The following is a 70,207-nucleotide window of genomic DNA, read 5'->3' as shown; positions in this document are numbered from 1 at the left end:
CTGATAGCTGCAGTTTAGCAACAACTCTGATATTTCTTGAAATGCAGAGAAAAAAATAAGTCATTTTGTATTTCAGATCCATAGATAAAAGCTGATTTCAAGAGTACAGTTTCACACTGCTTAATCTGATCCATTTTGAGAAGCAGTTTTGTTCTGCCTGACTCAGCTGGGCATTCCCAGTTCCTCCCTTGTGTTGGGTCTAGCAGTCGTGTCACTGCGTGACAACAGAGGTGTTTTTGTTGGATTAGCCTCCTGGCGGATCAGTAAGCTGCTCTGAATCATTAGATGATTGCTAGATTCAGTGCAAGGAAAATGGCAGAAACAAGCTTTCAGGAGAAGGAAATGGGAGGCAGTTGGGCTTTCCTTTGGCTACAAGATGTGAATAGTCCAGAGAAGCAGAATGTGTGGAATTGTCTCATGACTGTTGTAATGGGCTCTGAAAGTCACAGAAAAATGTGTTGTTTCACACTCTTTCGAAAGACCTGAGTACATTTTTTTTCCATCAGTGGTTCTAACAGAATTGCATTTTGAAGTGCATGAACAAGATGACTTTTTCTATAATGAAAGCACAAGAACAAAAAAGAATCTCATGGCTCAATTGCAACATCTCTGAGAAATCCCTTTCTGTCTTTAGTAGGAGGAGGAGAAGTCCATCGCCCCCACCAGCCAGGCGGCGACGCTCTCCTTCCCCTGCCCCTCCTCCTAGGCGGCGGAGGTCACCTTCATTACCTCGTCGAAGGTAGCGTATTGCATTTTTGTCATTATATGGTTGCTTTTGGTTTGTTGACTTCCAACTGTGATGTGTAAAAAGAAATGCTGTCGCTGAGGAAACCAGTTCCTGGATTCATAGCTTACGAGGGGAATGTAGTTTTGCTAGTGAGACTTAGTGGCAGGTGTGTGGCCTGGACATCAGAGGAAGAACTTTTGGTATTGAATAAAAGTTTTCAAGAATTTTTAGAGGAGTTCCTTTTCCCTTCTGTGGGCAAATTGCAAAACACTTGTAACTAATTCGCATGCCTTCGTGGCACGTGAACATTTGTTTTCTTTGTAGGTCTCCATCACCACCCCCACGCAGGCGCTCACCTTCTCCGCGGAGATACTCCCCACCGATACAGAGACGATATTCTCCTTCACCGCCACCGAAGAGAAGAACGGCTTCTCCTCCTCCCCCACCTAAACGAAGGGCATCACCTTCTCCACAGTCAAAGCGCAGAGTCTCCCATTCACCACCACCAAAACAAAGGAGCTCGCCAGCTGCTAAAAGGCGTTCGCCTTCGATATCTTCCAAGCACAGGAAGGGATCTCCTCCCAGTAGGTCCAATCGGGAAACACGTTCGCCACCACAAAACAAAAGGCATTCACCTTCACCACGGCCTAGAGCTTCTCATACCTCTGCAAGCCCACCACCACCACGAAGGGGAGCTTCGGCGTCACCCCAGAGAAGACAGTCTCCATCTCCAAGCACTAGACCCATCAGGAGGGTGTCAAGAACGCCAGAACCTAAGAAGACAAAGTAAAAAATCCATCTTTATTGTTGGTGGTTTTGTGAGGGTTTTTTTTGTTTTGTTTTAATGCAGTGGGACTACCTAGGGAATCGCATTAAAGTGGTTCTTGTACTCAAGTGTGGGTGGCTCTGTTCAGCTTCCACCATCACAATATCGATTTTCAGGAGTTAATTAAATCAGAAGCATCTGTTAAAAGAAAGTGCAACATGGGGAGAAGCATTAAAGAGGCTTTATGTAGGGTTTGATGGGTCTTGTAATAGTGCAACAAAGCAGTGGGACTGAGCAGGTGAAAAGAAGTTTGAGCGAGGTTTTGTTGCTAGCTTTGTTTAAATAAAAACTTCCTCTTGTTTTAAAGCTAACTGCAGAGGGGAACCAACACCTTTCGTTAGCTTGTAAATCAATTCATGAGTGGTCATCTGAGAGAGAGAAAGAAAAAGAAAAAAAACCCCAATATATAGAGTTCTGGCAGTTTTCTTTAGTGCGATGCCGCTCTTACGGGCAGATGGGCAAAAGTATGGTGCTGGCTTATTAATTTAGAAAGAAAATGTAGCTGAACATAATGTCTCACAGTCTTCCCTGGATAATAAAATAGCATTGCTATTCTCTTGACTTTTAATGTGGTTAAAATTAGTCATACCTTAAGAAAGGGAGCAATCGTTCCTGAACACCACCAGTATTACTGTTTAACAAGCTGTGGAGTTGCAATATCCTTCTGCATTATGGATCCACGGTGGTATTAGAGCGTTTTGCCTTTTGTAACATATGCAAAGTAACTGCTCACTTTGGAAGCTGCAGCTTAACCAACGTATACACACATATGTTCATCTGGCTTTTTTGTTAATTTTTACTGTCTTGTTCAGTCTCATATCTCTAACACTAGAATCTAAGTGTAGCTCTTCTATTTTTAAGGGCTTCCACGCCAAGTCCACGATCTGCGAGACGGGTGTCTTCATCACGGTCTGCATCAGGATCACCTGAGCCAGCACCGAAAAAACATCAAGGACCTCAGTCTCCTGCCCGGTCTCGTTCCCCATCTGCAAACTGGTCACCTGCAAAAAAGGCTAAAAGCCCAACTCAGAGCCCATCACCTGCAAGGGTACTTGTTTGCTAAAAAGAGCAATACTGGCTTGGGTTACATGGCAGGTTATTTTCATGAAGGCTTAGCTGCCGAACAGCTCTAAGCTTATTCATGGGCGGGGGGCGGGAATCTTTGGATTGATTTTTTTCCGTAGTTAAAAACTTCTTAAAGATGATTTGTAACATAAATTTTCCAAACTTAACATCTCTGAATGTGAAAAAAAGTGCTATTATCCAGAAATGTTAACTTCTGGAAGAAAATACTTCGCCACTTCATGAGTCTACATGAGTTTCATGGTCTACAAAGTGAGGTGGTCTTATCTATGCTTAGTAGTCTTACCTGCGAACTCAGGCTATACCTTATCAGAAGGGGGCAAATTGTTTGGCATCCTTACCTGTTCTCCTGAGGTGTTTCCTCGGGACGCCTCCGTTCGTCACCAGAGGCGTGTTTGTGAGGGGGTTAGACTCCACCTGCGGTATTAATTTTTATGAAGAGGCTTGGGGGTCGTCACTACGGCTGGCATACCGGGTTTGCATGGTGTGACATTCCCTTTTACGCAGGCACGGCACAGCCGCGCGCTACACTATCTGTCTTCTAGGATTGCTTCTGTCGGTTGGGAGCAGGGCTTCCCCCAGTTCTGAAGGGGGTGTTGAGTTTACTGAGTTTCAGGTGTTGCTCAGTGCCTTCGAATTTCCCAGGGTGGTTGTGGGCTGGTTTTAACAACATTTTGAAGCCTTAGGAGTGAGTTGTAATATCTGTTGAATCGTTCGTTCCAGAATTCAGATCAAGAAGGGGGTGGAAAGAAGAAGAAGAAAAAGAAGGATAAGAAGCATAAAAAGGATAAAAAGCACAAGAAACACAAAAAACATAAGAAGGAGAAGGCTGCGGCGGCTACGGCGGCTGCTGCTGTGGCTGCGGCAGATACCACCTCCGCACAGGAAGACCAGGAAGCAGAGACAGAACCCAAAAAGGTAGGAATTGGGCACTTTTGCTTTACTTTATCCAATATAAGAAAATAGATGGAGGTGAACGTGCATAGTACTGCCGGCAGTCTGAACAGCCTCAGAAACGCTACGTAGGGCCTCATGATTTTACTCGAAGACTTGCGATAGCGGGAGGGCTGCAGCCTGGCTTAGCTTTCGGTGTTTGCAGAAACGCTTTATCTTTGTTTGAAGGAGACAGAAAGTGAGCCCGAAGACAACCTTGATGACCTAGAAAAACACCTGCGAGAGAAGGCACTGAGGTCGATGAGGAAGGCGCAAGTGTCACCACCATCCTAGGCTGAATCCTTTGATATAATGTACATTTTATTTGGTTTGTACTCAGAATTCAATTTCAAATTGCTAAATGTGTTTGAGCTTTAGAATATAACATTTGTTGTAATAATTGCTAGGTTGAGGTTCACCATGTACAAAGGGCATGGATTTACATTACAAAAGGTGTCCACAGTGTACTAGTGACATTCTTTCATGGACAGTCAACATAATCGCATTTAGAGCGAGACTTTTTAGAAGCAGTAGGAATTTGCTTTGGAGGTTTTCAACACGACTGTCGATTCCCTAGTTTCTTTGAAATTCAACAAAGCCTTTAGCGTAATTCGTGAGGGTCTCATTTGACTTCTTTTGTATCCACTTACGTTATGCTACTAACCTTTGTGGTTTGTAAGCTTGCCCAGAAGTAAAACCACTGCAGAATTACCAAGGAAGTACATCTATTTTAATGCTTTCTACTGTTGCCTGTATAGTCTCCATCAAAGCGAATCAAGACTAGCAGTTTAGGATGGTACATAAATGAAAGCATGTTGTTTACCAGGACACTGTGGGTTTATATTGATGTAACATGTTGATTTGGAACACTGGAATTTCATTTGTATTTTTATGTTCTTTTTTTAAAGGGCAGTTTCCATGATCAGCAGTCCCAGAAAAATTCCTTCAGTTACATAAATTTTGTTTGTGAGATGTCGTTGCCCCATTCATAAATCTTGTCTCGTTACGGTTCTTCTGAATGGTAGAAGCGACTTTCAGAGATGTGGTCTTTGAAAGTTGGAGGAACCTGAACTTTGGATATTGTCATGTTTTCACTGTTTTTTGTTTTTGTTTTTTTAACTAAAGCTATATAAAGCTTGTGGATTAAACAAAATAAATTTCTAAATTTAAACAGATGTTGGCTATTTTTATACGAACATTTACATTTGCTAATCAGCTTTCTTTTGTACAGCGTTAGGGGATACAGATATGAAAAAGTATTTGATCCAGTATGCTGGCTTCTGAAAAATCGGGGCTTTTGTTTTTAACTGTCCTGGGGTAGCAGAAATAGCCCTTTGTCAATTCAGCGACGCTCCTGCTGTCTCTGGATTGGTGTTCTTGCAAAGCAAGAGTGAAACAGCCTACCTGGTCGGCACTCGGTTAGGATGGACAAGCTCAGAACAAACGGGATATTTGCTGGTGAAAATTGCTTGTCACAGCAAGTAAAAGCTTTCAAGGTCCTGCAAAAAAAAATGCCTGGCAGGTTTGCGTTAACGTAGTTGCAAGCTTTAGTCGTGTAAACACTGGTTGAACGCTCACCTACAGAATCGTGGCGGCTCGCTGCCTTTTCCATAATCGCATTGGAAACTTGCTGGATTGCTACTGTCGAATTTTTTTTAAAAATTCAAGCTCTGTCTCTGAAATCAAGCCAATTCTGAAGTCTGAGGTTCCTCTGGAAGGAGGAATGGAACGTGCTTTTGCAATTTTTTTTTGTCCTGCATCTGAAGTAGATGTGATGTGCACACCGAAGTGTAGACATCGGAGTAGTGTTTTTACTTGACATCGTGTAGCGTTTTAAAATCAAGCAGGTATTATGTAGATACTGGATGGAAGGGGATATCGTTAAAGTAGCTTCCTTCTGCACTTCCTTATATGCTGAATTTTTTGTTCCTTAGCATAAATATACGTTGTATGCTACAGTGCTTGTAAACTTAGTTCAACAACACTTGAATGTCGAGTATCATCTGTTATTAAATGTGTACAATAAATTCCAAGAACTTTCTGGACAAACCCATTTACAAAGTACATCTGAGTGAATTTGGTGCTTACGAAACTGCAGAACCTGACGAGGTGTCGTGCTCGTCTCTCGGCCTCGTTCACTTCCCCCTCCGTGACGTTCCTTGGCAGCACAAATGATTCCGAAATTCAGTCCTAAAGAGCGACCGTGTGCGCGTGCAGCCTTCGCGAGGAGCTCATGCTGCGTTTTCAGAATCTGAAGCTGACTTTTATCTGGGGTTTGTGACCTCTGGTGCCTTTTAGTCTTGGGTCTATTAGAAGTTCTTTAACTATAAGCAGTACTTGAGTCACTGGCTGTTTATCTTCCCTCATACCTGTTTGTCATCTCCGGCCTCCAGGACTGTGCTTTGATAAAGGACTTGGCTGTTGGTTTTGGACAGGTTGCGAAGGAAGGCCAGACCTGCCCAAGCCATCGGGTGTCCCCCCACCTTCTGCCTTTGGAGCTTCTGTTGTCAGGTGCTCCTTCCTCCTCTCCTGCATCTATACCTAAAGAATGATTTAGGTTTAAAAAGAGCAATTAAATGCGCTCTTTAAGAAGAGCAGAACTTCTAAATGGGGTTTAGTTTAATATTTTAGTTCCTTCCATGCATTCAAATACTAACATGGTGTTTAAATACCAGCCAGGTGATCGTGAGCCTTCGCTTCTCTTCCCGTGAGCCGTTACGCTGTTGCTTGCCGCTCAAAATTCTGTTCCGGAGAGAGCTTTTTCGTACAAAACCCCTTCCCTGGGACGACAGCCTTTAGCGTGTGTCTGCCGTGAGGCCGTGTCCTGGTGAGCTGGTGGCTTACATCGTTGCGTTTCTCCTGATCCCCTCTAACTGAGGTCCCATCACCCAAACCCAAGCTTGCCTGATCTGTTCACGGCTCCATCTTGGTTATCCCCTTACCTCTGTTTCTCAACCCTTTTGTCTGTAGTCGCGCTGCTCCCGTTCCCAAAGTACCCGTGCAGGATGCCTCATGCGGCGTGGCGGAGCCTCTGGTGCGTGGATCTCGCTCTTTTTACTCTGAAACTGCTCATGCTGTATGTTTGCTTGTGAATCGTGGCTGCCTTCCTGAAGAGCGCCCCGTGGGTGTAGGTGAGTGACTTGCTGGAGTAACTACACCTAACCGCGCCACAAAAAAAATCAAGTTTAATTGGACTGAATGATTTAGATGAAAATGAGTCCGCGGGAGCGAACGTAAGGATGAAGTGAGTCACCGGCTGGTCAGTATCGGTGGTTCCTAATACAGATGTGTTTGGTGTGTCAACAGTGGCAGGTGCGTGTGCGATAGTTTGAAGTTCAGAGAAGCTCAATGGTGGATTATTAAATTTTTCCACTTGTGTGACTTTGGAAGTTTGCCCGGGTTGCTCTGAGCGGGCCGGCTTCCTGAGCTTCGCTGCGGTTCTGCGCGCCGACGCTACTTTGTGAATTGCCTTAATGATCAGGACAAGGACGGTTCTGCTGCTGCTTTGGAGGATGGCTAGTATTCCCTGGAAGCTGACGTAAGCTGGACGATAAATCACAGCGCTACGGCGGCGTTCTGTGCTCAGAGCCCTAACTAAGACTCTGCCCACTAAAGCTCGTGTTGCTCAGCTCTGCGGAGCCTGCCCCGAGCCGATGGAGGCAGAGGCCGGGGCCCGGAGGACTGGCCCGGCGCAGGCTGCGGTGGAGGTGTGGTAACGGGGAGGAGCTGCCGAAGCGTGGCGTGCCTTTCTGCGCTCTGCTGACTCCCTTCCCCAGCACCAAACCCCGACACCTGCGTTCGGGTGTAAAGAGCTGGAAGAGCAGCTGCCGGCCGGGCATTGAACCGTATTTTGGTTGAGTTTCATTTCAGCCGCCGTGTGCAGTAACTTATGTTTTAGTATAGGATCATCTGCTCCTAAAACCTTGACTCATCCGCTTAAAGCGTGATGTTGTGTGTCGCGTAAGCATCCAGCAAGGCAGCCCCAGCGCTGGACGCTCGAGTCACTTCTCAGCCGGAGTCCGAAGCCGTCGCAGAGGCTTTGGCAGGCGAGGGAGCACTGCCGCGCCTTAGAGCGTTACCTTCCCGCGTGGCTCTCCAGCTTCCTTCGCTCTGCTGAAGAGCGACCTGCTTTCCCTCTTACACAGTGTTTTTCCTCCCCTACCACATTCACAGAACTTTCCAGTGGAATTGTTTGTTTTTCTTGATCAGGTCTCAGTCGTCGTAATAAATCACCGTGAAAGTAGCCTATCTCTTTAGGGATAATAGAAAGGTTATTCAGCCTGAGAGCAATGGCGCAGGCCGTTGTGTATTTCCAGACTTTAACCAACAGTTTGACTTTTGAACTTTTTGCTTCGGCTCCCCCAGAGTGAGTTCAACGAGGTTGTAACTGCGCGACTCCTTTCAGCTACAGCATGAAGCAAGAAGGTGGGGATCGTTCCCCGTCCCGTGGCTGCGGTAGGTGCTGTCCTGGCACCGTGACTCTTAGCTGAGCTCTGTCGGTCTCGGAGAGCAGAGTCGGCTGCTTTGGCAGGTTTGTGGACAAGCTCAGCCCAGCTGCTTCGTTGCCGCCTGGAACCGACTCCGTTCGAGGAATTTTGCTTTTTGTACGTTCTTGCTGTTCCTCCCAAGCCCAAGGCAGCACAGAGCACGCCTCTTCCTTCAACGCGGGCAGAGCCTGAAACAGTTTTGGTAAAGTTTGGTTTATTTTCTACATGTATTTTTTTTTTATTGCCGCTCTGCCACGCTGTGCAGCAAGAACGTTGCCTCTCTCCTGCTCTGTTACGCTCCCGAAGGCATAACGTACATAAACTGTTTACCTTGTAACCCTGTCCTGGTTACAAGCCAGAGCCTGGTTGAAAGAAGCAGTTTGACTTAAGCTTTTTTTTCTTGTTCAGGTTTAGTTCTGACGTGACCCGGTAGCATTTCCTGCTAGTGAGAGCTAAGCGTGACATCCATCACGCTTAAAAATCTTCTGCTCCGCTTGTGATAATTTCGGTTTGCTTCCTTGGGTGCCTGGCAGCAACCAGCACGCCAATACGCGGGCAAGTTCTTCATGCGCCCAATTCTGTGCGTGGATTAAGCCCTGGGAATATGGCTGGGAAGAGCGGGATTTAATTTCATTGAGCTTAAAATAGTAGACCCGCCAGTACACAGCTGGAGGTGACCTGACTCTTCACTGGGGTGGTCCCCAGTTATTCACTGTAGATTTTCTGTTAAGGCATTTGGCTGTCCTGCAGGTTGGGTGAGGGGAGGTAACGCCAGCTCCAACACCAACGCAAGCGGAGAGCTCGGTGCCTGACTCGGGCACCGTGTGCGCCATGTAGATTTAGCAGCTGAAGATGCTTACGAGAAGAGGGATTCGGCTTAGGGGAGCCGTGGGGCTTTACCTTTAAGGGAAGATATTTTGGGTTTTTTGCCGTAAAAGCCGCGGGTATGGCAGGGCTGTGCCTTTTGGGATATCCCTGAAGAAGCAGAGGCAGGAGCTGCTCCCCGCAGCCACGCTCTGCGGGGCAGGATGCGCTTGCAGGTGCCTTTCAGCAGGCGGGGCTGGGAGCGGGAGGGCAGGACTGGGCGGCGGGGAAACCTCCTTGTAGCTGCATCCTGCTGATGAAATCAAAGTTAGATTTAGACTTGTTTCAAGAAGAATCACCGTTCCAAATTATATCTCTTAAAAGTCTAATTTATAGTTACCTATTGAAAAGTTATTCAGTGTAGAAACTTCCAGAAAAGGAGACAAGAAGGCGGGCACGAAGCCTCGTTTTTACGACCGTCGGTGCAGAACTTGAATCTGTGGCCCAAACACACAAAGATTTGGGTGTTTCGGTGGGAGAAAAGTGTTATTAACATGTGAAACCAGTCCTTAAGTGGGGGTGGTTCTTCACTAAAAGAAAGTTTGATTTCTTCACGATGTGAAAAGGGACCCTCTTGCCCTGTTCACTAAAGCATCAGCTGTTGATGACCCTGAACGAAGAACAGATGCACAGCGTGGCAGAGCGGCAATAAAAAATGAAATATATGTAGAAAATAAACCAAACTTTACCAAAACTGTTTCAGGCTCTGCCCGCGTTGAAGGAAAGGCGTGCTCTGTGCTGCCTTGGACTTGGGAGGAACAGCAAGAACGTACAAAAAGCGAAATTCCTCGAACGGAGTCGGTTCCAGGCGGCGACGAAGCAGCTGGGCTGAGCTTGTCCACAAACCTGCCAAAGCAGCCCAGGGTTGTTCAATTGTTCAGCTTTTGCAGAGACAAATGGCTGTTAAAATCATCGGCCTTTGCAAAGCAACTGAAAAGTTCTCATGTTTCGTTTGTTTTAATTAACTTTCACTTAAAGGCCGTTTGGCAAAACAATGAGTAAAAATTGTTGTCGTGAAAAAAGGGTGCGTTTAACAAAATCTGAGCGCATGTGTGGGAGCTGTATGTGGGAAGAGCTTAAAAGTGCGCAGGGAGGGTGTGTCCTGTTTACAAAAAATAGCCTTAAATTTAAGGTGAAGAAGCCGGAAAGTGTAAATCAGGTGCCTAAAGGTTACACCCATTGCCTTCCGTAAGAAAAATGAAACCACAAATGCAAACTAGGATAAAACTGATTCGCTCAAAAGATGCTTCTTGTCTGCTAATTGAAACCAGGATTAAAATGAATGATTTAAATTAATTCAAGCAGGCTAATAAGAAACATTGGTTCCACCCGTCCCTTCTGGAGCGAGATAAAGCCAGGAGCTCCCAGCCTCCTGCTAGAGCGGGGCCGGGGGCCGTCACGGCTGATGCTTTAGGAAATTTGGTGCGGGCTGCTGCTGAAGGCGAGGTAGCAGGTGAGATGGAGACAGCCCTGTCCATAAGGGTCGTTTCTAAGCCTGGACTAGCAAAGCCAGCTCTGGCCCAGCGTACAGTTAATTAAATTTTATCTCTTCTTATCTGCAAGCGGGTTTGTCTGTAGTTCACCAGGCTGGGGATGGGCTGGAAGCTGTTGCTTAAGGGAGAAGGATCACTGCCAGTTTGTCACGGAGCTAAAAGTACCGCTGGAAAGGAGGATTTGGGGGTTTCTGCTTGTTTGTTTGTTTGTTTTCCAGTCTTTCATTTAAAAACATGACCTGCGATGTGCTTCCTGTGAGGTTTGCTGGTGTCTTACATAGCCGAGAAGGGGCTGTGCCCGAGCAGCAAACAGGTGTTGCGCAGAGGCAGCCCGAGTGTCCCGGGGAGGGGAAATGCTGCAAAAAGGCTTCCTTCGCTGGGAGTGTCGTATTTTACACTAGGACGTGGCCGAGTCCCGGGGCAGGTGAGTCAGCGTTTGACGCCCTGATCTGGCTGGATGAAACTGGGAGGAGAGGGCACAGCAACTCCCGGAGCGAGCCGCCGCCTCGCGCCGTACGCGCCCCTTTGGTCGGCGATGTTCTGCTTTCGTTTCCTGCGAAGAGTAGTCTTTTTGGGTTTTTTTGATGACCCCAAAACTCAGCGCTGCAGGGAAGAGCGCGCTGGCTCCCCAGCTGGGACCAGTGTCAGTGCCGGGAGCGCGGCTCCCCGGTGGCTCGGGGAGAGGATTTGCTACAGAGGGGGATGCTTCTGAGCCTTTAGTGCAGGGCGTTTTAATCACAAAGTAATTATCTTTGCAGTTCGTATTGTGGCAGATTGCTCAAGAATGGTGTTTTTTTCTCACCCGGGTTCAGTCCCTTGGGGTTCACACGGCGAATGCCCGCTGCAGCTGGTGGTGCAGGACTTGACCTCCGGGCCAACAGCAGGGACCGGGGTGGGGGGGGGTGGGGGTGGGGGCAGGAATCATTTTTAACTCCCCCATCTGTTTCCCCAGCCAGGGCACGCCGCGGCGCACGATGTAACGAGTTAAACAGCAGAAGGGATGTGGGGTCCGGCTGCATCCTTCCTCCTACACAAAGGCAGGATGCGGTAGCCCCTCGGGCAGAGGGTAGGTAGCCATCGCTCACGAAATCGATGCCGGCATTGTGTGCAGCGTCATGGCGCGGGAGGTGGGAGGCGGGGGGTGAGACGGGAGCGAGCAGGAGCTGGCGGCGCGGGCACGAGGGCAGCTGACAGCGATACGGGCGTGTGATGCAACCCGTTTGGAGACAGACCTTGCTATTGCATTCAGGTAATAAAAGCGGGGTGTAGGAGAAATGGAGAAGGATGTTATCGAAGAGATACTTGAGCGCTCAGGTTGCTCCTTCCAGCTGTGGGAGAGGAGTGGGGCTGGGCTGGTGCACGTGAGCCACATCTGCTAATCCCAGGCAGGGCTGGGCGACGTTCTGAATCCCCAGCCCGGGAAGCTCAGAATCCTTCTGTTTTACTTAAAAGAAAATATAGAAAATGGCTATCTTGGAAAAGTGACTCGGCGGGGGGGAAGGATTGTTCAGTTCCTCCACAAAAGCTTTGTGTTAAACCCAGGGGCAGAGCTGCAGCTTGTGTAAATTTGTCGTGGTTACACTGAAATAAATGGAGTTTTGGCTGCCGAGGTCAGCTCGGGGATGGGCCCTGGAGAGACGTTTCAGCTCGTGCGGCCAGGCTCACGAAAACACGTGCATCGCTTATCTGCTCGCCCAGATCTTCCTTTGAGTTTTCTCCCCACCCTTGACCTGTGCCGGTGCCGTGTCCCGCCCCGGGCCCTCCCCAGGAGCGCAAACCTCGGCTGCCTTCGCGGTGTCCGTGCCCTGACCCGGCACGTGCGGTGGCAGAAGCGACCGTCCCTGGTGGGATGGGCTGTGCCCGGGCTGCCGGCGCTGCTTGGAAAGCTCACGGGAGGGCATTTGCCTGGGAGTCAGCGGCTTTTTGTAATTCCTTATTCAGGTTTTAAAAATAATTGGCTACGTGATTCAAGTGAAACCGAACCAGCAGAGCAGTTGCGAAAAATTCCAATCCCTTTTATGAATAACCCTCCCACGCTTCCCCTCCCCTCAAGGGGGGAAGAAAAAGCGATAGTGTCTCCGTCAGCTGGACTTTAATTCAGCGAGCGGATTTGACTACTGGCATGAAAAAATTACCTTTGTCAGTGCAATGATATTTTTTTAATGAGACAGAAATGGTTTGGCTCCTTTCCAGCTTATTAAAATCTTTGTGAGACTACACGCACCGGCGCAAGGGGACAAGAAGGGAAAATTACATTAAGTGCATGATTGGCAAAACAAAATCGAGCTCTTTCTTATTTATTTATTTATTTAATCTCTTACAAGCATGTGAATGAATCCTTCTATTATTTATGTGGGAGGATAAAGGGAGCTGCTCTCACAGCTTCGGCAGGAGGCAGGCTCCGCTCTCAGCTTCAACTCTTCTTTCCAGACGAGGAAAGCGGACACCTCGCTGTTATCCAGGACGGAGATGAGCGAAGGTAGTTGTGTGAAAATGGAATAATTGGCATGTTTTGAGGGAGAAGAGGGCATTATCCAGGAGGAGACCGTCTCCACGGGCGCAGGGCTCGTGTTGGTGGTCTGTGGGTTCCCGTGGCCACCACTGAGTAAATCTCACCGCTGAACAAAAAAGCCCTTCGCCCTCCCAAGGGCAATCGGACTATTTCAGCCGGAGCATCCCATGAGCTAAGTCACCCCAGCGCCTCCTCGCTGCTCCGGATCAGCTGTCGGGGAGGCTCCAGGCGCCGGCCTGAGCCGAAAGCGCTGCTCTCCAGCTACAAGGCTTTGCTGCGTCACTCGCCCAAATCACGCTGCGTGCACAGAGCACCTTGTCTCCAGGTTGGCAGCGGGGACCTGGCCCTTCTCCAGCTGCTGCTTCCTTCCTCCCCGCCCTCAGCGCAGCGTTCAGCGCCTTCCACTGCCTGCGCAGCGCTGTGCGGGTACCGCAGCAATTGTGGATCTAATTCACTGCTCGGTGTCCTTTCCTGGGTGTTTTCTGCTGGGGGAGGAGGGGGAAGATGAGGTTGGTGCAGACTCACTGTGTAAAGCCAGGCCAGTCATGGGACCTCTCCCTCCTGCCTCCGTTTCCCCATCAGCACAGCAGGTTTAGCTTTCCCTGGTGGCGTAATGAAGATTCATATCGATAAAAGGCTCGGCCATGCTCATGTGATTAACATCATTTTCTGATGACTGAGCCTTTCGGCTGTTAAAGAGGTGATTTTGCTGCGGTGAGGCCAAGGAGCAGCACCCGTGAGTACCGTGGCAGGAATACCCCAGGGCTTCGGGATGCATTTACTCCTATAACGCTTTTCCTAGAGCCCCCCGAGGCACCTGGTGCTGGGGTCCCCCATGGCCAGATCCCAAACCTGGATAAAGTTCAGGCTTGGGTGGGAAAGAGAGTAGAGGAACAAAGATTTACAGGTGCAGGGATCAGGGCAAGCGGCAAAAAAATGCCCTCCTGGCTGTGCCATTCAATTAAAAATAAAAAAGCGGCAACGGGCCGCGCATGCAGGACGGGCTGGGGCTGGCGGGAGTCGCTGCAGCTCCTGGCCATCGCCGCGGGCCTTTGCAGCTGCCTTTGCCCGGCTTGGCCTTGCGCCGGCACCGGCGCCGTGCGGCTCCGGCAGGACCTTCCCTGCGCGGCTGCGGCAGGACCATGGCTCTGAACGCCGCTATTGTGAGCCCCGCAGCCGCCCGGCTCTGCTGGGGAAGGGGCCCCAGCTCCCCACCTTTCCGGGTAAGCTGTGGTGATGCTGCAGGTCGAAAGGCTGCGGCGGGAGAGTCCCGAGACAAGCCAACAGCGCCGAGTCCCGCATCCTCCGAGCCCCGGTGCTCCTGCCACGTGTCCTGCGAAGGTAAACGCCTGCTCTCAGGTTATAAAAGGTCCAGGTCCCCCCTGCTCCTTCCTGCACCCACTGCGATGGCCATGGCTCTCTTTGCCGTGGATGTGTTACACCCACCTGCTATCAACCACAAACCTTTTGATTTTTGTAAAAAAAGATAAAATTAGCATCTACCGCTGGAATTGAGGCCCCCAAAGGAAGAAAAAGATGCTCTGAAGTCCCTGCCCGCATCAACCTGGTCTGTCTGCGGAAATTTTTCCTCTGGGCTTTGCCATCGTGGCTGAGAGATTTTTCCAGCGATGCAGCTGGTGCGGTGGGGGTTCGGGGAGGGGGGCTCTGGGACCCCGCTTCTGCCTGTGCTGGACACCAGTTTTCCAGCTGGGTAAGCAGGCGGCTGGACGCTGGCAAGGTGCCACGCGGATCTCCTCGATACCAAGGAAGAACCAAGGCGGTGTTTGGATGGAACCAGCAGCCCCGGTTTATCTTGGCCGATGGCAGGTGGGTATTTGCCGGCAGAGCCTGGGCGGCACCAGCCCCTTCTCCAGCTCCTCCCGCGGTGGCCTCTGGGCTCCGTGTTGCCACCGCAGCCCGGCAGGGTCCCCGTGGCAGCCACCCTCCGCGCCCTGACCACGCGCCCACTGGAGATGGAGGCATCGAGGGTGCCAGAAGCAAGGAGCAGAGTTCCCCAGCAGCGGCCGCGGTGGTCTCTGCGGTGACGCGCCGTGTGTTGGACCGTGGGTGCTGGGACCGAGGAGGGTGAGGTGCCACTGCCCAGCCTTGGGGTGGGCTTGTGCTCCGGCTTTCTGCGGTGTGCAGGAGCTGAGACGGAGCTGCGCTACCAGCTGGCAAGGAAATAACCCCACGGAGCCTTGTCCTCAGTGGGATGGGGATGGGGCCTCTGTGGGAGTGCCAAGAGAGGGGTTTAAGTGGGTCTGGCTGTAATCAAACCTCACGTAGGTTTGCTGTGCTAGAAATAGGGCCTTGCCCTGCCGGGCTGAAGCCCGAGTAGTTGTACACATTGAATCTTCACCCAGATCAATGCTATCGATGCAAAGCAAGGCGTCTTCCTATGTGACAAGCGGATTAGCAGCATAATGCCAAGGCAGATGGTGTGGTACAGCGCGAATGAGCAGGGACCTTCCCGTACAAAGCACGGGGGGTTTGGGGAGCCCTAAATCTGTCTGCCCCTGGGGTGTTCCCTGAAACCAGCCCATCCTCCTGGGAGGAGGGGTGTGGAGGGCGGGATGTCTACCTGCTGCCAACAGAGGATTTGGTTCTCGAACTGCACATCCCCGCTATTAATGAGCAGCCAGGGTGTCATCTGAAGTCAAATAACACCTGATGCAGCCCTGCTAATTGCTCATTTGCTTACCCGTGGCATGTGTTAAATCAGTAGAAGAAACCTGACTCATAGAAACCTCTTGTGCATCTAACGAGGATGGCTGTAGGAAAGGAGCCCGTGTTTTAAGCACCTTGCTGGCAATGCTTGCCCGCTGCCCTACGCGGCTGTTTCGGCCTTGTTGCTCACCTCGCTGCAGTGAGCAGCTGGGGAAGCGATGCAGAGCACCTAAAATACTGAGATCCATGGCCAGGACAGACGCAAAGATGTAAAAGGGGAAAATCTCAGCAGCGTTGGCGCTCAGAGAGATGCCTGGGTGGGCTCAGACAGCCCTTGTGCTGGGCTGGGCTGTGGGGCAGAGGGATGGCTGCCGCCCTCAAATGTCTGCTCCAGTTTTGTGCCCGAATTTTGCCTCTAAATGGCTCTTATCGTAACTCAGTAGGAGCCTGCAGAGTGCCTTACAGTGATCGTTACAGTGAAAAACCACTGGGCTAAAGAGGTGATTATTAAAATTGCAAAATCAAATACCTGGTGTTCAGAAATACCAGAATTTCAGCCTGAGCAGGTAGAGCATGTGGTGCAGATAAGCTGCTCTGTAATGGGAAGATTTGGGAACTATTTGCTCTGGTTCTGCCCCGCAGGATTGTTGTTCTCCCTGTCTGCAGGGCAAAAGTGGCTTCGGCGAGGAACGCAGCTGCTTCTGTGAGTTTTTAAGCCGTGACTCAGGAGGCTTAAGTTCAGCTCTCCATCCTGCTGCGGGCATATCAGGGCTTTGGGACGTCATTCCCTTGGCACCGTTGTGCCTCCTCAGGCTGCAAGGTTTAAGAAAGGTGGAGGAGTTTCTATCACTGTGTTTAGAGAGCTCCCAGCACTATACGTGCTGCTGCAATACAAATAATTCTATCAAAAAGATTATTTCTAAGTCCTGGTAGAACTGCGAGATCTTGGCTTCTTGTCCTGACCAACGTTTCCTTTTCTTTCTTGAGTCCTTTGAAAAAAATCTGGCTCCTTCCACCGTGACTCAGATAGGAGGAAATAAAATCCACATTCATCATGTCACCGCTTGAGTCAGATTGGCGTTTACACCATTAGTCTGGAGCGGGTTGGCTCCGTGATGGGTGTTTGTTTTGTTCCTTGTGATGAAAGTAATTAATCTGAGATGTGGACTTTGCCCAAAGAACCGCCTGGAAAGCTCGGGGGAACTCGGATGCCTCCTTCGTGGTGCACAGCTTCACGCCGTCGACAGGAGGTACCTCCGCAGGGGTGTGGGGCTGAGCTGGGGGAGCAGCAACCTGCAAGGGACTCATGTTTCTGCATTGAACCAGGGCTAGACAGCAATTCATACTGCTGTCTGAGCTTCCCCTTGCTCTCGCTGCTTGCTCGGTCCCACCACCCCACGAGCAGCGCCCACGGGTCACCTTGGGGCATAGCACCTCGACAGCACCCGAGGAGGAGCACCAGCAGCCGGGGTGGGATGCTCTGCTCTCCCCGTGGACGCGGCAGCGTTGGGTCCATAGCAAAGCATCTCCGTAACCTCTCAGGGATCCAGCCTGGTGCTCCCCGCAAGTCCTCAGCCCATACGCAGCGCTGCCCCCGGTACCGAGGCCTTTGGCTGTGATCTGCGGCCCCGAAGGAGCCCTTTGCTGGGCTCCGGTAATCCCACTGCCCTCACGTGATAAAAAGACAATTAAATAGTCACACCAGTGTCTTGCTGCCTGCCAGGCCTTGAGGGGTAAATGCACCCAGGGAGACAATTCGGGTTCCTCACTGCTTCCGATAGCTGCCTCACCTGCCCAGGGACTTGTACGGCCCCTCTGGTGTTCAAGGCTGCGGGAGCAGCCAGAGGCAGCTGCCCAGGGAAGGGACGGGGAGAGGCACCACGAAGGGCTGTTGTGCCTACGGAACGAGGGTGTTCACCCCAGCGCCACGTGCGGTTTTGAGGCTCGTAGCGGGGAGGAGGGCACTGATGTTTTCCTTACCTGGGGCAGGGCACGGGTGATGGGGACATATCTCCAGCCGGGCTGGGGCAGGGACCTGCCTCCCTCTTGCACATTATGGCACTGGGAACAGGTAACTGCTCAGAGCAGGGAGGGGGAGGTGGAAAATCCTGCCTGTGAGCATGAGAGTCTGGCGCTGACTGTATCTTCCATGCCCTGTCCTGGCCACCCACCCCAGAGCTACCCCAAGCCCAGCACCACCCCTTGGTGGAGCTCCGTTTGGGCCATCTTAAATTTCAGGTGAGCAAATGCAGTGCTGAGGTCAGCTGGGCTGTGCTGAGAATGGGCTTGGGATGGCATTCAGGAGGAGCAAAACCAGGCTGGGTGTTGGCACCCAGGAAGGAAGGAGAGACTGAGCCTGGAGGGACAATGCTTGTTGTTATGGCTAGAAGTGGAAATAGCCCTGGGAGCCAGCAGATATGTAAAACTTGAGATGCTGACTAGTTTATACCTGCACTGCTGAATGATCTGCTGCTCTGCCGGTGATCCTGGGGCAAATCACTTAACCTCATCCAGCTGTTCCCCTAGGAGAAGGTACTAATTGAATGCTTTTGTTTTGATGGCCCCTCTGAAGCAAGCTGACCGTGATCGCTGCTGACACACCAGCAACCGCCAGGGCAGTAGAAGACTCTGCCAGGGCAGGGCCCATTTCATGCCCAGTGTGCAGGTAAGGAAATAGCTTTCAGACCCTGGGTGCAAGTTGAGCCTTAGCATATGCCACGGTCCTTGAATGAGCCCTTTGCTTTGTCCTCCCCCTCCCCTTGCCGGCTCCGAGCCCCGGTATGAGGTAGCACCGTGCACCTTCATCAGCTGCGTAAGTTTGGCAGCCACTCGTGAACAGAAAGTACCCCCCTTCTCTCCTTCAGGGGTTTCTCCCATGCTTGCAGCTTTGCTGAGGAGCAAAGAACATCACTTTACTGGGAAGAAAACTCGTAAAAGTGGCTTATATTTTTAAAGGCAATAGTCTTGAAATAAATTAGGATGGCTTTTCAGGTGCCTACACTGATAGCACAGTTTTGGATCAAGCAAGCCTGAGGATAAAAGGGTTTTCATGTTAGATTTGGGTTTGGCTTTTTTTTCTCTGTTCTTAGCCTGCTGCACCCCAGAGAGAAAACACACTGGCTCCATGTCATTACTTTAACTGGACTGATCCTCCGCAGATGCCATCTGTGGGGTGATGAAAGATGGGGAAGGAGCTGGTGCCTCCGCTCGCCGCTCACGCACAAGGGAGCACGCGGGGCAGGAGAGCCTGCCGGTGCCGCGCGCTGCCGTTCAATACCACATCTTCCCCCGGGGTCTTTTACAGAACTTGCAGACCATTAAAAAGCCACATCAAACAGCATTTCTTCCATTTAAGCTTCATGACAGAAGCCAGTCCACAGTGTTGAAACCCAGCTGGGAGCTGCTGGGATATAATGGAAAGAGTTCATTAGAGGAGTCCCCAGCTACCGGCAACCTTCAGGCTCTTCAGATGATAGAAATTCAGCAGGAAACCAAGGTGGTGGCGTTTGATTGCTGTGCTTCGGGGTAGTGTGGCTGATTTAACCACTTAATCAACCAAAGCCAGGCAAACTTAGCGTTTTTATTTTGAGAGAAGCAGGTTGCATAGGGGTTTTTTCTTTAACCAAATCACGCCACCAGTCCAACTCCTTGAATCACCCGGAGACTAACCTTAAAAGAAAACAGCCAATGACCTTAATTTATTTACTTTCAGGCAACTTCTGTACATAAGGGTGGGGAAATACAGATTTTATTTAAGCAGGCACAGGAAACAGTGTCTTTTTTTTCCCAAATAAATTTTAAAACTTGAACTGCAATAGATTTTGGGATGTTCTTGAAGGACCTCCAGGTGCCCTGGTGCATGAGTCTGTGCGGTGCGGCTGCAGGGATGTGTCCAGGGAGGTCTCCCACCGCCCAGGCTTGGCTCCAGCTCCCTTCACGCTTAGCTGAGGCTCGAACTCTGCCTCTCGGTCCTTTCTAGGCCCCTTTCTGCAAAAGGATGAAGCTGAAATCTTTGCTTCCTGACGCTCACGGTAGAGGAAAATGCCGATATCTGAATTCTAAAAGTAGGGCAGTGAGAAATACGTAGAGAGGCGACAAGAGGCATGGCAACAGCCTCCCGCTGAAAGAGGAGAGTCAGGCATTCAATTACTTGTGTTGTATGTGTGGTCCGGAGAGCCAACTTTCCTTTTCCCGCCTTGGATAGCACCTCCAAACGCGGGGAGATGCCAAGCAGTTTAACTTTCCCAGTGTTTCAGCAACACTAAAAGAAGCGAGGTGAAAACTCTGCCTGTGTCAGCGTTCCCGTAAACCTGCCCCCACCGTGCCTCAATGTAGGGGACCTAAGGCAGCCCAGGGAAACCTGCGGACAATGCCTGCTTTGTCTACCTCCCCTCTCCTCGGGCGCCGTGAGATGCTGAGTCCAAACATTTAACCACAAAATGCATTAATTACCGTCCAGCTCCCTGGGGTAAGGACCATATGCCAGTAACCAGAAAAAAAAAAAGCATGCTATTGCATGGAAAGTACATCGATTGTTAAATGACTCCAAGCTGCAATTACTGCCACTAAAAGTTCTTGATTAACGTTTCCTAGAAACATTTAGTCCTCCAACCTCTGTGCTTGGAGCAGTGTTCGCTTGGACCATGCAAAAGCGGTGTGACCCAGAAATTGTGGGATGAAGTCAACTCCCCACATAATGATACGGGATGCGTCCTCTGCTCCTCTAATTCTGCCTCAGCCCGCAGCTGAGGGCTGTTTTCCACTGTATTTCTCACCAGTGTCAGCTGTTAACTCTGGGTCCGGTTCCACGGAGCGCTGTGTGTCCTCAGCTGCTCACTTCGGCGCCTTGTGGGACCAGCTCCGTGAGCCTGCAGCTAACACCAAAATTTGGCATCCGCCCCGGATGAAAATGAGCTATCTAGGGACAGCTGGTTGGGAGCTGTAGCAAACTGCAAACAGTCTGACACAAGCAGAAGTCTGAGTTCGCCCACACTCCCTGTAAATCTGGCGGGCTAACACCCTCCAATCGGCTTCAAAAACAAACGCTGCTCAACACAGGGGTAATAAAACATCAATGAGCAATATCAGCATAACAAAATAGTCCATCCTCGGTGGCAGGTGGTGGATGGGAGCCCAAAATCGTGCTCGGTGTGTCTGCGTGGGAGGCTTAAGGAAATTGGAGTCTATGGGGTTACTTTGCTAAAGGGGCACCACCACACAGGGCATCTGGGGCACGCGGTCTCTGGGCCTGCGGTCACTGCTCTTCCGCTTCAAGTCTCCGGGGAAGGACTTTGCAGCATCCCAGCCTGCAGACAAGCCCAGGAACCCGAATTAGCATTGGAATGAGAATGTTGGTATTTTTAAACCAGGGTGTGTCGTTCCTGCCTTTCTTTTAATAGGTGTCCGTGGGCAGGTTCTTCTCGCAGCTTCATCCACCATTGCTTTCAAGAGCTACGATGAACCTGACTCTCAGACCAGGTTCTTGCTTCCAGCCGCAGCCGGCACTGGACGGTCCAGCGAGCTGCTGTGCTGCACTCTGCCTTCCAAGCCTTCCTCAGCACCCTGTCTTCTCAAAGCAGTTTAATTATGCCTAAAAGCCAGGGTGTTCGCACGGCATGCAGTCCCGCTGAGCTGCAACATGACCTGCCATGCTGAGCTCCTCCAGTGGCTCAAAAATTCCCCTTAAAAACCATTTTTGAAACCCGGGGTCAAGGCGGCAGCGAATTCCACCGGCTGAACGTGCGCAGTGAGGGCCGGGGCAGGAGAGCGCTTGCTTTGATATCTTTAACATCTGACGCCTTCAGTTTCAAAAGCACTTGGAAAGTTTGAGATGGAAAATTGCTGCATAAAGGCCAAAAGTGCGAGAGAAGTGAAACAATAATATGCCGTTTTGCCGCTCTGCCAAATGGAAATAAGCTTTCTCAATACAGCATAAAATAATATAGAGGGAGTGACCTACTGATCTAAGCGTAGGTGGGGGGGCCCACAATTGCTTTGTTCTGACTCCCGGACTCGGTGCAAATTTAGCTTTGAATAAGTCACTTAACTTTTCTGACTCATTCCTCACAGCTGTAAAAGGTGGGTAATGCTCACTTCCCTATGGATTGTTGGGAGGACTGGTTATTTATTTTGTAAAGCTTGGGCAAATTAATTCTAAGTATTATTGCAAAAAAATCTTCCAGAATAACTTAAGCAGCAATTACAGAACCAGGGAAGAATCGAGAGCTTTCAACGTTCAAATCTGTCCTGAGCATTGTTAGAGGTTTCATTTGAATGGGGACGATGAGGGGTTTGGTAGATGCCAGCTGGAAACCAGGAAAATGTCATCTAAAAGTAAAATAACAGAAGATACTAAGCAACAGACAAGGCTGGTGCAGCTGGGTATCAATGAAATAAGCTAGCTATTAGCTGCTCTGCAACAAAACAGCATGCAAACCCTTTTGTTAGAGAAGAAATTCAGTGGTAGCGAGGAAAAAACAGCCCTGGCAGCTCCTTTGTATAGCTGGTAAAACATAAAAAAAGCACAGAGTGCCTCTCAGACCTCAAATTTGTTGCTCTACACCTACCTTTAGCGGCACCGTGGGAGAGCTATTTCCTTGTGCTAAAACCACTGCCTTTTGAGAAGGAGGTGGTTCTTTGCTTTGGGGAGTCTTATAAAGTATTTCAAGTTTTACAAAAGCCTGTGATTTTTGAAACTTTTGGCAGAGGAGGGTGAAGCACAGGGAGGAAGGCTTGGTCCTCGGCTGAGAAGGGCGTCTGGCTCCACGTTCCTTATACCAGCGCGGCTCAGCCCCGATTCAGAGGACTCAGCTCTTGCCTTTCCCAGCAGACACGGAACATGCAGCAGAGGGTAGCAGCTTTCCCCTGCCAGGTGCTGCAATGGCCTTGCAATAAAAGCCCCTCGTTACCAGTTCCTGAACCTACTGGGGACGTTTGGTCCAACCGGTGCAAACGTCTTACTCTGCCATGTGGAAAAAGTGAACATAAACCCCCAAAACTGATACTTGTGGAAGGTCCCTGTGACAATCCCATTTAAGGGAAATGGTTTTCCCTCCCTTCTATCCCACCCACTTTCCAACGATGGTGTCGTCTGTGGTTCAGGCTGCAGTTAATTTAAGGACAATTATTCAGGGAGATTCCTGGTCGCAGCCCAGCCTTGCTCCCACATCGGTTTGGTTACAGTGACACACCGATGTCCAATTTAGACTGTCCCACCCTATGAATCAGTGAGATTCCTTGGACTGTCTCTCAAATAAACAGAAACAAGTCTTCCACCGACTCCCAGGGAGCCGCTGAGCTGAGGAGGGCTGCACAGGAGCTGTAGGAACGGGAATGAAAAGGAGTTTGTCACATCGGTTGCCCAGCTGTACCAGCACCGGGAGAGGGGCCGACAGCAGATTTTCCTGCTCTAGATGAACAATTCAAGGGCATTCAAAGATGAAATTTGCTTAAAGACATCCGGTTATGCAGAACTGAGGGTAGTAAAACGCCTGAAGAGATACGAGGTTTTGTTATTACCAGTGAACACTCTGTCGGTAACCATTTCATCCGGAGCCATTTCTGGCTGCATGGATGCATTTGGGTACAAATTACAGGGAGGCTCGTCCCAGCGCCGGGTCACAGACAGCATTAAAGCAGTAGAGGCGGAGAGCTGCGTCTACAAGTATTCAATGGCTCCTCGGGGTATCCCACAGCCCCAGCGCACCCTTACCCTGGGAACGGCTCTGCCCAGACATTCAGGTGCAGCCAAACTCAGACTATTAAAAGTAAGAGTCTGAGCTCCTGAAAAAAGGAAGGACTGGGAGCGAGGGCGGGTGCTGCCGGGGCATAAAAGCCGCTCTGTTCACAGCGGCTTGGACTCTGCAGGCATGAAGTCGCATGGGGAAAATGTGATCGCAGGCTGTGTGCTGCCTTGTGCTATTTCGGTGAAAAGACTGGAAAGGGCAAACGGTTTCATTTCCTTCCGACGTTTCGCCCAATTCTCCCGCACATTTTTCTGTCCAAGCTCCTCAGTCCCTGACCTTAATAGCGAGAGAGAAACTAGGCTGGAAACACTCCTCCCTGCCTCTCGAAATAGTTTTTTTTTTTTTCCCCCCAGCCAGGGAAAAAGCTATTTCTGCTGCCCTGGTGCAGACGCCTGCAGCGTGTCGGGGCCGTGAGGGGGAAACCCCTAGTTCTGAAGCTTCTCCCCGCAGGCGAGGTGGGCTGCAGCCCCGGGGCTGGGGTGACAGCGGGGGGACGACACGCAGGACCCCTTCCCCGGGCTTGGCAGCGCCCACACGGCTGCGGCCTCTGCCAAAGGCCGGGCCTAAGCAGGCCGCTCCCAGACGTTAGGTCACCGGGCACCGCACCAGCTGCGGGGAGCGCCCGCCGCCGGCCTCGCCCCGGGGGTGCCCCCCACTTCCCCGGGGGGTCCCCCACCGCCCCAGGGGTGTCCCCGGCTCTGCCCGCCGGGGACCCCCCCCACCTCCCCTCAGGCGGCACCGCGCCCCCGAGCCCGCCATAGACACTATTGCCCCCCCACTCCCTCAGCCCCGGCCCCGCCTCTTTGGCGCCGGCCCCGCCTCTTTCAGGGCAGGCCCCGCCCCCCCGCCCGGCCCCGGCCGCAGTCGCGCGCAGGGCGGGCCGAGGCGATCCGTGCGCGGCGTCGCCGTCGTCCCGGCTGGCAGCGGCGGGCGGAGGCTGAAGCATGGCGCTGTCCGTGCCGGTGAACGGGCTGAAGGAGGGCGATAAGGAGCCCGTCATCGAGCTCTTCGTCAAGGTAAGGCGGTGTGGGGGCGGCGGCGGTGGTCTCCCGTCCCGGTTAGTCCCGTCTCGGCGCCGCCGAGCGCGCCTCGCTCTCCCCTCAGAGCGCGCCTCTCCCCTCAGAGCGAGCGCGCGCTCCGACCGTTGGGCGCCCCCTCCCCCAGCCGCCGTTTTCCCGCCCGTTCCCGCCCGGGGGGCTCCGAGTTTCCTCCAGCTCGGGGCCGCCCCTCCCCGGCGGATTGAGGCGGGGGGAACGCCGCCTCCGGGACCCCTCCCCCCAGCCCCACCCCATCCCCGCCGTCGGGGAGCCCCTTCCAGCCACCCCCTCCCCAAATCCCCGCGGTCGGGGGGCGGCGGGGGCGCGGGGCTCCCCTCACGGCGGCTCCAGGCCGGGCTGTGGGCGACGCCCCGCCGCTCGGTGCGGTGGGGGGGAGGCCCCGCACAAAAGGGCCCTCGGCCGGGGAGGCGAGGCCGTGTGCCCGGTGCGGGGAGGGCGTACGGGGAGCGCGGCCTGACTCACCGTGTACCGATGCGGCGAGCGATAACGCGAACCGCAGATAAGTCACTTTTGAAAAGTGTGTCCGGCGTGCCTTTGCTGGAAAATTCTTTCCCGAGAGCAAACGCTGCAGCTGGTGCATAGCAGGAGGGTGGGCACCGGTGGCAGAGAGGAGTAAGTTGCTCTGTGCACCACCGTACATCCCGCTGGCGATTCAGCCCAATGCGTTCCGTGCGCACGAAGGTAGTAAAAATACGAGTTACTTTTCACTCAGTCCCCTGCCTAAAAAGTCTTATTTTCGTGGCAGAAACCGAACATGTAAATGCATCACCAGCCTTTCTTCCAAACTAGAAGAATGAGCTTGTGTTTTACTGCCCTTATCTGGCAAAGATACCGTATGGTATCCCCGCATGTTTTGCATTCACATATTGCAGTATGATGCAATATTTTGCATCCTCTGGGGCTCTAGTGATGCAGCATCTTCCTTTTACTTCATCTCAAAGGTGCAGGGAGTAAATGGTCCTAATCTTTTTTTTTTTTTCCCCTATGCTCAAACTTTGAAGAAAGCTTCTGTAGAGATTAAGTATCTTGATTTTCAGATGAAGTTAGTTTCTGCTGCAGTGAGAAAAGAATGGAAAACCTTCATCTGAGGTCTTGGGAATTGCTTACTATAAAAGCCATGATGACAAACATGACAATTTCCAGCAGACTAGGTAGAGCTTTGCAAATAAGTTATTTTATTTATTAAATGATCCTCTAAAGTATGGAATTTTTCCCATTTTGGACTTTTTAGTAGTCTCAAGAGGCAGTAATGGGGCCCAGGCAAAGCATTGCAGTGGAGGACTCCAGACCTGATTTTAGGCAGAATATTTAGGTTCTTAGTGTAGAGGTTAGAATTTACTAGTACAGCAATTAAGTTACAGATTACTTTGAATTATTTATAGCAGTACTTCTTTAATATAACGTGCCAACTTATCTTCGTCTGTCCTAAAGTTCATTGGCCGATTTTTTCTTAAACAAATCAGAGCAGTGATTGATGGCAGAAGGATTTGGGGGCAGGGGAAATAAGCTTTGTGGGTCTGTTTAAAGAGGATATTTCATGCATGAGGAGTAGCATGGAAGAAAGTGTAAAATTAGTTGTGAGAAAGATGTATTGACTCTGATTAAATTGTTATTGTACCAATAAAGATGTGAGACTATATGAAAGGGGAAAAGCAGGGAATTTTTCCATACCTCTCAATTGAGACTCCCTTTATTGGCATGGATTTAAGAAGGATATGTTTGGGATTATCAGTGAGTAGTATCTCCCTCAAGGAAGCCTTTTCCCAGTGTTATGAATGACTCCTGCAAGCTGTATGCTGCCTGCCTTTAGGATAGAGTTCTGGTTAAAAAAGGAGTTATTCTTGTCTGCCTTCATGATCTTCAGGTAAAGGTTATTTCCCTGTAAAACCCTGCAGAGTAAGAACACCCCCCACCCCAGCAGACAGACCAAAATAGTTGTTTCATCGAGGTGTTGCTGCCTGTCCCGCACATTACTGAAGCTGTTAAGCAGTATTGGAACAGTGTTTTTGTAAAGCTAATAGAAGTCTTGTTTGCTACCTGTCTCATTAAGATGGTCACTTCGTAAAATGCAAGCAGAATATTTATGGTTATTCAATAAAACTAATAGTGTCGGTCTAGGAAAGCACTAGATTTTGATGCAGTCATTTTTTTTTTTTCCCCTGTAAAAGGGAAGCGCAGTTTCTGCTTTCATCTGTTGCAGTTTTTCACTTGGTTACAGGCACGACCCAGAAAAAGCCTGTTGTTTTTCTAAGAGTATTTAGCACTGTAGCTAATCACTTTTCAAACAGTATATGGGGCCTTGGTTCTACCTGTGCACTGTTAGTCAGCGAAGCTCTTAAGATAGAGGTAGTGGAAAGACTTCTTGACCAAAAAAGAACTCTCTGCCAGATGCCTGCGGCTGAAGGGCGGCAACTGTGTGACCTGCATACAAAGGATTGTAGCAGCCAGACTAAGATGAAACAAAGGTACGGATTAAACCTTGAGAAACAAACCTGTGAAGCAGGAGAAACTGTTTGGCTTCATGCCCAAAATGTTGGGTTTGAATCTTATTAAATTGTGATCAGTAACAAAATAGGATGGGCACGGCATGGGGGGGAGTGCACACATGGTTAGGTTTCAGTTATGAATAACTATATAGGGCAGTTTGGCACCAGCAAATTGCTTTAATTTTTTTCAAACGACAGTGTATCAGTCTGCTGTAACTTGTATTTTCATAGTCTGTCACAACATATATGCAGAATTAGGATATTTAAGTAATAAACTGTTACAGTGCTGAAACTGAGGTGAATAACCTGCTTCTTGGTCTCGTATAATGAGTAGCTTCAGCAGCTTTTTCATTACAGCGCTGGTGGGCTGCTTGCGGTCTCTAAACTAAGTGTAAATATTTTTCAAGTCTTGCCTCTGAGAGCCGATTAGGAGAAACTAGTGATGTATCTGATTTCGTTTAGGTTCCTCATATGTTCGCATGTTTTATTAACGAGGGAGGCCCACTTCCATTGTCTAACAAGGATATTTTTATATGCCCTAGTGGCATTTGAGAGTAGTGAAGGCTGCTTTGCAACGAACGTGCGTGCAGAAACTCGAGCACTGTGATCTGAGTCCAACTTGTCTAGGCCAAAAAGCTGCAATTTAGTTAATTGTGTGGATTTTTATTGTAAATAAAAAGTGTGGTGGACTGACTTGGCCAAATAGAACCACTCACCTGTGGAAACCACAGGACAGAGTTTACGAAACTACTTGTTCAGTTTCTTTAAGACAGTGTACAAAGGAGATGGGGATGGATGCTGCCCAAAGCTCAGCCCTTGGTGTTCTAAAGGGCAGTTGGTGTCACTTTCTTATTGTAACAGCAAGGTGAAGACACAGATGATTAACACCAAACTTGTTGAACAAACAAACAAAAAAAACCCCACACGAGAAATTCATAGTCGTATTATCTGCTGGCATGGGATGGGTTATTGTAGATGTAGGTAACCACTGAGTGAAGGTGTTCTCTTCTTCAACTGTGTAACGTGTGTGTACTTGCAAATTAATTAGACCTTGGATTTCTGGCAGCTTTCAAATAAGATGTCATTGCGAAATTGGGCACCTGTTTTGAAAATCAGATAGTGTCTACTCTCTGTTTACCTATGAATTGTACTGTCAGTAGGAAAAAAGCTGTGACTTCACATTTAATAAACATCCTACTCTAAAACACTTCCAGTGATCATAACAGAAGCTCATCTACATTTTTGTATATCTGAATTAAACAGAAATTTGGCAGGTGAACTGTTTGTCTTCCGGGAACTAGGTCGGTTTTGTTCAATTAAATGTTGAAGCCTGTGGAAGGAAGGGGATGTGTGCATCTGCATCTCCAGCAGCAGGCTTGATATTAGCTCAGGCTGGGTGGGAGGAGGAGTGTGATTTGTCTGAATTGCATACGTTCGGGTCTGCCTTTGTCTTGCAGTTCTCATTGTCTGTGAGTATCCTTACGTAAGCTCTGATGTGTCGTTCTGAGCTAGTATAGCTGCTGTATGTTGGTTTATAGCAAACCACCCCCTCATCTTGTTTGTAGTCTTTTTTTGTTTGTTTGTTTGTTTTCCAACTACAATATAGATGTAAAATTAAAAGGAACATCGATATAAGGAAGTAACAAGACTAGAGACATGCAACATTGCTTCTCAGAGGTAGTCTTGTCAGGGGCAGGCTTGTCACTCGATAATCTTATTAGATAAGAAGTCTCTTCCTTATGTACCAGATCATCCTTTGGAGGTTTTGATGTAATAACCTCAGCACCTGAGAACTTTCTCAGTCTGCCTTTGATATGTGTTTGGTATAGATAGCAAAATTTCATGGGTGGCTTATTTCTTGTAGGCAAATACTGGCATATTGTGAAGGATCCCTTTATAAACTGAGGTGTAACCATCTTGGTATATCCTGGGCTTAGTTGGTATAAATCAGGCCTTTTCTTTCTTTGGCCAGCAAACTATTCCTTTAAATTCTGCTTGGGAAAGTTCCTATAGCCAGAAACATCCATGGCTTCTTGATTTGAATCTTCTAACCAAAACTGGCGATTTTGATTGCTAATACAGAAACCGGTGCGCTTGGTACAATGTTGTTTAAAAATACAGAGATGATCTCAACTGTAAATGTGAATTTTTATTCAAAAGATTGGAAACTAAGCTTTCCAGTCATTTTCAAAGGGATTACACAGATGAGTTAGCTTTCCCTTAGTCACAAATTGCTTCCGAATAAACTTTAACAGTAATGGTTTTATTCACTGGCATCTATCCTCCCCTTTCCAATGATTAACATCTAGACAGCTCAGTCAGATAGCCAAGAGAACTTGTGTTTTACTTTGCAGCTGAAGCAGGTCTAACACTCGTGCACTTTTCCTCCTTTCCCCACAAAGTGGTCTGAGAACCAGCCGAGTTCCTGGGTCTGAACTCGTTGCCCTTCACAGCCTGCTAATCTGCTGGCTGGGATTGTATGGTCATCTGGAGTGGTGCTTCTGAGTCACTCACTCTGTGGTGCACACCAGTGCCGTACGCCATAGATGCATTCTTTGAGCATGGATACTGCTGTAAAAGACACATCTGTCCTCAGTTTTCCCAGATGGGCAATGTCTCAGGCTGCGCATTGAAGGCTTCAAGGGGAAAGAGAAGCCTGTGTATCAGAGCATGTGTTGGGGGACAAACTTTAGGGCCTGGAATGTATCAAAAGTCAGGGGTAAATATACACATCAAGGATCTGCGGTCTCCGTCTTGTTCCTGATGCTTTTTTACGTCAGTCTGTGATTGTGTGTATGTGCAGAAAGCAATTTGCAGAAGCAGGGAAGAGCATACTTAACGCCAAAGTTCTGGTGAAAATATTTGAAGAGAATGAGAATCTTCTTACAAGGTGTCTTGTCTGTACAGAAAGATAACTGATTGTTGAGAAATAACACCTAGATACGAGGAATGTTTATGTAAACTCAGTTTCACTGTTAGGAAGTGGGTGGAAGGGTCTGATAATCTTTCAGTGGGCAGCACTGTGACAGTATTAGCATCCTAAGGAGTTAGTAATCATTACCCTTGCAGCCTGAAGTGACTCAGTGCCACCGTCTAGTCTCTCACTGCTTATCCTGACCTAATCTTGTGGAAAGAAACAGTGAGGAAAAGAGTTCTTTATTTGAGGAGTGTTACTGTCTCTCTTTTAATGTGAATAGGGTGAGCAGAGAAGTAGTTGGTTCTGTAGCTGAACTTGTGGATCTTTGAAGTCTGTGTTGTGTTGTCTCTTACAAAAAATCTGTGTTTGGAAGAGTCTAGTTGGGGCATTCATTGAACTTCTAGCTAAAGAGTAATCTATGTGCTTTGGAAAATGACTTTTGTACTCTGAGGCTGCAAGTCTGTTTTTTAAAAGTGTACGTTAGTTAAAAGGGACAAAGAGCCCTGGGCTGTCGTTATTTTCTCACCAGTGTGAGCATGTTCAGATTCTCTTTTAAATGAGATGTTTATTGTGATGTGACTAACACAAGGCCTACACACTTTTCTGACACTGCCTACATCAATTCTAAGTTCTGGCTGGGCTGGACATACCACTTAGAAATCCACAAGAACTACGTTTAAGTTTTAAGACTGGATAAGTGTACTTGGCATTTGGATTTGTTGTCCTTTTTTTTTTTTTTGGTAACTCTTTTGCCCTGCAACTGATAAGTGACTGAGCAGTGCAACTCTATAAACCTTCAAACTTAAGATGGTGATTGGTTGCAATTTGACTGTCCATGGAAAAATAATTTATATCTGTACTTATTATCAATCTAATTTGATTTTTATCTTCAGAGTTCTTTGTAAATAACCCGTAACAAACAACTTATTGTCCTAATCAAGTGTGTTTTTTGTTTTTTGGTTTTTTTTTTGCATATTCTTCACTTTGGAATGATACCGTTTCACTCTTAAAATAGCTGCTAGGTACTCGCACTGTGCTCATTTGTTGTATTAAGAGTTTGTGAACATTTTAACAGTTAAAACACCCAAACCCAAAATCATTGTGTTGCCTTGAGATAGGTTTAAATAGAGCTTTGACCTCAGGAACTTTAAATCCTGTACTTAGAATACTTTTTTCCTAAAAAAGACAATAGTTAATTTTTTAAAACTTCTTTTGAGTTGTTTGGGTTTTTTTAATTCAGGTCCAACATGCGTTTGTGGCACAATCTGATTTTTAGGGCTCTGAATGCTCTGTTTGTTTATGCTGAAGTGAAAAACATAAGCTGAACTGCTGTTAGTTACAAATGCCTTTGTGTGCGAGTTCTCTGGGAGTTCAAACTTATTCCTTGTATTGTTGGCTAGACAAAGGGCAAGGAACTCTACACGAGCAAAGGAAATGGCTTATTTCTGTACACTGAATATCCATATTAGGTATAAACTAAATATAGGAGCGTAATCCAGGAGTGAAGTAATATCTGTATATTTTCATGAGAAGAGATGGTGACGTCAGTCAGTGTTACACGAGGAAAGGAAATTACTTAGTTCTGTACACTGAATATCCATATTAGGTATAAACTAAATATAGGCGTGTAATCCAGGAGTGAAGTAATATCTGTATATTTTCATGAGAAGAGCTAATGACATCAGTCAGTGCTACTGGATCAGCTTCAGAGTTTTTTGGCTCTGTTAAAGCATTGCTATTTTGGCTGGAGTTTGATGGGCTGTACTTTGGAGAGCTGCTTTTCTTAAATAAATAAAGGAAATAGTTTTTTAATATGGCTTTGTCTAAAAATAAAATCAAAGCAAGTGTAAGTATATTTCTGTAGTCTTTCAAAGTGATGCATTAGCCACTCTACTGAGACATTCTGTACTGGAGCTTAATGAGATAAGGCAAAATGTCCCGAAGGAGGAAGTTCTACTCTGCAGCTGAAGAGCTGGGATACCATCTCCCGAGGGATGCGGAGTCGGTCATAGACGTGCCTTTTAGTAACCGAGTTGCACGTTGCTTGTGTTGGCACCAGAAGCCACAGAGAGCAAGCCTTACTCAAAACCTTTGTTCTCTAGCTGCTCTAAGATAAAAATCCTCGCACCAGTTTCAGTCTACGATAATGTTTTTCCTTGCTATAGCTTTTGAATACACTGTTAGCAGGGGCTACAGGTTCAAAACTGCCACTTTAACGGAGTTTTGAGAATTTGAGCAATTTCTTTGTTCACTGGCGCTTTCTTCTGCAGACATTGCTGTTTACACTCTGATTTGGAGGCAGTTGTGGTTTCAGCTGAATTCTGAAGCTCCCAGGCGATTGCCTTTGGGCTTGCATTTTCATGTGAAACTCATCTGGCCATTTGATGCCGGCTCTCCTGCTCCTGCTAGGGTTCAGTATAAGTCAGCCTGGCAACTTGAAGGGCCTGGGTGTTGGTGGAGGAGGAGCAGCGCGCAGGGTGAAGTTGGAGCAGCTCTTCGTTGTTCCTCTCCGCTAATCTGTCCAACTCATGCTCATTTTAGCTCTGAAAACCAGGTTAGAAAATACCATAAACGGGGTTCTTTGTTTTTCTCTCCTGCGGAAGTAATGCATATTCAAAGATTTATTTGAAGAACTCTTAAATGCCAAAGATACAAATTTTACTTGGGCTTCTGAGCCCCACTGTCAAGGTTTGCAGCTCTTTCCTGTAATTTTTACAGATGCTTCATTATTCGATGTGGGAAGAGTTGGAAGTAGGTCTCTTGGGCTGTAGCCAAAGCACACACTGTACTTTGTTAACAAATTTAATAAGTGTGTGGGGAGAGAATCGTTGTCATATGCAACGCCTGTTCCAAGTTCAGATGCTGGCTACCCAAACCCTGCAGGTTTCAGGCACTATAAAAGAAGCCCTTAGTACTGTATAGTTAATTGCATGCTTACAGTTTCCTACTGGAATATTGTGTCAGGCTGTTAGGCAGCAAATTTTAGACATTTTGGCCCTGTTTTATCTTATTGAGGTTTGTTACAACTGGATCACTTTGTTAAAGGTATTGCTGCTGGAATAAGAGGGACAGAAGAGAAGAGATGCTAGGCTTCTGCTGTTAATGAATAGTTTAATTTTCCTGTGTCAGCCTAGGAGGTGGTAATGTGCGTGGCTGTCCACAATAATCCCAAGGTTTTGTATGCATATCATCAAGCTAATTTCTTCACTGAATAAAATCATGGTTAGTATTTAATGCAAGTTTTGATTCTGACTCTTCATCTGATTCTCCCAGAGGATGAACACGGGATAATTTCTTTTCTCCAAAGAACTAGAAGTGCTTAATTAATTTCTGCTGAATTGTGAAGCTACTTCAATACATCGTGAAGATCCCATAGTGTTTTCCAAAAGCTTTACAGTGAGAATTAGGTAGCAATGAACAAGAGTTGCAGGGAAGTGTACAAGACAAGTCTGCTAATTATTTTGTTAGGGATGGCATCACAGGGCTAAAAGTAGCATCATCCTAAGATGGTTAGTTGCTGTTACAGTCCAACGTCTAACACAGTGGTGGCTTATCAGAAAGCTAATGACTTCAGAGGCTAATTGAGTGGGCTGATAAACATTCCTTTCCCTGGTTTAATAGCCAGATCTGAAGTAAATGCAGGGAGTTCAGTTCATTTTTTGAGTTTACAGAAATTTCAGCTGATGTTGAAGTTGGATCGATTATGAATTGCGCAAAGATGATAGAGCTTGTCAAGAGGCAGTGGTAACTAAGGCTGCTTTTTCCCTGGGTGGGTTGATGTCAGTCAGCATACAGAAAATATAGGCTAATCATAGTAGGCTTTTTGTGTTTGTGATGAGTTTCAGGAATGAACCCTGGCCTTAATGCTTTTTGTTTTCTATTTTTTTCCCCTATGTTTTTCTTAAAGGACTAGCTACTTGAGATAGCAGTGATTACCTAAATTGTTCTATAGAACTAAAACTGGTGGATGGTGGTGTTGTGATTGTGATTTGAGAATTTTAAGTGTAGATTGATACAGCATCACCAAGCTTTTTACAGTTCCTTTATAAAGGTCAAGTAAAGGGGTTGCAGTAATCAATATAGTTCTTATAAGGATAAGACTGTGTTAAGGTGGTGTAAGCTTCATGTGGTCCTTTCTGAGGTCACTTGTCTTCAGTTTGGAGATGAAGGTACATTCTTTCCCGGAAAATATTTTCTTATTTTCAGATGGCACATAATGAAGTATGTGCTTATCACATGTGCTTATCACGTCCTTTATGGAGAAAAGTTACCTTTCAAGTTCAAAAGCTGTTGAAAGGTTTTGGGGAGACTTATGGTGAAGGCTAGTTAATAATGACATTAGAGAACAAGATTAGGCAGAAAAGGTGTGATGCAGGGTAGTGCCCTCCTTGTGCTGCCTGTGATGCTGTAGACTCATCTACTGACAACGCACAGCGTGAGGAGCAAAGGTGAATTTGAAGTAAGAGCTATATAAGGTGCCAAACTGCTGACCTTTGAGGTGATGAAAATGATGTTGGATGTTTTATTTAGAATCATCTTAAGATTGTGAAAGAACTGCATGAGTTAGCTTCCTCATCAGGGACATTTAATAGTGAATAGATCTTCTTAACGATTGCTACAAGCTTATTTTGTTCTCAGACTGAATCTTTAGTGACTTTTTAACTTCTGTTAGCAGTAAGTGAGTAGGATAGGTTTCAAAATACATCAGACAGCTTCGTTAAAACGCTGTGCTGTGGTATCGGCTGGAATACACAGGGCCTGTGCCTTGACACTTGAGATACCGGCAGCCTGAAGCTGGCTTGAGACTTGCCTTTGCTCCTGTCTCTTAAGGGATTGACATGGATCTTTACACATACAGTAAAGGAGAGAAAGCTGGTTCATAAATATGACAAACGTCAGCTGTAATCAGCACTCAGAACTGAAGGAACTTATAGTATGTTAGATATTGAACAGCTTTGTCAGATGTGAATCCTAACGTAAAGATGAGGTCAAGACAGATATAATCTGCGAGCCTAGCAGTACTAGCTTGGGGAAATACTTTAAATCTTTTTTATTCAATCTTCTTTGTGTGTGTATTATTTTTTTTTTCCCCTCGATGAGGTGGTCCAGACTCTTCAGCTGGGATCCACATCACAATTCTCAGCCTGCGTGGCTGTGGGTGAGTAACATCCTGTTAGACAAGGTGTGTGTAGTAGGTAGTTCCCAGGCCTTCTTCATTCATCTTTCATGTGGAAGTGGTGATAGCAGCTCTCACTGGCTAATTCTTAAAGCAAGAGGATGTTTTTTTGCAATATTTATGAAGTGTTAATTGCTTGAACACTCTCATTGGTATGTCTGGTGGGAGAAGGGAACAAACACGCTGGAGGGAGTTGTCCAAGGTTGATCTTGGGTTTGTGCTAGCATAGCTGTTTTGTTGCTGTGTTTGAATAACAGACAGCCTAAGATTCTGTTTCCTTCCGCTAGTTTGGCTATCCTTATAATACTGTTCTTTACATTTTCTATTTTAACTTTTTTTTTTTAGTTCTCCTTGGTTTATCCTTATGAGGATAGCTGAACTTGAAAGAAAAGTATGTCATAGCAGCATGTGTCAAGTATCTGTAGACAATCTTTCAATATTAAGGTTAGAGTAAGGTTTACTTGCTCGCTTTCAGTGCTATTAAGACAAAGAAAATGAGCGTTTTAGGTTCTTGTACGTCGCAAGCAGCACCTGCTGCTGTCACTAGCTATAGGTTTCCAGTAACAGTAGTAAAATGTTTGATTTATATTGAAACATGGCATGAAGGTCCTTCTAGTATTCTGGATCTTTTACAGGATGAAATTGTCTTTCCAGCTGTGGGGAGTTTTTGGATTTTGGTGGGTTCCCCCCCAGTTCTGACCTTCCCTGTCTGTTGCTTTTTGTGGTAGGCAACTTCTTTAGGCTGTCAGCAATATCAGCCTTATTTATTATAATGTCCCAGTCTTGCAGATTGAAATGTCCTGTTAAGTTTTGATCTGCCTAGTGGCATAAGGCGCCACACAGAAACAAAAGCTTTCACGTGTAAGCTGGGGCACCAGCTATCCATTGTCCTGGAGAGGCAAGGAAAAAGGTGAACTGACAAGCGTCTTGTCATCCCTGGAATTAAATCTGGTTGAACCAGATTTAGTTAGTGTCAGAGTTCAGGGCTTGACTTTCTAGCTTGCTCCCTGACCCGTTCCTCCTGTAAAAACACAAACCAACTCCCTTCTCAAACTAACACATCTGAAAGCATGAGAATGAATTGAATACTGTGTATTGCAGGCACCACTTTTTTCAGTCCTGATCTCTACAATTTGCTGCCTTGTCAGCTCTTTTCTTCTCTTGAATGATGCTTCATTAATATTTGAGACGTTGGGACCCTTTAAGACATGTTTTGGCTCGTAGGGTGAATGCTTACATATAACATCCCTGAAGCTCATCCATCTACTGCCTGACCAGAAACCCAAGACAGTCAGTATAGTGGCACCATATGGAGGAGGCGTTTGATGGGTATTACATCAAATACTGTTATAGTCCTTGCATGCATGTAATTCTTTACATCTTATCTGAAAACACTGCTCAATAAACAGCATGGAATGCTGTTTATTCAGCTTGGCAAGATAAAGGTCTGAGCAGATGCTCCAAGGATTTAGAGTGATATTACCAGACCATTTCCAGTATTCGTGTGTGGAACATTAAGCCACTCTTTTCTGTATTCTGTATCCTTTCATCTCAGGAGTTTTGAATTGCTGCATGGTTTTCACTTGAATTGCTTAGTTTACCTTAACCATTTCCTCTCAAAACAGTAATCGATATAGGATTATTATTAATTTATTCATTTTTAAAAATGGGTTCACTGGTCATGAAAAATATAAGAGTGATTGTTACCTGCTGTTTTGTGGTAATGGGTATGCATCATGCTGTTTCGTGTAGTTTTTCCAGCAGATTTGCTTTTTGTTAGGACTGAGATATGTTTCAAGATTGCTGAGTTCAAAATGTGAACATACCCTCTGATTTCCTGCTCCCACCCCCCCACCCCCAGTCTGTTTATTTGTTGGAACATTAATCTTCTAGACTTTGCAGGTTGCTTATTCAGGGAAGGGGGACTTCCCTGGTGGTATAATTGAATAGCTCCAGTAGCTGTCTTTGGTGAAAGGTATTCTGTGAGATATTTCTAAAATACGTTTTTGCCTCTTTATCCAAATGTCGTTTTTTCCTGCTTCTGGTTATGTTGAATCTGGGAGAGATTCCCTTGATAGTTCTGAATAAATTAGGAAATGGTCTTCTAGTGTTCTGCCCTTTTCTTTTGTCCTATTTACGTAGGCAGTGACTGAACTGTGTTACACTTCTCATCAGATGCACTTTGATGTTACTGATATTTCTGCAATCATTTGATCCAGTTTGGGAAACCTGTAGTGTGCTCCTTTTAACTGGTTGTGGTTTGAAGCGATTCTGCAGGTCTTCGGGAACAAAGGCTTCTAGAATGCTGTTTTACACTTGAGCTTGTCAGATCTATACTATATCTTAAGGGCTTCGTGTCATTTTAAGTGTTTCTTTGCTTGCCTGTTGTTCTTGATAGTCTTTCAGTAAGCTTCAGCACTACTTTGGTAAAGTAAATACATGTGGGTTCTTGTGTTAGGAGTCAAGTTATTTTTTATACAGCTGTAAAGACAAACATTTCACAACTAAAATGGATTTTGTTTTCTTCCCTTAGCTTGTTTAGCCACTTAAACAGATGTATGATTGCTTAGAGACTCTGGATTTTTGGAAAACAATCTCATTTGAATGAAATCACTGCTTTAGGGAAGGAGAAAGGGAGGAGGTGGCTTCCGCATTGGCAGGATCAGCTACACTCAGTCTTCCAGACAGTGGGATAAGTAGATTTCTTTTTGTTTGTTTGTTTGTTTCCAAAGTAGCTGGCATTCTTGCATGGGCTGAGCTACTTGGCATTGGGAAGTGCCAGTAGTTTTACTGTGGCTGTGATAAACCAGGTTGATTTATCAGTGAGTATGCTGTTTTGTTTTACTGCCTTCTAACTCTTTTGTTCTTCTTTGAACTTACTTTCTTATTTAAGTTTCTTTTTAAGTTGGTTTGTGGAGGGTAACACAACTTAGTTCAAGGCAGCTGGATATCTCTAGTTTTTTCTTACTGCGATAAATCTTCTATGACAGCTGTTAGCTTTTCAGACTGCTTGATGGCATCTCTAGCATGGCAGGAGTTGGCCGTGGCTCGTGGTCAAGTTAAACGCTGGGTTTGGCAGGGTACTTTCCCTGGTGGTAAATTAAAGCCAGGCTCTTCAGAGCTAGTTCTCAATGGATATAATCCTTAAGCAAAATACTTAAAACTGAAAAATACCATGTTTCCTTGCTGTGTGTAGTGTTGGACTTTTTTCTGTCTGGTCCTAATCTGTGCAAAAAAACCCCAAACCCTGGTATTCAGTGAGACATAGATGTGTGTTGATGTTCTTGAGTACACTTCCTTCAGAGGATAAGGGTAACTTGATTTGGTAGCAATAACTGAAAATTAGCCCCAACTGTAGGAAGGTTGGCATTACTTAGTAATAAGAATTTTTAGACTGGTTTTAGAAAGCATTTGAAATAAAAACTCAAAGCTTATCGTATAGAATGAGTATAGTCTTGTTGAATTAACAAATTATCTAGGCTGATGTTGGCACAAAGAGGCCAACATTTAATATTTTATTCACTCAGATGCTCATGAGGACTAGACACTGAAGATATCCTGGAATATTATGGCCTGAACTGAAAGACAAGACAGTGACAGGTTTCTGGCTTCTAATACTGGGTTTAAGCAACAATTGTTAGATGATTAACTCCCTGCATGGCTAGTTGTGTAGAATTTCAGAATATTCTTGCAGTATTTCAAGGTGTATAGTTTACTGCCAGCACAGCTCTATTCCAATGGAGAAAATCAGAGTTAGAACTGACACAGAAACCTCTGTCTCCCTCTGAAAAAATCCTTATGGGATTGAAGGAGAAGAATGTGTTGCATCGCCAGCATGGTGTTGCTCTTGATGACTGGTTGTAACAGATCTGTGCTGTAGCTCTCGGTGCATCAAATAGAAGAAGATAGAAAATGGGCCTCTCGGGCAAACAGTTACATAGCAGAATTCCTTGGCTCAAGAGCACTGAAGCCAAAAGTTTCTTGGCATTCGGACTGCATTCCTATTCCAGTATGCGCTCAGAATAACTTGGTATTTTTTGGAGCAGAAGTGGGACAGACATTGAACGTAGGCATAAAAGTCTATGCTCAGTTTAGCTTTTCAGCTGCAGCTTTGAAAATGCATTAGGTTTTGTTCAAAGCAGTGTGTATTAGTGGGCTATAATTCTTTTTTCTGATTCAAATAATCCAAAAAGCCTGTCTTGCTTAAACAAAAGCAGATGCTATTCGATTGTTTGTTCATTTTGATGTTACGCTTGTGTTGGGAGAGAAGAAAAGTTTCGGTACAGGTTGGCATTGTAGCGTAAATGTATTTGACCTTTTTTGGTCCTCACTGGTCGGTTTAGTTGGCTTAGGAAAATGGACTTTAATGAAAGCAACAGTTCAGTGCTCTGCCTTAAATTTTAAACTTTTTGTTTAGTTCTATGACTTAAAAGTAGCTTTGGGTTCCAGATGGGCTGATATTTTTTTTTAATATGAAAGAAGGCATAGGGTTTAATACCCTAACTTTCTTTCAAACTGTATTGTTGTCGCAGCTGATAAATTCCAAAGTCTGTCTGATACAAAAATGTTTAACATCTCTCGGTCATTAACAATATTTTTTTTTCTTGTGCCCTTGGAGCTTTGTTTTGCTGGTGGAAGGTCATTGCTTTTCCCTATCACATTGACAGGTAGCAAAACCTGGGCAGCCAAAGAGTTGGTTGGTCTTACAACTAATTCCTGGGTTCAGGAAAAGCCCTGAAGCCTTGTAATAACGAATCTTTGTATTTGCTTCTGTCTGCAAAAAGAGTCTGTTTTATGTGTAGGGGCACCATTTTGCTTTTTCATCTGATGCTGTCACCACAGGTATTTTAGTTCTTGGCTTCTGAGTAACTTCTTACTTTCTGCGTCTGGTGATGGATCTTCAATCTTTAAAGCTCTTGATCAGCCCTCTGCAATGAGTTTTTAAAAGTCATATTTTGCAACTCATAAATTAAGAAGCGACTTGTGAAAACTAGTTGTCTTCTAGATGCGTGCCTATGATCCGTTGGGAGACTATTCATGTGTATTCAAGTATTGGTTTGAAATTAGGGGAGCTGATTAGTGCTTATTTAACTTAATACTAATACTCTCCTCAGGAAATGCCTCAATTACATTTGTTGACGTGGTACTGAAGCTAAGCCTCCAGACTTGGTTTGGTGCTGAGGATTATCTGTGCATTGATGGCAGGCAGTTCTACCCCAGTGATTCTTCCTTTGGTCACATGCCTTTATTTTTTCTATTCAAAGGTTTCCTTAGTCCATATCAGATGAGACCTCTGGCAATGCATGTCATATTGCACCTGCTCTGGTCTCTGGTTTTGAGGTCAGAAGTGCTAAATAAAAGATGAAGAGTGAGGAGAGCTAATCCTGACTAGGTCATGTACTGGCTCCTGTAAGCGCGGCTCGTGTGAGCAAAACAGGCTGCAGAGCTGAGCGTGGCAGCCAGCAGCAGATCCAGAGCCGCTTGAGAACAGCAGTGTGAATGCATCCACTGAGGTGCCTCAAGGTACGGCTTTATGCTCTCAGGGTGTTGCGCTTTGGTAAATGCCCACATTCCTCCTTCTACTTTGTAGTAAATGTGTGGTAGCTTTTCCATTGGAGGAAGTGAGGTAATGCTCAGTTGGATGAGGGTGTGCATGCCTGTGCTGTTACTGCAGCATAACTCATTCGCTTTGGTTTAAGTAGCGTTGTAGAAGTTGCCATAAAACTCGAAGACTGAATCAAAGAATTCAGTTCTGAATCAAAGAACTGTTTCTGCTTCAAAGTGCAAATTAGCCTGGACAGTACAAAACATAGATTTTCCTTAGATGGGGTGAAGTGTTGTCTTTTTTCAATATCATTTTTCAAAGGAAGATAAGATCTTGCATGTGGCAAAAACAACAAAAAAAAAGGTAGATGGGTATAAATCTACATTGGCATAATTTACATGCAGGAAACGTCTGTTCCAGTGTAAACACAATATTGTAATGATAGTTGAGAACTCTGAAATATGCACTGCTGTCTGGAGGGATGGGCACTGCAGTTAAATATTAACATCCATAAAGGCATAGAGCTATGGGAAATGGACTGCAGAATGAAGTCTTTCTTCATGTGAGCATCTTGTGAGGGAGGAACATGTTAATCAATACAGTAGCCAGAATCCTCACAGCAGTTCCATGCAACATGGAAAATTGTGGATCGAGCTAGTGAAAAGCAGAATGTCCAGAGTGACCAAACTGACTTGGTTTTAGCCTTTTTGTAGATGCTCTTAGAATTTACTTTCCCAAACACTGAGAAGTCACGTGCCAACTTTTAAGACAATCTAGTATCATTTATCTGCTGCAAGTTTTACTTTCTAAAGATAAAGGAGGCAATTTGTAATTTATGGCAGAAAGACAACTTCTTTTTTTCTTTAAAGTCTTCATTAATGACACTAATAAAGGTTTGAAGAAAAAATGGCTCTATCTGCTCTCCACAACAAAGAATTCAGAGGGACAGTCAGCTCTGACAGGAGGGGTACTTGTAGAAATGAGTCCATAAACTTGAGGCAACGTAAATCAGCTTATGAATCTTCACATCCTGGTATTTATCAAAAACTGTCAAGGGAGTCTTAGCCTTATCTCAAGGCTCCATGAGTTTGTTTTTTTTTTTAAATACCTTTCTGAATTTAAGACAGTTTCACTGAAAAAAATGTCTCTGTTCCTGCTGTTAGAAAATCCTACTGTTACTCTTCCTAATTGCAAAGCCTTCCTTCATTCTCCCAAACGCGGCCCCCACTCAGTGCCTGGCTGGGAACTGGCAGAGAATTGAAGAAAAAGCAGTTCCTTTGCATGAGTGGCTAAACCTTTCTCTAGTTAGTGCCGGTCTTCAAGATTAATTCTCTTGTGATCATAGTTTTTGCTGGCTTTTCTTCTCTTTCCTCTGTCCCAGTCCCTCTCACCGCTCTTTTTTTAAAACGCTGGATCTCTACCAGTCAGTGCTCAGGCCTTGTGTGCAACCCTTCCACTTGTGTACCTCTGCTTCTAAATACCCTGTGCTTAGTGAACATAATTGTTTTCTGGCTGCACCCCTCAGAGAAGTGACAGCATATCCTACAATATATTCTAAAAAGGCCAGGGGAACAGGTAGAAGTAATGATGAAAGAATTACCCAGGTTTTGAGAATTGTACTGATTAAACTTATTCTTGGAAATACTCTCAAAAATAAGCAAAATCCTTTGATACTCGTCTAATTTAAAGTACGTGTCAAGATATTCAAGGTTTTGCTCATCTAATTCTAGCCCACTAAAACCTAAAATTTTCCAACTCGGCCATACATACTTCATTGTGAGAGCAATCATGAGATGCATGCCATCACTGGCTGCCCTGGAGTGGCTTACTGTTGCTATGTAATGGGCCTTTGTTACAGTAGGACAAAGACTTATTGATAAATTGCCTATAAAAAGTGGCTTGGGAATATTACTTTATTGTCAGTGAAGTCTCTATGTACTTAGTTATGTCTTTCCTTACAACACCTGCGATGCAATAAAGATTCATAGTTCCTGGTTGCAGTTGGCTTGCTGTAGCCCGACACAGTGCGAGGTACAAGCAATAAACTGGGAGATGACTACAATTAATTACCTATGCCTTGTGCAAGAAGGAAAAAAGTAATAAAGAACAATATTAATGTTGGAAAACTGCCATCAAAAGATGTGGCTGCTCAGACGAATATGATTATCTGCCCTGTCTTGATTCTTAAGAGCAGTTGGATCATCTTCAGTGTGAAAGATAACATATTTTGTTGTCTGAAATCTTGTTTTAATACATTTTGTGAGCAGCTGTTGGAGTAAATAGGTTAGTTGACTTCATAAATGCGCAAACTTCACTGTAACAAAATCCTCATTATGTCTGCAGCAAAAAAATCATTGGAAGGTGCAAGTACTAAAAAAAACAAAACAAAATGATATTGGGAAGGTATGCATGGACTTCTGCATATGAAGTGTATTTAAATATTCTGAGGATGCTCATCTCTGCATTATGTGGAGGTACCTCAGTATATCTGGCCCAGGTGCATCAGCTGGACTGTGAGAGAAAGGGAACGTTCCTGCAAGATGATGCCAGGTTTGAGCATAAGCTTGTTTGGTCTTTGGAAGAGTTAGTGACGTGAAGACTGTCCAGGCAATAAAACCTGTGACTTGTTACTAAGTCTGTCTTTATTTAAAGATCTTTCAGTACTTGTTGAGCGTGTGTAGATGGGCACAGTCCTACCTTCTAATTAATGGTCTGTTCTCTTCTGCAGGCTGGCAGTGATGGAGAAAGCATAGGAAACTGCCCTTTTTCTCAGAGGCTGTTCATGATTCTTTGGCTGAAGGGAGTGGTGTTTAGTGTCACAACAGTTGACCTGAAGAGGTAAGAAACACTTGGTTTATCTGACAAGCAGGAGTACAGTACGCTTGGTGTAACAGATGTTTGTCTGGTGCTTCTAAACCTTGCATGGTTTATTTTCTGAAATTAAAAAGAAAATCTGTCCTCATAAATACTAAGAGGCAACGCTGATGTAAACAGTGCATTCATTGATGGTTATTTATAAGTATCTGTAACCAAAAAGAATAGGTCTGATAAATTCTTTTGCATTTGTTAAATGATGCTCTTCTCCTGTAACACTGGAGACTGACATGAACTCTCTTATAACTGAATACTGAATCACACTAACTTCACCTCGAGATTGCACTCAAGGTGTAACACTACAGTGTTACAGTGTTCTCTAATGAACCAAGTGAAGACTGCTGGATGGGTGTTTTAGATCAACCAATCTTTGATCAAACCTGCAATGATTACTGGCTAACTGTCATAAATAATGTGCAGCTGCTCTTAAAGATTTTAAGATACTATTGCTTATTATGCAGTAAGATTAAAACTGATGTGAAAATATCTGTCCATGGTGTAAATACAAGTGAAATAGAAGTTAAGTGGGTAGGAATAAAATATAAAATATTCTGCATTTGTACAGTGTTAGCCAGATATGTTGTGATGCTGTGTGTCAGCTAAATTGCAACTTCTCCATCTCTGAAATGAATACCTTAGTGGCGAAGAAGGGTGAGATGTGAATCCAGGAATCTTAACTTCCTAAGGTTGGATGTACTTTTATTAGAAGCGGTAAGGCTGAATTCAGCAGGGGCCTTGTATTTGGTTTTGGTGTGAAGTAATGTTTTCACAGCACTAATATAATGTAACATTAGTCACTGAACTCTCTGGAGAGAGGAGAAACTGCCAGTGCTTACCAACCTTATTTTCAGAAATAAAGCCAATAGAAATATACAGTGTTCTCTAATGAATCAAGTTTAAAATGTGTAGGAAAGAAGTCACCCTGCTAGACTTAACCTCGTGTAGTTTTTTTTTTTTTTTTAAGCAGGTAACTTGTTTAGATTTTTTAAAAAATCACTGAAGTTGCTACTTCCATGTTAGGAGCTAGTGTTAAATATTTCCATGTGTAGTAAGGCTGAGGCAGCCACTCAGACAGAGGGGGAGAAAGCAGCTTTTGTCAACTGTGTGTGCGTTTGTAGCAGCGCAGAGATCTTCTCTGGCTAGTGTGGGATTTTACTGCAAATTGTTGCTGCCAGCACACATAAAACAAATGTATCCTATCTTCCACGTAGCACTGCACGAGGTTTGCGGGAGCCTCGGGAGTAGAACTTGTGCTTGCGTACTGTTTGTAGTTTTGGACTTCCTTGACTTTTAACGATGGCGTTGTTTAACCTGTTGCAGTTATTGGGGCGGGGAGGGGATGAGAAGAAGGTTGAAAGAGACATTTTATACTTGGAAGCATTTTTACTGCAGAACCAGTCTGAGAGATATCATTAAAATGCCAAAGGTGCCTGATGAATCAGCTTTATTTGTGTCCTTTTGGCAACTTTGAGTTAACTGGATGGGGGAATGGGATGTAAGACTAACTTTTAGAATATAAATTGGCTGCAGATGTTTAAAATTGTTTTTTCTTACACAAGGAAGGCTTTCTTTCAGGTTTTTTATATCTGGGGGAAACAAAAAGCGCAGAATTAAAAACTGCATGGGAATAGGTCAAATGAACTCTACTTTTTTGTTGTACACTAAATGTATTTTCTGGTAAAAGAAAAGGCAGACCACTGAAGCTAATTCACATTTGAATAGATGTTGATACAAACTTAATTCCTTTTAGGCTTTTAAATAAGCTTCATAAATACAAATTTAACATTCTGGATTGTCTAAGTAGTGTAACTGGCAGAATGTCAAATTCAGCTAACTGCTTGAGTGGAAATGTTTTATGCCAGATGGTGTGTTTTCCCCTGTTACCATTACCAGAAGGATAATAGGTGCTAGATGTTGCCTTAATACTTCTAGTACTGTCACAAGAAACTGCTTTTCCAATTACCCTCTCTTCTTTTTGTTCCTGTTAAAGACAAACTCGTTGAACAGCTGGGTAGTGATGGTTTTAAGCATCTGAATTCATTTTGCTAGCCAAAAAATGAAAAAGGGTTTACTTGCAAACCATGCTTCTGCCTCATAGCATGATTTCTGCACAACAGTAAGGCGAGCTCTGTCTGTTTGTGAAGCTTAAAAGGTCGTGGTTGGGTACAAAAGTGCACCAGTAAGGACTTGGGACACAGGAAAAACTGAGTCTGGTTTGACTGACTCTGTGGCGTGTATTTTCCCTTCCATAACTTCATTGGACTTCATACTGTGCTAACAAAAGAATATTTTGCAGTTCTCAGTTCTACTCTTAAGACACAAAAATATGCACATAGGCAAACAGAGTGGGACATACCGCCCTTTCAAAGAAATCATGCATTTCTTGCTTCTGTTTAGTCAGACAGAGGCTTTATTCTTTGCCTTTCAGAAGCAGCATTTCAGTGCTCAGAGATTTGACTTGTTCTGGTGACTAGGGCAGAGTTGCAGCCCATGAACTGTTTGTTGGGCTTGTAACAACATTCAAAGCCAGCTTGTATTCAGTTAAGTTCTGAAATCCTGTTTTAAACATATTGATCGTGTGGTTTTACAATTATGTTGATGGACAATTAAAGACTGCCCAGAGGTGAATGCAACTTCAGCAGTGTAAAATACTGCTTAGGAACTGGAGACGGGGGTTTTTTACTGCTGGCATTTTTTTTTCACCTTACACTTCAGACGCTCATTGCAGTAGTTGTGTAATTTATAAATCACTGTGGAGCATATGACATTTTGGGGCCGGATTTTGTCTGATCTTCAAGAAATTATTTGAATGCTAATAGCTTATTCTGGTTTGTGGCAAAGCAATGAAATGTTTATACCTTAACTCTGGTGTTAAAGAGCCTACCCACTTAATTAGCTAGGGATAGCCAGATATTTAAGTATGTGGCCCTACCTCCAAACACCCTGGTAAACTTTGGGGCAGGTACTAGCTAACTTGGAATTATTTTGAGTAGTATAGAAGGGTTTTATTTAAACAACAAGAAGTTGTCCAGTTTTATCTCTGCAGTAAACTTCACTATAATATTTTTAATTGCCTTCTTGTTTGACTATTAAGGGAAGTTGTACTCTTTGCCTTTTAAGGATATTCCTGTGTACTCATGGTGCTCTAAAGGCCGTGGCTTGTATGTGGTAAACCAGGGGTTGTTTATGATCTACTGGCAAGAGCAGCAAACTGGAAGTCAAACCCTGTATTATGTTTGGGCTTTGCCTGTGGGATGTTAATCTCTGCTTTCTTTTTCTTGAAAGATACAGGTGGTCTGGCTGGAGTGGCGGGAGGGGTTAATAAAATGCTGTGGGATTCCTGAGATGCACTCTGATTCTTTGGAAAACTTTTTTGGTTAGTTCATTAGACTAGTCTGTTTCTGAAATAAAATCTTCCCTTTGATAGTATTGCTGCAAATCCAGTGGTCTTGCCTGTGTTTGTTTTTAAAATAACATTCCTTTTGAGGAATTTTATCTAGCCAACATGTGAAATTGGAAGTGAGCCACAATGACTTCCTGTAATTGTTATGGGTTACAAAGCTGTATTTAAATGAAGTGTTAAGCTACTTAAAGCATTAACTGATGACAGACTTTAAATCCTAAAAGTAAGAGGGCGATGGCAGCTATTAGCGAGAAATAACTTCTTGGAAGCTTAAAAAGTTGAAAATGGTATATTAATGAGGCTTCTGTCACCTGGCTGAAAGCAGGGTGCTTAATGTCCTGAAGTATGAAAATCAGTTTTCTCATTCAGTTTTACATATACTGCCGAGTGCTCATATCTGTCATAAGTATACTTTGGCACCGTATACTGTTGCTGTTTGCCCTGCTTAAAAGATTCAGCAGGGCAGGACATGAAATTCTGTCAGGGGTTCTTAATTTTGTAAGAAAATGAAAGCAACGTTTCTACAGGATAAACTTGTAAAGTGTGCTTAGCTTATAGAGTCTGAATGCTATTCCTGAACACGCTGCTTTCTCGTGCTACCCTGAATGACCGTGTTTATGTATATTAATAATCTAGTTTCCCTCTCTGGTACAGTCAGGAAGGCTTTCTTGAATTGTAGTTCCAGTATCCAGTGAATCCGGTTCCGGGATGCCTGGTGCTGGCTCAGAAATGTGGCTGCATCATACGAAACAAACAAGTTCAAGGGTTACAGTCCAGTTTGGATTTGTTTAAACAGTAACAAAGGGGCAACTTTATCTTGGCAAACTTTCTGTTGGATCAGGTATCATTTGTTGTTCTTCATCCAGCACCATGCTAGCGAGAGGTGGTGGTCATCTGGTAGCATGTGCTCTGGTCAGCTTGACAGAAATGTAATTGTACTGTCGTGCCTCATCTGGATCACGTGTCCTGTCAGATGTTGGTACCCAGGGATGCCCTGAGGAACTGGGAATTGCAGACTGTCCTCTAAAATGGGGAGAGGTTCTTAGGGAAATTAGACTGCGTCCTTCTGAGCAGTCATCCTGGACTGCAGTCAATAGCTTCATCAGAAGGAAGCGTTAAGTGCTGCTGCTGAAGAAATGCCAAGCAGCACTGTAATTTTATTTCTGCTTGCACTGAGACAGTTGCACTAGCATGGGACTAACTAACACCATGATGATTTACTGGGGAAAAGTTGGCTGCAGCTCTTCAGATGATGTTTTGGATTTTATAGCATGTAATGAATCCACATCTCATTACCGACTTCAACTTTGCATCTGAAGCTGCTGACAAGGCAGATGTGAGGGCTTTACATTAAAGAGTACGTTAGGCATTTTGGGGTGAATGAGTAGGTAGGTGTATATGTGCGGCTGACATACAGGCTTCTAAATAAATGCCTGCAGTGTTGTTCCTTGTCGGTACAGTATCACGCACGGCACAACTAGAGGAGAGAAGCCAATTGCTTATAAAACAGGCTGGTGTAGCTTGCTAAGGATTGGTATGAAAGGAGCTGGAGTCAATAGCAAGAGGTATCGCCAACACTGACTTAAGGTTTAGAAATGTCTGAGTATTTTAGCTTGATTCTGTTTCTCTTGTGTCTAGTCATACTAATGTTGGGGATTCTCCTCCCGTTGCCCCAGTGTGCTGCTCTTATTTGTAAATGTTTTTTTCACTGGAGGAAGCTTTAAGCATAATTTTTAAACATGATGTTTAAGCATCTGTCAGCTTGTCTAGAACCAGATTGTGTGTGCACATAATAAATAGTTTGTACATACTGCTCTGTCTCAGACTTGCTTATTTCCAGAGAAGCTTTGTTTAAAAGGGGAGGATTATCACGGATTGCAGATTATGCTATATGTAAACTCTGTACTACAGGTCTTGGGAAAGAGAGTGTGTGTGTGGTATATATATCCCCCCCACTAGTCAACATTATATCAACTTGAGAAAAGCCATAGCCAGAGGTAGGAGGAAGCAGTTGTTTTTAAGTATTTGAAATTAATTATTATCAAGTATACATTCAAAATGCTAATCAAGCTGTAAACTCACTTTTTAAAAAGAAAATGGGTGATACCTCTTTAAAACTGCAAGGACATGAAAACCTCAGGCGGTGCTTTTGTGATTGTAGCAGTGAAAGCTAGGGTCACGGATGTCCCATGCTTACTTTTGGATTGGTTTGTATTTCACCCTAGAAAACCAGCAGACCTTCAAAATTTGGCTCCAGGCACTCATCCACCCTTCATAACTTACAATGGTGAAGTGAAAACAGATGTGAATAAGATCGAAGAGTTCCTGGAAGATGTTTTGGCTCCACCCAAGTAAGTGTTAAAATAGTAATTTGTCACCTTAGATTAGATGGAGTGTTCTCAAAGGGGTTTTCTGCACTGATTAAGATGTTCTTCAGCATCAGTAAACTGAAGATTAGACATGGAAAATAGGTTGGAGTTATTGCTGCTCATACTTTTCCTCCCTCCAGCTCCTTCATCTGTATATTAAATAATATATTTTTTTAAAGATTATTTAAAAATTGCCCTTTGTAGAGTCCTGTCCTCTTTCCTGCAGTTGTCAAACTAAATGACTTTTCATTTTGATGACTGGGGCAGGCCATTTTGGTGATGTGTTCAAATAATGTTAAATTAGACAAAACTTAGTCCTGACTCCGTAATAAACTGGGAATCCGTTTTTAAGGAGATGTGCAGTGTCTTTTGGAGACTTGTATTTGCAGTCATTCTTCTAGAAGTAAGGTGGTATTTAAGTCTTCAAGAGTTTGTCATTTTCTTGTTCTCACCAGGAATAGCAGTGAAATTTGTACTTAGTGTTAAATATTTTTTAATTCCTTCCAGCTTTCTATAAGCAGATGGACAGTTGTACAGAACCAGAGATTACTAAATGCAACTTGGAAATAATTTTTAAAAGATTAATTCCTTCATGCTAGGCATAATGATGAGTCCTGCAGATTGATGATTTAGTATTTGGAAATTATGGTGGAAAACACTGAGCACTTTTAAAAATAGCTAGATTGCACAGCACTAGCAAGAGAAATGTGTTTTGAAGCTTTCTCTAAACTGTTGGCTTTCTTCTCCCTCAGCTGGCAGGAAAGGGCAAAATGCAGATGCTGCCTTTAGCAGGCTGAACTGTTCTGTCTTTTTAGTGTGGCACGGCTTTACTTTTTTATTAAGAGATTTGGAGTCCATGATATTCTGGGACAGCTGATATTTAAATGAAAAAAAAACCCAAACAAGCAAACCTCCAGTGAACAGAGACTGGACAAGAGTATTTAATTTGTTACCCGTTTGATCCCTAATTATATTCTTGTTTAGAGAACTGTGATCTGCCCCCGTGGCAGCACTGCTGCGCTAGAGCAAGGGAGCTTGCTCTTGTGACCCTGGCCTGTTTCAGCCACTCTGTGCTTGAAACAAACGCCTGATTCAGAAAGCAGAAATGTGCTTCGATGTTCCTCTGAAAAGTGGTTTAAAAGTGTTGGGTTTAAAAATTTTAACTTAAATGGAAGTGTGTGATATTACGCTTGAGAAGCAAGTCATCCACGTTAGTCTGAAAATGGATAAATTGGTAAATGTACATGATGTGGAATTTTTTCTTTTAAAAAGGGCCATTTTGTGCTAGTTGATATGTGATGAGCATCATTCTGCGAGACATGCTGTAGATCTACTCCTTTCTATTTTTTAGGTACCTAAAACTTTCACCAAAGCATCCAGAATCAAACACTGCTGGAATGGATATATTTGCCAAATTTTCTGCATTTATCAAAAATTCTAGACCAGAAGCTAATGAAGGTAGGTTACGCGGGGGCCGATAGCCGTGTGCATGTTGTTTCGTCGTCTTGGGTTTTTCAGAGCAGCTTTACTGTGAAGTGTCTCACTGACAAATTTTGCTGCGTGTTGATGGACGCTTGAGGGAGTCTCATAAATTAAACCTGTGGTTTAAAGTTAATGGTCAGAGACAAAGATTTCAGCACTTCCAAAGAGAACTTCACCTAGGCAGTGTTCAGTCAGAATTTTAGTAGGGTGTGCGTGGTTTCTATATGCCCCCGTATTGACGCTTCTCTATGCAACAGCCTTTTGAACTAAATAGAAACGATTTTAACATCCAGAACCAAATTCCATGCAGAGTTTGTGTCACGCCCCAGTGGTTGAGTCTCCGTGCATTTGCTGGGAGGCCTTTCTGCACACTTGGGTATTTGACCCTTCTAGGATTGAGGGCTCCCATTCAGAGTTCTGAGTTAAGCTTAGTTCAGGTTGCTTTCTTTGAAAGATTAAGACCTTTTTGTGTAGAGAGAACATAGTCGATGGAAGGTGAGAGATCAGTAGGAGATAAAGAGTGCACAGTTAGCCCTTTAAATTGTTTAGTACAAATCTTTTGTCCACAATGTACTTGGAGGGAAAGCTATAGTCAGGGACTCAGAATGCCTTTCTGCTGCCTTTCAGATGGAGGGGTTGAAGACATCTCTGTAAACAGCCAAGAAATACGTGTCGATTTTGTGGGGTGTGCTGCCCTCTGCTGCTGTGTTCCATAAACCTCCTTGGTAGTCGGTGTGTTTAGTCGTGGCTGTTAGCTGAGCATGTGATGTTAAACAGCTTATGTTTGAATGAATATAAACCCTAGCATAGCTTAATTGTAAATAGTTTAAGCCAGATAGGAATAGTCTTAAGAAACTGACACAAGCCACTTTTTAAACCAAAAATAAACATTTGTGGACAGTCAGAATATTTCAATTAGTGCAAGCTCATGTATAAACGAGCTTCTAAATAACCTGCATCTCTGTGATATTTAAAGGGATTCCAGGTCAGTTTCAGTGTTACCGGTTACCACAAAGGCAGCTCCAGCAGTTAGTGTTACCACAAAAATTGTACAAGGGTTACAAATCCTTCATCATATGGTGTGTGCTGGGTAGTACAGTGATGTGGATTTTGGTTTTTGGATCTGGTACTAATATCGATATTCTAAATGATAATTTGCTTTGAAATTTGTGTGCTGTGGTTTGACTTTTTTTTCCTTAAAACTGTTCCTTCCTCCCTCTGTAGCCTTAGAACGTGGCCTCTTGAAAACCCTCCAGAAGCTGGATGAGTATCTGAACTCTCCTCTTCCTGATGAGATAGATGAAAACAGCATGGAGGATATTACAGTTTCTACCCGCAAGTTTTTGGATGGCAATGAGATGACATTAGCAGACTGCAACCTGCTACCCAAACTACACATTGTCAAGGTAAATGACTTGTATGTTGTTATGTGATAAGGAAGAACAAAACGCTGTGGCTTACGATATTCTGGAGTCCCAACTCATTTCAACCATGTGTAAGCTCCCATGTAAGTTTAACTACAGTATAAACAGTACGTGAAATTGTGTAAGACTTAGGTAATTTGCAAGGACTTCAGGGATGGAGCGGCTGAATTCAGTGAAGGTGTGAACCAGAAGACAAGTTAGGTGGCAGATGATGAAAAGGCACAAGCACCGACCAATGTGGTCACAGGCAGTTGCAGCCCTTAGAAGACTGAGGTAGAAGGAAGGGTAACATCCTATGACCGGTTGATATTTGAAGTGGATGTCGTCTCACAGCTGTAGAGAAAACCGCTCCATTAGCAAGGAAGTAAATGACACAATGTGAAATACAAGGATTGTACTAAAACAAACAAAAACATCAGAAGTCTAGCAAGAGGTACCCTAGGATAACCACAGGAGTGAGGATGTGCCCATATAATTGTGGCTTGATTTCTTTTCACCGTCTCCAGTGATCTTTGACAGTTTTGTACTGCAGATGGAGCCACAGATTAAGTTTCTGCCTGGGTGAGGACAGTAACAGTAACTAAGCGAGGCAGGGTGCTGCCAGGCCCAGGCATATCCCGGAGGGGCAGGTTCTGCTGACTGTAGGAGCGACTCTGAGCGTACGTGTTGGAAGGATAGCTTAACGAGGGAGTGACAAGGGATGGAAAAGGGGTGTAAATTGAAGGATGTAAATTCATAATCTAATTCTTTTGTTCTAGGTGGTAGCCAAAAAATACCGCAACTTTGAGATTCCCAAGGAAATGACAGGGATTTGGAGATACCTGACGAATGCTTATAGCAGAGATGAATTCACCAATACCTGTCCTGGAGACAAAGAAATTGAAATAGCTTACAGTGATGTAGCCAAGAGACTCACTAAGTAAACAGCACTTGCAAAAGAGATGACTTCTTGCATATTCCATAACAACGCTTCTAACAGACTGCTCTTTTCATATAAGATAGCAATTTTTTTGCATGAACTTGCAGTTATTCAAAGTTATGGTGGATAGACCAGGTACAGTAATTACCTAAAGTTTGCAGAGTTAATTATAGGCTTGTTTTTCCTTACCTCCTTTCACAGCAAGTTTGAATCATTAATGCAGTTATGTTAATATTGCACTGGGGTAACTCCAGATTCTTCAGGCTGAAGGGTTCTCTTGCCCCTACTACTTCTCTTTGCAAACATTTGGTCCCTGTCTATGAATTGGTTTAGGATACTGTCTTGCTACATGGTACAAAGGAATATTTATGTATTTTGGAATTTATTGCTTTTCCAGAAGATCTATACACAATTGTCATATCTGTGACACATTGAACTGTACCTGCTTGTCTATCCTATTTACATATAGAAGGGAACTTATTATCCAAAAGAGCCATTTGCAGAATATTAGGCAACATTAAAAAAAAAAAAAATCTCTTGGATTTGAAATCACAGTAATGGTTGAGAATGGACTCAAATGTGAAACTTGGATTTGAGTGACCTCAGACGTCAGGGGAGTTTGAATCTAGGCTTGAGTGCTTTAGCAGGAAGCTTGCTCAGAGTTAGTACTTCGTTGTGTCTTCAAGAGCTTGATGAGATTAAAAAAAGCCAATATTTTTTTTAAATTGGCAACCTACATTTGTCCCGAATTTTGAGTTGCAGCAAACGAATAATTGTCAGGATGCCCTTTGCCATCTGTTCCCCTCAAAAATTGCAAGTGGCTTTCTTTTTGGTAGTTAAGAGCCTTTATTTTGTATAGGTCTTTCTGGTGATACTTACAAAATCTGTGCTCTCGTAAACAAAGTACATGTAACGTTAGTGTGCTAGTTGGTAAATAGCTACTGTACGTGGTGAATAGCAGTGCAATGATTAGTGATGCAAGACCGAACACTGAGAGCTGTTAAAGTGGGAGTCTTTCTGGGAACTTTTTCAAGCTATTTCTTTTCTGAAGAAAGCTAAAGTGACCTTTAAAGATAACATTTGCCTTAAATTATAGTATGCATTTTTTTTTCCTGAAAGGAAATCTATTAATTACACTTGTAAAAAAACGGTGTGTGAAATCCAGTCCTTTACATGGAATTTGTCCTAATTGCTTGTCTGTGCACCTGGACTGCAATTTTGCATAATCATAATCATTGCACTACTATACATAATCTTTTTACAGCAACACTGAGGAATAGCACTACAATTTTTTTAAAAAGCAATTTTCAAATATTTCTAAACCAGGGAATAGTTTTCTTGTTTAAAATTAATGATTTTGATGCATGAAATAAACGGCTAGGTTATTTTTAAAAGACCATCATAAACAACTCCAAAGAATGCTAGACTTATATGCCTATTTTTTTGTAAAGATACTTTTATATTTAACTGATTTTAGAAGCTGGAAAGTGCTATTCCTGGTAGGTTGTTCTTGGAATATTTAACATTCTGCAATAATGTGGAAATGCTCACATAAACACTTTTATACACTAATTTTTTTGGTAAGCACTGGCTTTATGAAAACCAGCCTGACTTTTCTAAGCATCCTGCTTTTGCTACTTTATATACCCATGAAGTTAGTTTGACATAGAAGAGGTAGACTAAAAGATCTGTATTTGTATACATGGCTTGTGGTGCCTTGTCTTGCCTTCCTAGAGCTAGAATTCCAATATAAAGGCAGTTAGCAATCCTGTTACGTGTCTTTCGACGACAACCATAGATACACTTAGACCCTATTATGATTTATTACAGGAGTGTTTAGGCACAGAAAGAAAATTCTGCAGAGCAACCTGGTTAGGAATAACTTAACTGTAGCCTTTAATAATTACTGTATTCTAATGTCACGTTCTCATCCTGAATAAAGTTTCTCAGCCATAATAATCCTCTGTAGGGATTCAGTCTCTGCTACAACGTGACATGTAGAAAAGGAATGCCTTCGGGTTTTGTTAGATAACATTTTTAGTGACACATAGGATAAAAAAAACCCCAACCCTTGTTGGTTTGGTGCTCTTTGCCATTGTATAATTAACCTTTAAAAACAAAAATATAGGAAGCAATGTGATTGCAGGCATACTTTTGTTGTTAAATTTTGAACTCTCCTTTAAAACCTAGATCAGGATGGCCCTTGGAAGTTGTCTGAGGTTGTAGTAATCGGCCTCGCTCCTTTTAAAAGCAAATTAGCCATAGCGTGTACACGAGGCAATTACGTGCATATGAGCATGAAAAGACTTTCATGCAGTTTTCCAGTGTGTGCGCTGCCTGCATATCAATGCACACAAATACTTGTTAAAATACCAGGCTTGTTGTCTTTTATAGATAATATATTCTCTCTACTTTTTAGGCAATCTTCAAACAATTGTAATACATTATACTCAGCGTTAAGTATTTTAATGATTGTGTCTGAAAGCTTGTAAACAAAGTTAAAGCTCTTGCTGTAACTAATGTTTTTCTTATCTCAGTACAATGAAGTATTGAGCGTCGGAGCCTTTCCCTTATAGGTATAATTCAAATGAGGACCAGGTTAGCAATTTCTAAGGTGGTTACCGTGTGATAGCTGTTAACTGTCCTGTGCAAAAGGAGTCAGTATCTTCTAGGCTTCCTATTGCACAGTTTTGTTGTGTTGTGGCAGAAGCTGGCCAGCCTCTTGCTGGCTTCAGCAGAGGCCTGGAGTCTAATGGAGAGCGGGTGGCTTCCACCTCTGCAGGTGATCCCTTCAGAACGGCAGAGTTATAGCTGGAGTGGTGTGTAAAAGGCTTAGCGTCTGGTGTGGGTAGAGCACTTTCATCTGGCCCCAATCACCAGCGCTACATTAATTAAAAAAAGCCCTTTCATAACTATGTAAATTCTTGACTTCTGTCAACTTGTTTACAATCTGATCTTTAAATGCATTTTTAATTTCATCAAACAGCAATTAATCTACCCCCTGTTTAAATTTAAAATGATGCTTCTAGCCCCTTCCACAATTTAAAAACAGCAGTTACCCTTTCAAGTAGGCATTCCAGTTTGCAAGTTGGTTGCATGTATTAGCATGCTGAATAACTTAATTTATTCTCAAGCTGAAATATGCTTAAATTCCCATTAAAACAGGTGACTTGGATTTTCCCTTTATGCTCAGGAAATACACATCATCTTCACCCTGTTTTTGTGTGGGAGAACAGATTATACTATGTGCATGATTTTTTTTTTTTTCCCTAAAAAAGCTTTCCTTCTTGAAGAGATTCCTTATGTGTAAGAGCTGCCTGTTGAACAAGAGGCATGTGAATTCTGAAACAATTTCATGGACTCCAAAGCTTTCCTGTCCATCTACTGTTCACTGCTGGTCTGTGTAAACGTCCCGCATGGACAGTCACAGCCATGTAGCTTCCACATTTGCATTTTCCCATAAAATCGGTGTTTTTTTCTGCAATGGGCATGTCTAAACTGATTGAGAGTAGCATGCAGTTCCATGATAAGAAGAGAGATGTAATCGAGATTTTATGCTAAAGTAGCAAATTAGCATTTCGTATCAAAGGAACACAGACATGAATAAATTGAAGATGCTTGAGCCAAACCCACTGATGCCTATCTCGATGTAGAACAAAAAAAGTGGCTAAGTACAGTCAACTTTTTTTTTTTTTACTCTTTGCCACTCAGAGTGCTATCTGAACGCATCCAATGAATATTTTCAGAAGGCTTTATCCCAAGTGGAAAATATTTAATCTGCCTCAGAACCTGTGCCACCAACTATTACGTTTTGTTTCTGGAGGGGGTGTGGGGGATGGAAGAAGAGTGGAGCAGAATAGGATCTCGAGACTCCCAAGACAGGACATCAAGAATTGGAGCATTGTTCGCAGAAATACTTGAAGAGTTGATGCAATTTGTTGTAGTTTGCTTATGTCTTTCACTCTCTGGAACATCTTTTACAGATATACCAGTATACTGCTGGCAGCTATTGTTAAAAATAAAATTATATTTTCACTACCAAGCAGATCTTTCTCTTATTTCTGAAGTCTACAGTTCTCGCATGTCTGAGCTGCGACTTGAATGTGGCGCGCTAAACTACAGAACAGAACTTTGTAGTGATTATATTCTTAATTTCTCAGTTTCTGGCCTTCTGTTTTTTTCAGTGGTGTTGTGGTTTAAGGCAGAATATGTGCTGATTCTAACATCATAACTAGCTGTTAAGAACTTAACTGCCTTAAAGTTAAGAACGAGTTGAGAAATACTGAACTCTACAGAAATTATGAAGGTGATTTTTTTTCAGATTTTAAGTGGAAACTCTTCAGAATATAAGCTTTGGTAGCTTGTTTTTCTGTGGAATACTAGGTTTTCAGAGTTAAACTGTGAAAATTGATTAAAAAGACATAAAAAAAAAAAATCTCATATTTGGTGCAACTTGTTTCCACCCAGATGATCCACTAAACCATATCAGGAGTTGAGACTGAATTGATCCTGTCTACAGAATTCATGGATTTCAGACTCGGTGCTCTTATTCTGAGTTTCAGCTGTGTTTCCTTACTGTCTTTTGCTTTCAAATATGTCTCGAGTAGCCACGGTAAACACCGTGTGCCCTCGCTTTTAATCTCCGTATGTTAACTAGGTACTGGGTCTTCAGAGCAAAGACCACCAGCAGTTTTCTTCAAAACTTCCTAAGCGTTATCATGTCAATCTCTTGTCTGTCTTAGGAGTGTTTGAGGTGCATCTGGGGTCTGATTTTTGTTTTTGAAAGGAAATTTGTGGAACCCAGCAGACATTCCTGGAGCCTGTAATCTGGGATGCCATCACCTGCGTTTGAGCATGTGCAGGGAAGTCACAGACGTGCTTGAAGTAGTAGCAAATCCAGCAATTAAAGCCTGGGTAGGATTACATACCTGTGTCGCTGTATTATTTTACTGACTGCAAGGTTTGTGATCAGAGGTGGGTTTTGCAATAGCATTTGGAGTTGCATCGTTTGAGTTCGGTCACGTGCTTCCACGAAATGCAACAGTTTGGGCCGGAAGGTGGTGGTACGCCCACCCTCTCCACGTGAAGAGCACACTGAAAGGGAGGAACGTTGAGCTGCGAAGACGATGCTGGTCCTGCGTGGCAAAGGCAGTAGGCTTAGGATATGCAATAAGTGTTTTGTATAACTATGATTTGCTGCGAGAGCTGCTTTTGACTAGGTAATAACCTTTATATTTTTTGCTAGGTTTTGTTTTTAAGACACCGCAGGTGACTCCCCAGGCTGGCATGGAAGGTTCTTCCTGGATGTCCTAGCAAGGAACAGCTGGATTTTAGTTTCTGTGAAAGCTATGGAGCCTGCTCCCAAAGAGCTCTGTGTAGCTGCTGACTGTGAGCAGTGGAATCATTTTAAGGGCTTGAAGGAAGCTAGGTGAGGCTGAATGTTTCATATGTGTTTCTGACCGCTGCATTCTCCCGGCTCTCAGGGACAGCTCTGATCCAAATAACTTTGGACTTGGCCTGGATCCAGCTTTCATAGCTCTGGCTTACCCTCTCCAAGAATGGTGTCACGTTCCCAAGGAAGACTAGTCTAGAGATCTGTAATGAGCTCCAGTGGTTTAGGATCTGGACTACCTAAACCGCGTAAGTAGCAATTGTGAAAGCAGCCGGTGTCTGTTCACCTCATCGCAAGGGCTGAGCGCAGCGCAGTCTGAGAATTGCAGTGACTCCTGTGAAGCGTGTCACCCGTCTCCCGTGTCCTGTCTGCCCCCAGCATCAACATGCTTTAGCCAGACCCCAGCTAAATATATCTAAGTGATTAGTGTCTTTCTGTTTGTACTCTGCCTTGTTCAAAGTGAGCCTCACAATGTTCTGGAAATTGCTGTCAGTCTCTGGTACCAAGCCGGGGCAGATCTAGTGATCTTGAGCACTGGTTCCCCTTGGCATTTATTCTTAATGGCACCAGCCTTGAAGTATTGTTGGAAATACTGTTATTTGTTTGAAAATACTATTAGATACTCATCAACTTACTTTTGTGATGTTTCACTGAGAAGTTCCTAGAAATAAACCAGCATTTTGTTAGCAGTGTTCCCTTTTTTACACAGGGCTGTTGGACACATTTCAGGAGATTGATCTGACTGGTCTTGGTCCATTCCTTTAGCAATTAGCACGCTTTGTCAGAGCTCCAGGTGTTTTATTGCACAGAGGCTAAAACATAGTATTTGCCAAAAGCCTCAGTAATATTAGTTGTGCTGTGGAAATTCCAGAAACAGTTTTCTAATTACTTCCTTAACTCAGTTTTTTTATAAACATCAGCAAAATACAGTAGCTAAAAGGCTGAGGAGACCCTGCAAGTGTCTCCGTTGAGTACTTGCTGGTGTAGGAATAAACCAATTTGTCAGAGGGTAGTTGGGATTTTTACAGAAGGAAGAAGAAACCTGGACAAACCTTTGGATTCAGAAGGATGGAAAAGGAACTCATTTGACATGGTTGCCTCGGGGGTTTTTGAACACTTATTACAATGAAAGCTAAGTATGAGCTGAATGTCTGAACATTTTGCTGTCTCTGAAATTCTCCAAGAGAAAGAGGGTGGATGTAGTGACTCATTAATCAAGAACACGTTTAACTGTAGTGGATCCCAAACTCCTCTCAGTGGATTGCAGGTGGTCCAGGAGGCCAAGGAGGGCCTTTGATGGGCTTGTATGAAGCAGGGGATAGTGGTACCAGCGTGAATGGTCCCCGAGAAGTTGATGGGCCTTTCAGTCACAATCGTTTAGGGACTGCTGCTCGAGGGCTTTGCTTTCTTCGTTGAATTCAGTCTGCAAAAGCAAGATTCACCTTGAACTAGTGAACAGTTCACACCCAAATGCTTGGTTTTGTGGTGGTCTCCTGAAGTCAGTAGGCACAGCGGTGAGACTCAAAGCGGTGTAACGAAAAAAATGCAGCAATAACAAAGCTCTTTAGTCTGGGTTAGTATTTTTCCAAGACTGCCAAAAGCGTGTGGTGGCTGAGCAACTTGGGGTCATGATCGCAGTGTTCAAAAGTAACCAGAGGCTGGGGGAGGTAAACTAGTCAAGTGTCATGGGATAACTTCTGAAAAGTCTTACGGCGACGTAAAGAGCCTGACTTTTAACTGTGTGTGAGAAATGAAAATTCTGGAGGTGAGCAACCCTTCTGCCTGCACATCCTGCACTTGGTCTTGCTAAATTTCTGGTGAGCTCCCCAAGCTGATGCTGGACGGTTTCCAGAGCTGGAAAAAGAGACCTCATGATTCTTTGACTCAAGAGAAGAACTGCTGTGTTCTTACCACTGGACAGAGAGATGAAAACAGTTGCTAAACAAAGATCAAACATGTGAACTTTATAAATAAACAAACAAAACTGATGCTAAGGGACGTCTCAACTCCTTTGCCTACAGCAAAGGGCTTGGCAGGACCTAGGAGAATGACTTTGTCAGTTTGCACACGGAATTCTTATTTTAAAGAGTCTGATTAAAGTGATACCGCTCCTCTTAATGAGTGTGAAGGTTATGCTGGTTAAAAATGGCCTTCTCTGCCCATGCACGGGTTGAATGCAGGGTGAAGAAGAAAGCATTTACGGTGCTGAACTCTACGTGTAGAACGTGGCAAAGTTTTAAATGATGCGTGATTTAAAAAGCTGGTTGTGAGAAGCTACTGTTAATAATAAAACACTCACAGGCAGCAGGTTTGGTAGTGTGCTGGAGAGGGAGCTTAGTCAAGTGTCAGAGGCGCCTGCAAGGCAGCGGCGGGGGTTCTCCGATCTGATGTGCATTTCCAGCCTCCTGTTCCAGTCCTTCCCATGAGGAAGATGGGACTGTAGGTCATAGAAATGGGTTTGCCCAGAAGTAGTTGGTTGTTGGAGTGGGAGCAGAACCCAGGAGTAGATAGCCATTATTTTTACCTTTTTTTCCTTCTCCTGTCAAGTTTGAAGAGTAACACGAACTGGGAACAGGAAGCTTGTTGGTCACACTTGCCCGACACATGGACCCAGCAATCTTGACGCCCCTTTCCTGTCCCCCGCAATAAGTACCTTCATCCTTGACAGCTTCTGCTCCTGTTTCTCCTTTGGTTCAACGCCCCTACTGCCTGCTGCAGCCTTTGCTGTGCGATGCTTTAGTCTGGATGTGGAGCACAGCTGCAGCTGGCTCCTGTTTTTAACACAGAGCAGCCCCCTCCAGCCTCCTGGCGAGGCAGCAGCTGCCGTCAGCCCAGCGCCCGGTAGTGACGAACTCGCAGAGGCTCAGTGGCTCCGTACATGTCGTGCTGTATGTGCACAGCTTTCCGAGGACTCGAACCCCTGGGTACTCCTGCAGCTGTTGTGGGAGGCCAGGCAAAATATGAAGACCCCGGTCGTCTTCCTTGAACAATTTACTGCCTGAGGCTTGAGTCTCATTAGAGACTTGCTGCCTTTAAACACAAAGCAGCAGAGCTGGGCCCTGTGAGCAGCCACGTGGAGCTATTACTCTAGCTGTACAATCCTTGGAGGTTGTTTCTGCGGTGAAGTTCTTGTTGGGAAGAGTCTAGCAAGGATGGTCTAGACAATAGTTCCCTGGACTTGACTCTAGGGGCCATGAGTTCATTTCTTGTCCATTTGGCAAGCTCTTTCCATTTGTGGGGTCTCAGCTTTGCTTTCTTAAAAGCCGATTAATCACCTTTGAAAGATTTTGGTAGTGGTTTCCGTCTGTAGCTACCAAAGAGGAAACTTAAAGAAGAAAGTATCAAGGACAGCGATTTCCCTATGAGATCTAACTGAAGACCCTCAGCGGATGTACTTGCTGTCTGGCAGCAGAGCTGGCCTAAGCGCACACATAGCTCCAGAGGAGTCACGGCATTACTGCACCCTGCCTTGTGTCAGGAGGCTCGTGGGGTGAAGAGGGGAGCTGAGGTTGCTGCAGTAGAGAGGGGTGCTTGAGGACAAGGGCATGTGCCCCAAGGAAATTGGCTTCTATTAGCTCTGCTGGTCACAGTGACTTCTGTTTATCTGCTTTGCTGGCTCACTGAGAATGAAGTTACATCAGTGTAACAAAGCTGCGTTAGCGTTCCTACTGACTGTGGCTTGTAGCTGAATTTTTTCGTTTGATCTGTATCCATGGGCTTCTGCTGTGGGTACGTTTGAAACGAACCTGAATGATGAAGCTTGTGCTTTTCTTCTTGTCATTCAGGGCACTTGGACAGCTTAAACTGCTGTTTGCATGCCAGGTGGCATTACCTGTGACAGGAGCATGTGAAGCCAGGATGCAGCGTGAGAAGCAAGGACATAGGGCAGGAAAATACTGAGAGTTTTTGCAGCCCCTGCTTGTGTATGTGGGTTTAAGGTGTAGGCAGGCATATGCTGCTTCAGCTACTTCTTAGTTTTAACTTCCTCAGGCAATATTTCTTATAGGGACTGGGAGTTCCTGCAGTCTGTGTGGGTTTGGGTTGGTTGGTTTTTTTTAAGGCAGTGGTTGGCTTTTTGTCTTGTTGCGCCCACTCGCCTAGGAATCAGGTATACAGCAGTACATGCGCGTTTACTGGAGGCACCGTGCAAGGGGTTGGCGGATTTGAAGTGTTCAGCCTGAGATCTCTTCAAAGGGTTCTAACTGATTTCAGAGCATTTTCAGGACTTTGAGCAGAATCAGCCACGCAGTAAAGCTTGCCGTGGGAAGGAGTGTGAGAGAATGCTGCTCTGACCGTTGGGGGAATTCTCTGCTAGATTCCTTGAGGAGAGAAATTTTGCACACTTGCAGGCAACTCACAGGACGGAGGCCGTCCGTGGCTACCTGCCCTCCAGGCACTCAGTGTGTGACAGACCAGTTCAGTTAGTCTAAGATGCTTTTGTGCTAGTGGGCAGTGAAAGATGCACATGAGCAGACTTTCTCACAGTGCGACTAGCCCACAGGGCAACGCAATCCATAGATCTTAGTGTGCAAAATCCCTTCTCAGGCTGCCTCTGTCCTTCCCCTCTAGGTGAACTTTCCTTATGGGTAGTTACTGGTTACAGCAGAACTTGCTCAGCTTTCCCATGAAACTTCCTGCTCCAAACTGGATTTTGTAGTGGCTACTGCATTGGTCTGAGCCTGTTGGTGGTTCGTAGTGTCTTCGTGGGAGGGAAGGATTTGGGGAAATCTGGGGTAAGGAGAAAGGTACTGCTGTGTAATGTGCTGTAGGTGACGAGAAACTTGCTGGGAGCAACCGAGCAGGGGCTCCTCAGGGCAGAATCTTGCCTGTGAGCCTTGCAAGCCTATCTGCAGGTGCTTGACTGTGGGTCCAAATGGTTAAGCCTGTGCTTAAGGAGGGAGAGGCTCCTGAAAGTGTTGGATGGCTGTAAGAGAAGGATCCTGAGTATCATAACGCGGCTCAATGTATTGGAAGTCTTTGAAGTCTTCTCCTGACATCCATCCCGTACCAGCATCTTTCATCCTTCGCCAGCGCTTCCCCAGCTGAAGCTATTAAAGGGAAACTACAGAAGCCATAAATCCTGGCTGTTAACATCTCCAGTGGTAAGATTTCACAATGAGCCTAAGTTGCTGCAAAAGATAAGAGAAGGCCTTGAAACCGAGGCAAGTTGTGACTGGTTCCCAAGAATAGCTGAGCTTCACAGCTTCGTTGGGGGTCCCTCCAGGTTACTCGCTTTTGGGCGCAGTAGCTGGCTCTGCTGCCGACTCTCTGGGTGCCCCTGCGTGAGTCACCCGGTGCATGTCTACATTGTGCAGCGCGGCCTGGAGGAGAGATCCCCAGCTCTGACCTGACCCAAAGGGTGAAGCTGTATCTGGGGTACCGCGTGTAGGTTAAACAACCCAACTGCAGTGTTGTCCTGCTGCGGTTACGCTGCTCCCAAGGATTGATCTTATCACGTCCGCAGGGGAGCTGAGCTTATAAATGCACCCGTTCTAGTGGAGTGTGGGCACATGTCAGGGCCCCCCCTTTGTGTGCAGAGGGTGGAGTGCCTCTCCCAGAGTTTGCAGAAGGGCCAGGAAGGAATCCAGGAGCCCTGATTCCCCAGGATCCCCGCTTTGGCCACACCGTCTGGTTGGAACAGGCAATGAAAGGCGGGGTGTCTTTGTATTTTTACATTGAGATAGTAGCCGGAAGGCTCCCTGCTTTATCAGGAGTGTTGGTTCAACAGAGGAGAAAAACGCAGCCTGAATTGCCAGAGAGCAAATAGGAGTGATTCCTGGGAATGTTTCCTTGAGTGAATGGGAGCGTTGTTAGTGGGCAAACTGGAATCAATGTTACACTCATAATTTTATTTACACCCTTGCTCTGATCCTGATCTCTGCCCAGCCTAGAGTGCGTATCTGTACAGAGTTCACTTCAGTATAAACACTTGGCTCTGCAGAATGTGTCGGTACATCAAATTGTCTGCCAGGCACCTTCCTGAATGATTCTTTTCATGGGAGACTTTTTTTTTTCCTCATGTCTCTTCACAGCACTAGCCTAGCAAGTCTCTTCTCTAGCAGCAGGCCAGGATGGAAGTGACGGGTCCGCAGGGCGAAACGTCCAGTTACCCGCAGGAGAGGGCTGCGGCATTGTGGCAGAATGGTCACAGCGACTGTGCCCTCTCCCCGGCAGGAGCTGTTTTCCCATCGGCATTGCTTGTTCCTGCAGTTCCCACCCGTAGCAGCAGTGGGAGAGAGAAAAACCTGCCTCTCGGTGTGCTGAATGTTGTGCTGTGGACGCAGCTGCTCCTAAGCCCTCCGAAAGAAGGTGGTTGTTACCATCTCTGTGAAACAACTTTGGAACCTGTCACAGCGTCGGTGCTGGAACACAGGGCTCAGTGAGACCCAAGGTCTTGGTCAGACCATGGGCTGGGCTCAGCACTGCTGTGGGCTGGAGGGACACGGAGTGGCTCATGTCATATCTGGCCAACATCCTCGTTTAAATGTCTCAGACCTGCAAACCGCTCCCTCTGTCCTGCCAGTTTCATCAGCTTTGATCTGCTCACTTTCTTCCTCCAGGCATTAAAATGAGTGTCTGAATAATCCCACTTTTGATTTTCCTGCTCTGAAGTCCTCCCCAGCATCACCAACTCACAACTGCCCTTCTGTGGGGAAATTGCCCACCGCTCCGGCCACGCACTGCTCCTCGGGGCCACGCTTTTCTGTCCCTGTCACATGCTGTGCCACGGGGAGGCTGGTGGCTGCTGGTGTGTGCGGAGGGCAAAGCAGACCCGCTTGGATGCCAGAGAACTCTTGGATTTGGTGCTAACACCCAGACAAACCCAAGGCTTTGAGGAGGCAAACGCTGCATCTAGGAATTCAGATCAGCAGCTGTTAGTGAAAACCTCAGTAAGGCAAGAGGCTTCGGAGCTGCCGTTGCCCTCCAGGGAAGACTTTGGTCTTTCTCAGGGCGTACGCGTTGCTCGCCCAGACCTTCCTGGAAAAGGAAGCCTCAATGTCAGCTACACTGATGAGATCTTTTTTTTGTCTTTTTGAGCTGAAAACCAAATCCTCGGTGTTTGCTGCCCTACCGATTAACTGGAGGTAGGATAAGCCCTTCCAGGCACTGTGTTAGCGCAAAGGTGCCAACAGTCCTTGCCTATTGTTGCTTGCTCTGAGCAGATGATGTGGACTTTGGGGAATTGGGACTCCTGGATCTGCTCCTGGCACTGAAGTATTGCTTTATTTTCTGTGTGCAACAGGGGTCCTCAGGGCCCTGGAAATCCCTGTTAGAGCAACAGCTTAATGAATTGTTGTGAACCTTCCGTTTCTGTGGCATCCGTGTCTCTTATAACCTCTTAATTTCTGGAGCAAGGGGAGGCAGCGGTAGGGGAGATGCACAGAAAGAAGCCCTGAATGAGCTGGGAAGATGGAGAGGAGAAACAAGCCTGGGAGCTGCTGTGTCCTGAGCTGGCAGCTCCCCTACAGAGCCATCCTTGCTGGGACATGAGGCAGGCGGCCCCAGTTCCCAAGGGCTCCCGCTGCTTTGGTAACACTGGGTTGGGTTTAGCGGGGAAAGGGCCCTATTTCTGTTTGCATGGTTTGGAAATATTTTCCTGGTGCTGAGGAGGAGCGCAGGGCTGTTGTTATCCAGCTGGCCTGTGGAGGTCAGCCTCGGCTCAGGGAATCTCCCCGGCAGCTCCCAGGGAGCAGCAGGGTGGCCCAGCACTCGTCCCCCTGCCCAAGTGGGGGGCCATGTCTGAGGCTGCACCTTTCACCCCACCCAGGGTTTGGCGGCTCTTGCCACCCTCCTGTGACATCCCGCTGCTTTTTCGTAGTGGTCCAGAGGGAAGAATACAGGGGCACTGGAACATGTTTGACTTCTGGAGAGGCAGAGAATGAAGGAAGTGAAAAAGTGCTTAATGCTCTGGGCTGACCCTGTTTTAACAGCGTGAGTGCATTTGGGCTTGACTTAGAGAAACGTTTGTCCCCGTGATCTAGGATCTGGGGCACATCTCCAATGTGCTGACCTGTGTCTCGCACTTCTGAGGATGCAGGTCAGAGGCGACCGCGGATGGACATCAGGACTCTTCTTGCTGTTTGTCTGTGCTCTTGGTGTTTTTCAGACCCCTCCTCATCCAACGAGTGAAGGACACTGGAAATGAATGAGTGTTTGCTGTTGTAGGGGTCCCCGCTCTCAAAATGCCGCAAACCACTAAGGTCTGTAGCCTGGACAAAACACGGCTCTAGATACGGGATAGTTTTGGAAGGACCCTGGGCAACCGAAGCCCGTGTGATGCCTCTCTCCAAAGCCTACCAAGCAGGCCAGTGCGACCAGCGCCTCTTATTATGGCATTTTAAGACCATTTCTTTCCCACAGGTGTTTCCTTGGCCCATCCTGGGTGGTTCCTCTTGCTGTGTGCTGCCTGCTGGTTAGCAGAGCTGAATTTAGGCTCCTGAAATGACCTCTGCTGCTGGGCTGCTGTCCTGCCCCACGGGATGTGGCTTTTATGCCACTTTTCGTCACTCATGACAATGATCGTGGTTGTTCTGGGAAATGGGGTTGCTGGAGCTCTGAAGCAAAGGTCACCATTGCAGGTGTGCAGTGAGGCCTCAGGATCAATGGAGAACCAATGGAGAAGAAAAGTACCTCTCACTCCTCGATCTCTCCTGTAGCACTTGTCACCTCTTCTAGGAAGGCTGTAATGGTGAGATCTGAAGGTCTCACATCCCTGTCCTCCTGGCAATAGATGGGACAGGTGTTAAACCCAGCTTTCTTGAGTTGGTGCCTGGTGCTGCACCACAAGCGCTTTGCTGCCTCCTCCACCTGACAAGGGCCACGTGGGAGCCTCTTCCATGCAGGAATACATTTTTTTTTCCTAATCCTGGATTAGCCCTGTCTATGGCAATACAGAATTATCGGACATGGCGAGTTTGGAAAAACCAAGGACAAGGAGTCTATCAGGCCTTTCTTAGAATCTGCAGAGCTGTTCAACGCTGGACATTGATGATGCCCTCTAGTGTCACCTCACGGGGAATGAGAGCTCAGTTTGGGACGCTGTTGAAAGTCCTTGCCTTGCTGGCTCGTGCGGCAGTGGTTGCTGCCGATGCCCTTTGCTCCCGCCCCGGTGATGGTTTGGGATACCGGATTCTCCTCACAGGTGTGTAGGAAATTCCCATGGTGAAGGTCCAGGAGCTTCCCAGGAGCTGGGCACCTTAGGTGTTATCAAAGCAATAATTCTTCCCATTTCTCACCTAATCAAGCAAGGAGAGCTTAAACTATGAGGACGCTGGTGGTGACCACAGCAGATGCTGAAAGGCTCCGCTGCTCTCCGGCTGGGTAACCGTCCTCACTTTGTGCTCCCCAGGCTCCATCGCAGCCATTAATATGCGGAAAAGTTGGATTCATGTTTTAGACGAGCTCATAATCTTTGCTATTAACAGGTTTCTATAGATGCCACAGAAAGCATGTTATTAAGGCAGATGAAAGGCCAAGGAACGAGTTTGCTGTGCTTGTGCATGCCCATGGGGTAAGCTTTCTGCCCCTCCCCCATTTTTTTACTGTATCCATCCTGCATCAAAATTGCTTTGAGAAGCAAGTGAGCTCCCCAGAAAGGCCCTGCGATGGTGGTAATGGAGCAAAACCACAAAGTGTTTCGCTGCTTGTGAAGTACCAGACTGATCGCTGGGCTGAGCCAAGCTGACAGGTTGATCTTTTGCTTCCTGCAGCCTGTTGTTCTACCAAAAAAAAAGACGCCCCCCCTGCCCCATCCTTCCCCGAGACTTGTCCACCTGCCCCGCTCACTTGCTGACTTGTGCATTCCTCCTTCCACGTGTTATAAAGATTAATCGCTCCAGTTGGAGCTTGGTACGACTGGGCAAGGCGAGACATTGCTCTGTTGATGTTGCTGCTTTTGACTAAGGGAGGCCGGAGGTTTTGGGCTCGCCGTGGCCAGTCGATGTGTGGGCAAGCTCCTTGAGGAGTTTGGCTGCTCCTTGTCTGGGGCTGAAAGGGAAACGAGCGCCCCTGGCATGCACGCCGTCCCTGGCAGGAGGCATTTCTCTTTGCAAGATGCACGGCTGCCTGTTGCTGTTGCAGATCCCATGGTTTCGCTCTGGAGGCCAAAGGGGCAGCCAGGTCCTGAGCTGGGTGGCGGTGGTCTGGGCAGGTTCAGAGATAAACATGACTCTTTGCTCCCTGCCTCAGGAATGGGAAGGTGTTGCTGTGCCTGGGGCAGGGGTAGCTGCATTCGGGTAGCAGATAAAGCGACGTCTCTGTAGGACAGTGGGGAGCCTTGGTGGAACCACGGTCGAGGGTCTTGGGTCCGCCGCTGCGGCGGTGGCCTGTCCTCTGTGCCAGCTTCTGCTGGCTCTGCAAGTGCTGGAGGCAGCTCTGCCTTTGCGCACGCTTAGCATCACTGCTGGAGCTCTCAAGCACCTTAGATCTCGGACAGCCTTTTGGCCGAACGCACGTACCCTCTCTCCAGACCCAAGTCCATCTCACAGCCACACCGGATCTTCCCCCAGATCCATCCCTTAGGATCTCCAGCCCTAAAGAGAGGATCGTGGCTCCTGCCTTGCCCAGCTCAAACCGAGCGTGGGGAGAGACAGGAGAGGCTGTGCCAGAGCTTTGGGAGAGCAGAGGCTTTCCCCAGGGTTCTCTCTGCCTCGTGCTGTCCTGTGCACGTCTGCCCCGAGCTAAGAAGTGAGGGCTGGAGGCTGCAACATCAAACCTCAGAGGTAAGTGGCTATTCCTGGAATTCCATGGTAGAGAGGAGAGATCGGGAGCCTAGAGCAGGGTGCACGAAGGGGAAGGGTGCATCGCCTAGAGAAACGGGCTGGGAAGAGGCACAAATCCCCCCAGTGCAGATGGGAACTGCCGTCTGGGGGAGAGGAAACAAAAGGTGCCGATTCAGGTTAGGTGTCAGGAAAAATCTCCAGTCCTCTCGGCAGGCTGGGGAACAGCCACCGCTGGGGGTGCAGGACGTGTTAAAGCGCTCCAGACAGATGTTTGTCTATGTAAACACCAGCGCGCCGTGGGCGAGGGAACAGGTTCGGCAGCTCTGTGGGCTCCAGCCCTGTTTCTCTGTGATTTGTATGCACATACTCGCTTAGGAGCGGGTTCGCTCGCCTATGCGCTTGTCCCACCGTGAACACGCGTTTTGGATCTGGAACAAAAGTTCAAATACATATTGCTTTTGTTGCGTTTTGTCATCTATTTCTAGTCTTGTTGAGCGCTGCAAAACAGCTTCTGGGCATGAGAAGGATTATACAAATGAAGCTGTTGTAGGACTGTAATTTCAGAGATTTTCCCCCCCCCAACATTACTTTTTTTCTTTTCTTTCCTTTTTCCTTTACTAAAAAAAAACCACCCTTCTTTTGTGCACTTTGGACCAAGCTTGTCATATTTCTTAGAGTCTCCAGTGACTGCTTCATACTACAGACTTTCTGGAGTCCTCCTTGTTAGACCAAGAACTGCATGATTCATTGTGTGCTGGAGATTTAATACTGCACGTAAAACATTCCTGGTTCAAATTTGTTTTCTTTCTTTCCCCCCCTCCCCTCTATTTTTCTTTTTCTTTCTTGGCTTCTCACTTACATCCTGGAATTTTTTCATGAGATATAAAATAAATACATTCCCAAATATGTCCAGTAGGAAATGATCTGCTTGGATTTTTCAGCTGCTGTTTTAAGGCCTTAAAACAATTTGGTGCTGTTCAGCTTTCTCCAGGGATGGCTGTGTGTCGGCAAGGCCGCCCCCGGTCTCTCATGGCCCTCTGAAGATGCACATCACTTGGGGAACAGCTCAGCCTCTGCGTGCAGCTGCGCTCCAGCCTTTGGAGG

The 70,207-nt window shown here is 45.6% G+C and overlaps 2 protein-coding genes and 1 long non-coding RNA gene across 16 annotated transcripts in view; all 3 read left to right on the top strand.

Annotated features, from left to right (window-relative positions):
* SRRM1 (serine and arginine repetitive matrix 1) overlaps positions 1–4,744 on the top strand; it is an 18,960-nt gene extending 14,216 nt beyond the window's left edge. For 8 of the 14 annotated variants that reach the window (XR_012663771.1, XR_012663768.1, XM_075114604.1 and 5 more), the window contains 5 exons: positions 635–739; positions 1,052–1,513; positions 2,415–2,601; positions 3,360–3,554; positions 3,759–4,744. Coding sequence is in view for 10 of the 14 variants with exons in the window: in XM_075114604.1 (XP_074970705.1) it covers positions 635–739; positions 1,052–1,513; positions 2,415–2,601; positions 3,360–3,554; positions 3,759–3,863 (1,054 nt within the window). In the remaining 4 variants the exon portion in view is untranslated. The remainder of the gene's footprint in view (positions 1–634; positions 740–1,051; positions 1,514–2,414; positions 2,602–3,359; positions 3,555–3,758) is intronic. The other 6 variants (XR_012663770.1, XM_075114603.1, XM_075114600.1 and 3 more) reach the window with 2 other exon arrangements.
* Positions 4,745–9,688: 4,944 nt separating this feature from the next.
* Positions 9,689–19,382, top strand: LOC142066743 (uncharacterized). The gene is made up of 4 exons (XR_012663779.1): positions 9,689–10,837; positions 11,366–11,479; positions 12,844–18,257; positions 18,682–19,382. It is a non-coding gene; the product is annotated as an uncharacterized LOC142066743 (long non-coding RNA).
* A 4,807-nt stretch (positions 19,383–24,189) lies between these two features.
* On the top strand, positions 24,190–57,032 carry CLIC4 (chloride intracellular channel 4). Its single transcript, XM_075114608.1, has 6 exons — positions 24,190–24,353; positions 43,248–43,357; positions 49,022–49,147; positions 50,517–50,623; positions 51,872–52,053; positions 52,830–57,032. The coding sequence occupies exons 1-6, from the start codon at positions 24,282–24,284 to the stop codon at positions 52,992–52,994; spliced, it is 762 nt and encodes a 253-aa protein (XP_074970709.1). The 5' UTR covers positions 24,190–24,281; the 3' UTR covers positions 52,995–57,032.
* The last annotated feature ends 13,175 nt before the right edge of the window (positions 57,033–70,207 follow it).

The sequence above is a fragment of the Phalacrocorax aristotelis genome, chromosome 20, assembly GCF_949628215.1.
Source record: "Phalacrocorax aristotelis chromosome 20, bGulAri2.1, whole genome shotgun sequence".
NCBI lineage: Eukaryota > Metazoa > Chordata > Aves > Suliformes > Phalacrocoracidae > Phalacrocorax > Phalacrocorax aristotelis.
Note: the sequence above shows the minus strand (reverse complement) of the source record. Positions and strands in the feature narration are given on the sequence as shown.

Bases quoted from the DNA above. Each gene is read 5' to 3' on its own strand.
- CLIC4 (XM_075114608.1), top strand. From the start codon at position 24,282: ATGGCGCTGTCCGTGCCGGTGAACGGGCTGAAGGAGGGCGATAAGGAG. The intron at 49,148-50,516 runs GTAAGTGTTAAA...TCTATTTTTTAG, and splicing joins GATGTTTTGGCTCCACCCAA to GTACCTAAAACTTTCACCAA. The intron at 50,624-51,871 runs GTAGGTTACGCG...CTCCCTCTGTAG, and splicing joins TAGACCAGAAGCTAATGAAG to CCTTAGAACGTGGCCTCTTG.